This window comes from Aegilops tauschii, chromosome 6, assembly GCF_002575655.3.
Source record: "Aegilops tauschii subsp. strangulata cultivar AL8/78 chromosome 6, Aet v6.0, whole genome shotgun sequence".
NCBI lineage: Eukaryota > Viridiplantae > Streptophyta > Magnoliopsida > Poales > Poaceae > Aegilops > Aegilops tauschii.
The window spans coordinates 188,106,296-188,178,384 of record NC_053040.3 but is presented as its reverse complement, the minus strand read 5'-3'; the positions used below and the strand labels follow the sequence as shown (position 1 = coordinate 188,178,384).

At 47.1% G+C, this 72,089-nt stretch overlaps 2 protein-coding genes across 4 annotated transcripts; one reads left to right on the top strand and one right to left on the bottom strand.

The window, feature by feature from the left end:
• Positions 1-30,152: 30,152 nt before the first annotated feature.
• On the top strand, positions 30,153-32,310 carry LOC109769058 (cytochrome P450 711A1). Its single transcript, XM_020327798.4, has 2 exons — positions 30,153-30,618; positions 30,710-32,310. The coding sequence occupies exons 1-2, from the start codon at positions 30,359-30,361 to the stop codon at positions 32,082-32,084; spliced, it is 1,635 nt and encodes a 544-aa protein (XP_020183387.1). The 5' UTR covers positions 30,153-30,358; the 3' UTR covers positions 32,085-32,310.
• A 2,406-nt stretch (positions 32,311-34,716) lies between these two features.
• LOC109769041 (uncharacterized) lies at positions 34,717-38,940 on the bottom strand. Of its 3 annotated transcripts, none has more exons than XM_045229838.2 (8): positions 38,252-38,940; positions 37,361-37,463; positions 37,212-37,277; positions 35,863-36,027; positions 35,673-35,769; positions 35,316-35,457; positions 35,130-35,237; positions 34,717-35,028 (listed from the first exon to the last, which is right to left on the bottom strand). In XM_045229838.2, the coding sequence occupies exons 1-6, from the start codon at positions 38,838-38,840 to the stop codon at positions 35,449-35,451; spliced, it is 1,029 nt and encodes a 342-aa protein (XP_045085773.1). In that variant the 5' UTR covers positions 38,841-38,940; the 3' UTR covers positions 34,717-35,028; positions 35,130-35,237; positions 35,316-35,448. The 3 variants fall into 3 exon arrangements, with proteins under 3 accessions (XP_045085773.1, XP_020183379.1, XP_020183372.1); XM_020327790.4 differs by having other exon boundaries at positions 35,316-35,442; positions 38,252-38,938; XM_020327783.4 differs by having other exon boundaries at positions 35,130-35,234; positions 35,316-35,442; positions 38,252-38,937.
• Between the last annotated feature and the right edge of the window lie 33,149 nt (positions 38,941-72,089).

Sequence of the window (72,089 nt, the reverse complement as noted above, 5' to 3'; positions counted from 1 at the left end):
ATGGCCACGGGTAGCCTAACCGACTCCCCCTGGCTCTCTGAAAAATTATCAGACCGATTGGGCCTTCAAGTATCCAAGACATAGGGCCACCTTCCCCTGGTCGGCTATCTCACAGGCCGACTACCGGAAGGCGACCCGACCTCCAAAAACCTTCCCGAAGATAACCATAAGATGGCCGACTCCCAGAAGCCGGCCATAAGTAGACCGACTCCCAGAAGCCGGCCACAAGAGGACCGACTCCCGGAAGCCGGCCAAGACTGCACCCACCAGGGCTGCGCCCACATAACGGTGATAAGACGGGGCGTGGCCGCAGTACAGCCTGCCACCCCGGAATCCCGGAGCATGCACGGCCACAGTGCGCCGTACGGGTCAGCCATCCCCCATCCGGCGCGGCACTGTAGCCATGTTGACCGTGATGTCACCCACGACAGGCGCCAGTACGGCCCGCAGGCGGCGGGCCCCTTCAGCCAGAGAGACGCTCGAAGGCGTCCCGGCCTCCCCTAGTCGGCCTGGGGCGTAGCCGGCTCCCAATAGCCGGCTACCTCTCTTCCTCGAAGTATGTGCATCATTAAGGAGACAAGATGAAGTGAGGCTACAGTGAGAGCCTGCCAGGCGGCGGCACTGTAGCCACACTTACCTCGACAAAGCCCTCATCATCAGAGGCGAGGCAACAGTAACCAGCCGCCGACAAGGCCCCCAGGCGGTGGGGCCGGCCTGTCCGTCAAGAGGCCGGCAGCCGGCGGGACCCACCAGTTGGCGGGCCCCAACGGCCGGCGAAGAAGCCGGCGAGCACAGACACTGACGGCTGGGACCCGCACCCAGCCGAATTACCATTGTACCCCTGGGGGGTAGGCCTATATAAACCCCCCGGGGCACCCATGCAAAGGGTTGATCTCTAAGATAGTTTTAGCCACCACGTAGAGGGAAGAGGAGAGCTAGCCTTGCCTTTCTTCCTCCTCTAGCCAAACAGCTCAAGGAGCACTTGTAGCTACTTGTGTTGATCTAGTGATCATGCGGAGACCCCGCAGAGCAGGACTATGGGTGTTATCTCCACGGAGAGCCCCGAACCTGGGTAAGATTCGCCGGCGTGCATGTCTTCGCCTTATCCCGTTTCCAGGCACCGGCGATGTCTTACTGGCTCCCACAATGATAAGCCACCCGTTGGCATATGTCGCACCTACCACCCGACATTTGGCGCCCACCATGGGGAAGGGTGCACCGTCGTCCGGAGACCTGTTCTGGACGGGAACCCTTTTCCTCCCCCGCGAGTGTAGCCAGCCCGCTACGCCCGATGGCGCTTGCCCTGACGCGCTGCAAGGCGTCGACGACGCCTGCGCGGCGAGCTGCCTCGCCGATCTTCCTGGCGAGGCTCGCATCTCCGACGAGCCTACGTCCGATGCGGGCACAGACTGGCCCGAGAGCCGCCTCGTCAGCCTCCTCGACCAGCTTCACGTCTCCAGCGAGCTTGCTGTGGACTTGGAGTCGGTCGGCTCCACCAACCCGATGCTTGTCAACTCCGACACGACATCGCTTGACGCCTTCCCCACCAATGTGGTGATCATCGACGACCCTCTCCCTCGAGCCGATAGTGGCAGCAGCGCTGTCACTGAGCTGCTGGTCATCAGCCACGGCGCCGTCTCGGGCGAGAACGCCCACGACGCCCTACAAGCGGCGCTGCACGACTTGTCCGTCCCCATCCCGGTGGACACCGACGCCGAGACTCTAGAGGCACGCCGCCTCGCCCTCATCGTGGAGGGCCAGAAGATAGCATCCATGAGACGCCTCACTGAGGCTCACCAGCGTGAAGTCGACCGCGCCGCCTTTGGTACGCCGCCTCCTGGCGGGCCGAGCCGAGCCGGCCTGGTCAAGAAGCGCGGCGCGGCCATCGCCAGCATGCTGGGAGCAGACCGCCCAGTCTATGCCACGCCACTCGAGAACCTGCGTGCCGCTCAGGCGGCTGTAGACAAGCTGAACGGGCTGGGAGCTGATGAGCTCCCCTACATGACTAGACGCATCCAGCAGCTCATCGACGCGGCCGCGGAATGGCATGAAGCCGGCGCCCACGCCGAAAGTCCCTCCCCCCCCCCCACGCCGAGAGCACGCCGCAACATCCCGGACGCCGACTGCAAGCGGCGCCCGCGCAAGAAAAGACAAGGAGCCGGCTGCTAGCCGCAGCCGGACTCGGGTCACCATTGAGCGCGATGCAGAAGGCCGCCCCCGCGCGGTGGAACGACAAGGCAATCCGCCTCCCCCCCCCCCCCCCCGCCCGCCTCGTGGGGAGAGATATCCCACCCCGCCGCCTGTCACGCATCCGACTCTCGGCGGCCGACTAGGCCACCGTGAAGGAGTCGGCGAGAATGATGCCCGCCACCGGATCGACCGCCTAGTGCGATTCCTGGCGCTAGAAGAGGAAGATGATGTCGGCCCGCCTTGCTTTGGCCCCCGCATCCGCGACGAGCCCTTCCCCAAAGGGTTCTCCCTCCCAAGAGACACGCCAAAATACAACGGCTCCGTGAAGCCGGAAGATTGGCTGATCGACTACTCTACCGCAATCAGCATAGCAAATGGCAACAGGCGCATTGCCGTGAAGTACGTCCCTCTCATGCTTCAAGGCACGGCACGCACCTGGCTGAACAGCCTCAAGCCCTACAGCGTCAACAGCTGGCTAGACTTCACGGAGGTCTTCGTCCGCAACTTCACCAGCACATACAAGGGGCCTCCCAGGCCCCACCAGCTCTCCTTATGCGTCCAAGGGCCCAGCGAATCGACTCGCGACTACCTCACGTGTTGGGCCGAGCTCCGCAACTCCTGCGAGGGGGTGCATGAGGTTCAAGCCATAGAGTACTTCACCGCCGGGTGTCGAGAGGGCACCCTCCTCAAGCACCGACTCCTCTGCGACGAACCAACTACCCTCAACAAGCTGCTGATCATAGCAGACAAGTACGCCACGGCCGACTCCTCAATGAAGACCGAGCTCCGAGTGGACGCCTCTGGAAAGGTGCTCGCTCCGGCTCCCAAGACGCCGGCTGGTGACTCCAATCGACGCCCCTACCAGAACGACCACAAGCGCAAGGCCCCTATGCCGCCTTCCACCAGTCGGCAAGTAGCTACCATCGAAGACGAACAGCCCGAAGAGCAGCCCACGCCCAAGAAGAAGGGCGGCAGGCCGGCTTGGCAGCCGGCCTTCTCCTACGAGCAAACTCTTGATGCCCCCTGCAAGTTCCACAGCGGCGCGAAGCCGTCTAACCACACGACCCGGAAGTGCCATTGGCTCACACGGATCTCCAAGGGCGAGGGGCTGCTGCCGCCTCCACCTCCTGACCCGCCGCCTCCAGCCCCTCAGCAGCCGGCTGTTCGACCAGCAGTCGGAGCCATTCAATATGAGTTCCCAGATGAGCACGCCGCCTATGTCGTCTTCACGAGCCAAATTGAAGACAAGCGCAGTCGGCGCCGACGGCACCAAGAGGTCAACGCGGTCGCCTCCAGCAACCTCGAGTTCATGCATTGGTCTGAGAACCTATCAGCTGGAGCCGGGCCGATCACCCAGAGGTGATGCCGTCTCCCGGCTCTTATGCATTGGTGTTGGACGCCACCCTCGCGACAGAAAGGCGAGCTGCCCGTTTCTCCCGTGTGCTGATTGATGGTGGAAGCAGCATCAACATACTGTACCGCGACACCATGGAGAAGTTGAACCTCAAGGCGAAGCAGCTCATGCCAAGCCGGACTGTGTTCCATGGCATCGTACCCGGCTTGTCCTTTTCCCCAATCGGCAAGATCAAGATGGATGTTCTCTTTGGAGACAAGGATCACTTTCGCCGAGAAGCGATCTGGTTTGAAGTAGTGGATCTAGAGAGCCCTTACCACGCCTTGCTTGGCCGACCTGCCCTGGCCAAGTTCATGGTTGTGCCCCACTACGCCTACCTCAAGATGAAGATGCCGAGTTGAAAGGGGATCATCACCATAGCCGGAGACTACAAGAAGTCCACCGAGTGTGTTGTAGCCAGCAGCCGGCTGGCCGAGTCCCTCGTGATTGCTGAAGAGAAGAAGATGCTGGACTGAGTCGTGGCCATGGCCGGCAAGCAGCCGGCCCTGTCCCCCAACCCCAAGGAATATGATGCTCAGGGCTCCTTCCAGCCGTCCAAGCAAACAAAGAAGATACCTTTGGACCCGGAGAACCCGGAGAGGTTTGCTGTCATTGGTGCAAACCTGGACAGCAAATAGGAAGGCGAGCTCGTCGACTTCCTTCGTGAGAATCGGGACATCTTTGCATGGTCCCCAAAGGACATGCCGGGTGTTCCGAAGGATTTCGCCGAGCACAAGCTACACGTCCGAGCGGACGTGAAACCAGTCAAGCAGCCTCTCCGCCGACTGTCAGAGGAGAAGAGAAGGATCGTAGGAGAAGAGATAGCCCGGCTCCTGGCCGCCGGCTTCATTATGGAGGTGTTTTCCTGAGTGGCTTGCCAGCCCGATCTTGGTGTTGAAGAAGAACAATAAATGGCGTATGTGTATATATTACACCAGCCTCAACAAAGCCTGCCCCAAAGATCCGTTTGCCCTACCACGGATCGATCAAGTGATAGACTCCACAGCCGGATGCGAGCTGTTGAGTTTCTTGGATGCTTACTCAAGCTACCACCAGATCAAGTTGGACCCAGCCGACCGCCTGAAGACCGCCTTCATCACACCATTCGGAGCTTTCTGCTACCTGACTATGACATTCGGCTTGAGAAATGTCGGTGCCACTTTTCAGCGTTGCATGCAGAAATGCCTCCTCAAGCAACTCGGCAGAAATGCCCACGTCTATGTAGACGATATTGTGGTGAAGACGGAGAAGCGCGGCACCCTGCTGGAAGACCTCAGAGAAACATTTGCCAACTTGCGCTGATTTCAGATCAAGCTCAACCCTGAGAAATGCGTGTTCGGAGTACCAGCCGGCCAGCTTCTAGGCTTTTTGGTCTCCGAACGCGGCATTGAGTGCAACCCAGTGAAGATCAAGACCATAGAGAGAATGGAGATTCCTACCAAGCTGCGAGACGTTCAGAAGTTTACCGGGTGCCTGGCCTCCCTAAACCGCTTTATCAGCCGGCTAGGGGAGAAGGCTCTCCCCCTGTACCGACTCATGAAGAAGTCCACCCACTTCGAGTGGAACGACCAAGCAGATCAAGCTTTCCACGAGTTGAAGAAGATGCTGACCACACCGCCTGTCCTGGCAGCGCCGACTGAGAAAGAGCCCATGCTCCTTTACATTGCTGCGACTAGCCGAGTGGTCAGTACAGTCATCGTGGTCCAACGCCCAGAAGAAGGCCGAGCTCAGTTAGTCCAGAGGCCAGTATATTATTTGAGCGAAGTACTATCCACCTCGAAGCAAAACTACCCGCATTACCAGAAGATGTGCTATGGAGTGTACTTCGCCGCCAAGAAGCTGAAGCCCTACTTTCAAGAGCATCCCATCACGGTCGTATGCACTGCCCCGCTTGCCGAGATCATAGGCAGCCGGGATGCATCCGGCCGGGTCGCTAAGTGGGCCATCGCGCTGGCTCCTTACACGATCTTCTACCAGCCCCGCACCGCCATCAAGTCCCAAGCATTGGCCGACTTCCTTGTCGACTGGGCCGAGACCCAGTACCTACCGCCGGCTCCCGATTCCACTCATTGGCGGATGCACTTCGATGGATCCAAGATGCGCACCGGCTTGGGAGCCGGCATCGTCCTCACTCTCCCAAGGGCGACAAGCTCAGATACACATTGCAAATTCATTTTGCCGCCTCCAACAATGTGGCCGAGTACGAGGCGCTCATACACGGGCTCCGGCTAGCCAAAGAACTCGGCATACGCCAGATCCTGTGTTATGGTGACTCAGATTTGGTGGTCCAGCAGTCATCTGGCGACTGGGACGCCAAGGACGCAAACATGGCGAGCTATCGATTCCTCGTCCAGCAAATCAGCGGATACTTTGAAGGGTGCGAGTTCCTCCACGTGCCACGGGCCGACAACGAGCAAGCAGATGCCCTGGCACGGATCGGCTCCACCCGAGAAGCTATACCAACCGGCGTCTCTCTCCAACGCCTCCTCAAACCGTCTGTCAAGCCGTCTCCAGAATCGGACTCCATCTTCGTACCGCCTGCCCCTGATGCAGTCGGATCCGACTTGGGGAACCTAGCAGGCGGCTCAGGGACTTCGACAAGCGGCCCGGGGACTGCCGTAGTCGCACCCGGCTGGGGGACTTCAGAACCCGGCCCGGGGACTGCAGCAGTCGGCCCGGGGACTGCAACGACACAACAGGCGGTGGCCGACTCCAACTCTTCACCACCCAACCCACCCACCCAGGTCACAGTAGCCGTACTGACAACAGAAGAAGTCACAGCTCCATCATGGGCCCAGCCCATCCTCAACTTCCTAGTAAACAGAGAGCTATCGACTGATGAGATCTCGGAAAGACTAGTTCAACGCCGAGTCGGAGCATACGCAATAATAAACAGAGAACTTGTTAAGCGTAGCGTCACTGGAGTCTTCCAGCGCTACGTCGAGCCAGAGAAGGGCATAACAATCCTCAAGGATATCCACCAAGGTGAATGCGGCCACCACGCGGCCTCAAGATCACTTGTCGCCAAAGCTTTCCGCCAAGGCTTCTCCTGGCCGACTGCTTTGGAAGACACCAAGGAATTAGTCAAATGCTGCAAAGGATGCCAAGTCTTCAGCTCCAAGCAAAACCTGCCGGCTTCTGCACTCAAGACCATCCCCCTCACCAGGCCCTTTGCCGTTTGGGGGCTGGACATGGTGGGCCCATTCAAGACAGCCCGCGGCGGCATGACACATCTGCTTGTCGCCGTGGACAAATTCACCAAGTGGATTGGAGCGAAGCCGATCAAGAAGCTGAACGGGCCGACTGCCATGACATTCATCGCAGATATCACCACTCGGTATGGTATACCACACAGCATCATCACCGACAACGGCACGAACTTTGCCAAGGGAGCACTGGCACGTTTCTGCGCGACACAGGGCATCCGACTGGACTTAGCGTCCGTTGCCCACCCGCAGTCAAACGGCCAGGTCGAGCGAGCAAATGGCCTCATCCTCTCCGGCATCAAGCCCCGACTGGTCGTACCACTGCAGCGTTCGGCCGGCTGCTGGCTCGATGAGCTGCCGGCTGTCCTTTGGAGTCTGCGTACTACCCCGAACAAGTCAACCGGCTTCACTCCTTTCTTCCTTGTATATGGTGCCGAGGCTGTCATCCCAACCGACATCGAGTTCGACTCGCCTCGGGTCACCATGTACACGGAGGCGGAGGCCAAGGAAGCGCGAGAAGACGGTGTCGACCTACTGGAAGAGGGACGGCTGTTAGCACTCAGCTGGTCCGCCATCTACCAGCAGGGTTTGCACCATTACCACAACCGGAAGGTCAAGCCAAGATCCTTCCAAGAAGGCGATCTTGTGCTCTGGCTGATCCAGCGAACAGCCGGCCAGCACAAGCTCTCGGCCCCTTGGGAAGGCCCATTCGTCATCAGCAAGGCCCTAGGCAACGACTCCTACTACCTGATCGACGCACAGAAGCCGAAGGCATGCAAGAGGGACGATTCCGGCAAGGATTCGGAATGACCATGGAACGCCAATCTCCTGAGAAGATTTTACAGTTAAAATCAGTATGTATCACGCTACCTTTTTGTATTAAGTACAAGACAACGGGGCCCCCGAGGCACACTCGGGGACTGCCCTCCTTTATCTATGAATGACGAGTGTCATACCCATGAATGTACTATTACATTTGATTTTCTATCTGGCACCGGGTTCGACTAGTCGGCCCGGGGACTGGCCGCCTTGAGTTATATTAAAAGTTCTACCTGAAGTCAGACAAGTAGTGTGCCGGTACCCGAGCCCTCTCTTATTGAAAGTCGCAGCTCGAAGAACCGACTGTCCAACTGGCAAGAGCCAAAGGCAGGAAAGGATGCCCACACGAAAAACGGCTAAGGACTAACGAACCTATATAACACAAGCCGGCCTCCCAGCACGCCTACCGGCTGTCAGAACAGCCGGCTGGCCGGCTTCCCAGTCACTTCGCTACAATCCAAGAAAGCTAGAGTACTTGCCCTCCCAACCGGCCAAGCACTTCTCCAGCCACAGACTGCAGAGCAGCTGTCCGGCTGGGAAGGCGACAACCAAGGGAGGGCGGCAAAGGAAACAGCCAAAGGATGAAAAGCAAGAATAATGGGAAGCCAAACACATGCATGATTATATTTACACATAAGGCCTTCAACAAGCCGGCAGTCAATATAATTTGAATACACCCCCAGTGGGTGGAACTGCGCAAACTTAACAAAATATTGTTCAAAGAGCAATAAACAGGAAAGCAAAGATGGCGGATCAGGCTAAGGGCGCAACAGGCAAGCCGGGCTGGTCGGTGGAGACGGCAGCGCCGGCTAGAGGAGTGGCCGGCTGGCGAGTCTCGGCTGCAGGCGGTGCGCTCGCACGCGCCTTGTTGCTGGAGGCACGGTCAAGCTGAGGCTGGCCGGCTGCTCCACCATCTGGCACGGCGTCTTCACCATCCTCCTCCTCCTCCTCGCCCTCGTCACTGGAGTCGATCTCCTCCGCCTAGTCCTCGCCATCTGCTGGGTTCAGCCCGAACCGCTCCTCCGGCTGAGCAACGCCGTTATCATCCACCTCGGGAGCAAAGGCGCTGGTGTCGGTGTAGTCGGCGATCGCCGAGGCATGCTGGATGATAGCCGGCCACGCCGGCTCCAGCTCCGTGTCGGCCTTCTGCCACCAGGTGGCCAGCTGGTCCAAGCTCAGCTCAGGATACCAGGCTTTGACGAACTCCAGCGCCCGCCTGGCGCCTGACCGAGCTGCAGAAGCCTTCCAGGCCTCGAAGCGGCCGGCTGCTACCTCCAGCCAGTCGGCAGTCCGACTAGGGGTGCGGGGAATCACCTCGCCAGGCCAGAGAGCGGCCAGCACTTGCTCCCCAACATGTTGAAGCCGACGGAGCATGCGGTGAGCCGGCTGGAGGCGGGCTTGAATCGCCAGGAGCTGTTCCTCAAGCGACCGGCGAGCGTTCGGCGCGATCTCAGCGCCAGCCTGCCTTTGCGCCTCGCGGTGGGCCTCGATGACTTGGTTGGCGGCAGTAGAGTAACCAGGGAAGTACTCTGCACAAGAAAGAAAGAGAAAGAAAGAAGAGAAAAATACAAAGTTAGAGAATGAACCAAACGGCAAGCGACAAGCAAGGAATGAAGAAGAAGGCGGCCTACCGTCAACCAAGTCTTCGATCTGGCCGTAGCCGTTGATCAACGACTGCCTCGCCTCAGCCCAGCTCGTCGCCTCGGTCTCATACTCGGCTTGGAGGGCGGCCTCGCTGTCCTGCACCGCCTTCAGGGCCACCTTGTGGCTCTCCTCCTAGTCGGCCAGCCTCTTGACCAGGCGGTCACGCTCCTGAACCAAGGCGTCAAACTCGGCTTCCTTGGCGCGAAGGGCGGTCTGGGTCCCACCCAGCTGCTCCCTCAGGCTGGCATTGGCCTCTGCAGATATGGCAAAGAAGAGAAAAGCAATAAGAAAGAAGTCGTCAGGAAAGATCCGACCCGACTACTCAGCAGTCGGCCCGAATCTCGGGGACTACACCCAGTGGGTGCGCTGACGCGCCCCCACGTGAGATAAAAGATGAAGCACTTACTCCGGCTCTCAGTTAGATCAGCAGTCTTCTGGGTCAGCTCCCGAGCCTGGGAGTTGAAGGCAGCCGCACGGAGGTTGTGGTAGTCCTGCAAGTCGGACAGAGAAGCGAACAAGAGCAAGATAAGCAATCAAAGTCTACTAAGAAGTTCCAAGCCGCCTGCTCAGCAGCCGACTCGGAACTCGGGGACTACACCCAGTGGGTGCGCTGACGCGCCCCCACGGAAGAAACCAAGATCAAGAAGCAAAAAATGGGAAGACTCACCCGAATGGCCGCCCGTGTCGCGAGGAACTCATCATTGTACTGCCTCAGCACGGCGGCCTGGGACTGAAGCCGGTTCCGGACTTCTTGCGCCGCCACATTCACCACGGCCGTCCCACCACCCGGCGTCCACCCCGAGCTGGCGTTGGCCATCTCCACGTCCTGGGCCGACGAGCTGGAGCCCGCGGCCTTCTACGGGTCCGGAGCCGAAGTTGCCTTCCCCACGCGCTGGCGCGATCGCGACCGGACCACTAGGTCCGTCCTCACAGCCGGCTCGCCCCCAGCCGATTGCGCAGGCGGCGCGTTAGGCCGGCTGCCTTGGGTCGCCCCAGTCGGCGATGGCGGTGCCGCCACCCTCTCCTGGACGACGACGTCATCCTCCTCCCTCTTCATCCCTGGAAGGTCGCCACCGGCTTCCTCCGGTGGTGGCTCCGGGATCTCGGGCGCCACGGCGCGCGGGGGGTGACAAGCAAGGCCCCGGCCGCTGCGGCTGCAGCCTCCGCCTGAGCCTTGGCCGCCGCGTCGGCTTGTGCCTTCGCCGACTCCTCCGCCTCCTCCTGCGCCGCCTTGGCGGTAGCCGCCCTCAGTTCTTCCGCCTCCCGCTCCTCCCGCGCCTCCCGCGCATTTCGCTCCGTCGCCGCTTGAAGGTCGGCGCGGGGGTCCACGCGGCAGGTGCTCCCGGATCCTCCCGACGATCCAACCACGGAGGCGGCAGCGATCCGCTCAAGAGAAAGCGGAGCCCTGTTTTTTGAGTCAAGACAAGGATTTAGGAACCGACAAGAAAAGAAGAAGGAATACGCAAGAGAATCTACACTTACGCCGAAACCGTTTGCGGCTGTTTCACCACCTTGCGGAAGCGGGCCGCCTTCGCGGCCGCCTCATCCCGCCTGGTCGCCGCCGCCCCGCCCTTGGGCTTCTTCGGCCGACTGCCGAACAAGCCCAACGCGGCCCGGCGCTTCTGCGCGCCGCCTTGAGCAGGCGGCGCGGCGGAGGAACCCGCGCCATGGTCGGACGCCGGCTGGCGGCGCGGGACAATTTCCGCCTCGTCGTCATCCGGCCAGTCGTCGAAGCTGGCTCCAAGCCCGGAGCCGCCTGCTTCACCGCCTCCCGCCTCGGTGTTGTCGTCCATGGCGGACGCCCCCAAGTCAGGGTCCTCCAAGTCATGCTCCACCTGGTCGGGGAGAAATCGGCGATCCGCCCCCGCTGTCCCGGCCGCAGGTCGAAGGAGAGGGCTCTGCAAAGACGTGCCGACTGGTCAGAGTCGGCCAAGAAAAACTTGGTGACAAAACTAAAATAAGAGAAGATAAAGAAAGCATACCATAGGCGGGGGATTGGCACGGGAGTACGGCTCCTTGCCAAACTGCCACTCTGCGGAGAGCTTGCAGTTCGCGAGATAGTTCACCATATGAGCCACCTCGTCATGAGGCATCTCCTTGGTGCACATCCGACTCGGATCGAGTTGGCCGCTCATTTGACTGATCAAATGAGGGCGGCTTTGAAGTGGGAGCACCTGGCGCACCATGAACGCGGCCAGCAGGTCGGGCCCAGTCAGGCCCTCCGACTGGATCACTACCCGGAGTCGGGCGACGGCGGCGGCTCCAGCCAGCGACAGCGTCCTGGCCCGATAGGACCATTGGGGCCGCCTCCCAGCCGGCGGGCCGGCTACGTAAGCTGGCAAGTTGACGTAGTCGCCTTGCGGGGCGATGTTCTTCACGTAGAAGTATGATTTCTGCCAGCGCTTCACTGACTGGATCAGCGTGATGACAGGGAAGGGGTTGTCGGCTGCCGGCCTCCGCATTGCGATGAAGGCGCCGCTCTGAGCCGGCACGCCCTGCATGCGGGTGCCGAGCTTGGATGGAAAAATTCCCCCCAGAGCTCGAGGGTGGGAAGAACGCCAAGAAAGCCCTCGCACAGAGTGACGAAGGCGGATAGCAGCACCACCGTGTTGGGTGTGAGGTGGTGCGGCTGGAGCTGATAGAATTCAAGGAAGGAGCGGAAGAAGGCGCTAGCGGGCAGGCCAAGGCCGCGCAGGAAATGCGAGCGGAAGATTACCCGCTCGCCTTCCTCCGGCTCCGGCGTGATCTCCTTCTTCGGCGGGAGACGGACCCGCACCTGGTCCTCGCCGGGCAACCGCTGCGTCTTGCGGAGGAAGTCGATGTGGTCCCCGTGGACGTTGGAGCCGTCCCAGTCTCCGTCGTACTGCATGATGGCAAGAAGCTGACGAGAAAGGGCGCGGCGACGACGAAAGCACGGCCCCGCGGCGGCGAAGCTGCGGGGTAGTGCGAAGATTAGAGGGACGGCGCGGCGGCAAAGGGCTGCTGCGATGGAGAGAAGGAAGAAGAAGATGGAGGAGCGAGGGTAAGCGTGCGAGCGTCTGCCGCCCCCCCTCCTCCCCCTACTTATAGCCTCGTGCGGCGAAGCCGAGGAGGCAAGGCGTGGGGGGGGAACGTGGGATTAACTGCATCCACTCCCCCACGTTCCGCGATTACTGCGCCCTAACAACGTGCAGAAACTGCCGCCGGGGGGCGTGCGGCCCGCTTTGGGCCACAGAGAATCCGCGCCTGGGCCTAGGCGTGGGAGTGATGGGCCCCCGGCCTGCGGTGACGTCCCGTCGCGCGCGTGGGTTGGCAGGCTTTTTTCAGCCGAAGGGTGCCACGTGGTACGCGGGCGGCGAGCGGCCGGCCCGCAACCCGGCGTGCGCACCAACCGACTCCCGCCTTCCGACTTCAAAATCTCGCCAAGACGGCGTACCCAACCGAAGCCGGCTCCTAGCTGCTGGCAGTTCAAGATAGGAAGCTGACCGAGCTTCTCGTCCTCTTCTCAGCCTCGAAGCCCAACCAGCTTCGGGGACTACTGTTGGAGTAAATGGCCACGGGTAGCCTAACCGACTCCCCCTGGCTCTCTGAAAAATTATCAGGTCGATTGGGCCTTCAAGTATCCAAGACATAGGGCCGCCTTCCCCTGGTCGGCTATCTCACAGGCCGACTACCGGAAGGCGACCCGACCTCCAAACACCTTCCCGAAGATAACCATAAGATGGCCGACTCCCAGAAGTCGGCCATAAGTAGACCGACTCCCAGAAGCCGGCCATAAGTAGACCGACTCCCAGAAGCCGGCCACAAGAGGACCGACTCCCGGAATCCGGCCAAGACTGCACCCACCAGGGCTGCGCCCACATAACGGTGATAAGACGGGGCGTGGCCGCAGTACAGCCTGCCACCCCCGAATCCCGGAGCATGCATGGCCACAGTGCGCCATACGGGTCAGCCATCCCCCGTCCGGCGCGGCACTTTAGCCATGTTGACCGTGACGTCACCCACGACAGGCGCCAGTACGGCCCGCGGGCGACGGGCCCCTTCAACCGAAGAGACGCTCGAAGTCGGCCCGGCCTCCCCTAGTCGGCCTGGGGCGTAGCCGGCTCCCAATAGCCGGCTACCTCCCTCCCTCGAAGTATGTGCATCATTAAGGAGACAAGACGAGGTGAGGCTATAGTGAGAGCCCGCCAGGCGGCGGCACTATAGCCACGCTTACCTCGACAAAGCCCTCGTCATCAGAGGCGAGGCAACAGTAACCAGCCGCCGACAAGGCCCCCAGGCGGTGGGGTCGGCCTGTCGGCCAAGAGGCCGGCAGCCGGCGGGACCCACCAGTCGGCGGGCCCCAACGGCCGGCGGAGAAGCCGGCGAGCACAGACACTGACGGCTGGGACCCGCACCCAGCCAGATTACCATTGTACCCCTGGGGGGTAGGCCTATATAAACCCCCCGGGGCACCCATGCAAAGGGTTGATCTCTAAGATAGTTTTAGCCACCACGTAGAGGGAGAGGAGAGCTAGCCTTGCCTTTCTTCCTCCTCTAGCCAAACAGCTCAAGGAGCACTTGTAGCTACTTGTGTTGATCTAGTGATCATGCGGAGACCCCGCAGAGCAGGACTAGGGGTGTTATCTCCACGGAGAGCCCCGAACCTGGGTAAGATTCGCCGGCGTGCATGTCTTCGCCTTATCCTGTTTCCAGGCACCGGCGATGTCTTACTGGCTCCCACAATGATAAGCCACCCGTTGGCATATGTTGCACCTACCACCCGACAGTTGGTATCAGTCGGGTTAGCATTCATCGGGTCAAGATCAATGTTGTGGCTTTCTGGTGGCAAATCATCAACAATGTTATCAGCAATTGGGTGAGAAGATTCTGGTTGTTGTTTTTGCGGCTCAGACGAGTCGGGATCATTGACCGGCTTATTCAGTTTTGCCTTCTTACTGGGTTTAGCTTGGCCCCTGAAAAACAAGAAACAAAAAGAAGTCAAGGTGATGATCCAAGCACAACAATTGAAATAGTTGAAAATAGTTTTACCTAGGCACAGTCTTGAAAGCTGGAATTTGTGTTCCTGTTGACTCGCCAGAGGAGGAATGAGAAGTCCCCTAATAGTTTGAACCAAACGGGTTAAGAGGTTGTTGAAAATAACCCACCTTGGGGTAAAGCATGTTAGAAATATGTAAGACCTCTGGACGGCGTTTGCGAAGTGGAGTGTTTGGTAACCCGGAAGAAGTGATCACGTTGCCGCTATGCCGGGTCACTCGACGAGCTTCATGTTGTTGTTTCTTCAAAAGAAAGTTTGGATCCAAGTGAGCTAGAGGGTGAGAAAATCATACTTTCCGGCTTGCTTGACGGGTTTTCTGTGTTGGCAGAGGTTCTGAGCCAAAGGAAAGAATAATTACCTCTGCGTCACCTGCACGGCTAGCCTCTGCGTCGTCCTGATAACAATTATTGTCAATGAGATGTATGAAAAAAGAGCCAAGTGAATCAAGTTCTACCTCTGACTCATGATTATCATCATCATTGTCAATGTTTAACTCGGCAGACTCGGCGATTTTCTTTTTGGAAGGTTTCTTGTTGGCCTTGGTTTTGACACGAGGTGCTTTGGCCGGCTTATCCTGCGGTTTCCTCTTCCAAAATGGATCATCAGCCTGTTAAGATTGGAAATATCATAAGAGAATATTAAGAATGTGGATTAAGTAGGAGTTGGGCAATTCTTATGACTGGTGGCTTGTTGACAGTGCATAAAGGACTAAGTCCAGTTTTGTTGCAGTCTTTTACAGGTTCATTCAATAACTTTTTGGTGGCTTCAGTAACTTCTGCTTCAGATAACTGAATATCATAATGGCGCTGAGGATCTTTAACATCACCAGTATATTCGCACATTAAGCCAGGGCAACAGCTTAATGGCAAGATACCCCAAGACAGCCAACACCGGAAAAAAATCAGCGCCAGTTAAGCCGTTGGCCATAAAGGCTCTGAGCTTTGAAAACGCAGGTGCATACTTGGCCCGTTCCTTTGCATCAAGACGTTGGGGAAGTGGATGGTTGTTGTTAAGCCGGTGCTCGCGGTAACCCGGCAGAGGATTTTCACCAGCCGGGGATGTATCTCGAACATAGATCCAAGTCTGGTTCCAATCTTTGGGGTGGCTATGCAGCTTGGCATGAGGAAAACTGACATCTTTCCTCTTCTGAATAATGACTCCACCAAGTTCTTAGCATGGCCCATCAACAAATTCAGTTTGGCGGTTTAAATAATAAAATTCCATGAATAGATCAACTGTGGGTTCCTCTTGAAGATAGGCTTCACAGAATACTTGAAAATTGCAAATATTAGACACAGAGTTGGGTCCGATGTCTTGAGGGTGCAGTTGGAGGAAATGAAGCACATCACGAAAAAAATTGAGCCGGGAGGGCTGAACCCCCGGCCTAAGTGATCAGTGAAAACAATCACTTCCCCATTTTTGGGTTGAGGAAGGACTTCATCACCAGGAGCTCTCCAGTGGATATCCTCCTTTTTGGCTAAGGCGTTAGTGGCGACACAATTGTTCAGTTCTTCCTTGGTAATCCGGGATTTGACCCAATTGCAAGAAGTATATGTCTTAGCCGTTTCTGAAAAAAGATTACGCCGGTTTAAGGTCACATGGTTAAGCCGTCTTACGGTTCAAGGATAAACAATGATGAAGCACGACTAGGTATTAAGCCGGAGCTTGATATTGCAAGATTATTGAAAGACTATTGGCGGCTTAAGAGGGGACTAATGATACCTGGTGGGTTATTATTTTTCAATTAAGCCGCTTATACCAGTGTTGAAAGAGCAGATCTATGGATGAAGCAAAATGGCTAAGTGTTCAGAAAAACAGTTTTCACAGATTGATGCTATAAATTCAGATCTAGCGCACTTCTGTTAATACAAAAATATTCAGACCTAAAAATATCAGTGCTCGAGCAGTCCATGGGTACAGATCGATTTTCCAAAGTACGGAGGAGATATTCTGTAAAAGGGATTGTTGGGATTGCTGCGGTCTAGGAGGAATACTAAGTTCGAATCAAAAATCTTACAGCCAAGAACAAGGATGAGCTTCGATGAACTCCATTGAAACCCTAACGGATTTAGGAGGAGAGGAAGAAGGAGAGCTAACCAGGGCTGTTAAGTAGTGGGGGTGCGCGGAGGAGATCTGATTCGAACAGGTTGATGCGGCGGCCGTTGTCGGAGCAGAGGCGAGGGTTGACGGCGGCTGCAGAGCTCGAGCGCTACGGCGTCGCAATATGGAAGACAAGACGAAGAGGCACGGGGGGAGTGAAAGAGATCCCCGGCCCTATTTATAAGATGAACGGATAAATGACAAGCGCGGCAATCGAGGAGGCCAAAAACGGATATGTGATAGTTCAGACGCCTCGATTTTCAGAGATTCATTAAAAATGAGGAGGTACATTAAAGATTTTGGCTTTGTGTAAAATTAATGACAGGTGACGTCACGGCGGGTTATCCTGATCCCGGAGGATGATGTCATGGCGAGTTACAAGTTCTTGCGAAGGTTATGAAGGAGGGATTTTTTCTAAGTGTTGAAGATTGATGTGAACAAGTTCAGATCAACCTCGGGCCTAATGTTGGGGATATAGCAATTGAGTTAACCCGCCCAGGAGGGGCCGGGTTATACCCATGGCGACTGATAAGACAAAGCCCATGAAGGAATCAAAGATGGCGGTTCAGGAGGATGACTTATGAAGAGCCCAAGGCCCAAAGCCGGCTTAAGGCCCGTAGGTGTCAACCGCCATATATGTATGACTTGTATCATAAGGCAATTGTAATTGGTCACCGGGCCGGACACGTTTATGAGCCGGCCGGGACTCTGTAAGCCACCGAGCGTCAACTTGAGTATATAAAGGGACGACCCGGCGGCGAGTTAGGGGCAAGAAACCAGAGATCGAAAGCTAGGTCAAGCATATTCGCTCCCTGGTAATCGAGACATAAGCAATACCACCTCAACTGGATTAGGCCTTTACCTTCACCGCAAGGGGCCGAACCAGTATAAACTCCCTGTGTCCTTTTACCCGTTTAACCCCTTTAAGCTAGTCTCGTTGCGATGGCTCCACGACTAAGTCCTCACACTAGGACATCTGCCGTGACAACCCCACGACACCGATGTTCACTTCCTTGGAGGGAAGCTACGTCACCGTTTAGAAAGGTGGATGTTACCACGAAGGCACACCAACGCCACGAAGGCTCACCCTATTCTCCCTTTGAGACAACACCACGAAGGCGTTTCTCAACCACTAGTGGTAGACCTTCGGGTGGTCTCCAAACGCTCACAAACTTTTCGGGGGTAATCACAAAGATCAATTCCTCACCGAAAGACTCCTACCGCCTAGGAGTCTCCAACCACCAAGAGTAATAATATCCGAGGGGAAAAGCTTAAGACTTACTCAAATCACGATTTGCTTTGGTCATAAGAAGGAGAGGGTGAAGATCTTTCTTTTGATTGGAACAACTCTTTCAAACTCTCAAGAACCAAACCGGGATCTAGGATTTCGTGGATGAGCAAGAGAGAGGGAGCACAGGTGTTCTTGGGGCGTGTTGGAGTAACCTTATCTCGAAGAGGTAAGGAGCTATTTATACCCACAACAGAATAGAGCCGTTTTGAGCAGAGGTTGACTTGCCCGGATGATCTGGAGGACCATCCAGATGATCCGGACAGTGTTCGGAAGATCTGGCTAAAGACCCGGATGAAAGTGGTAGCAGCAGAGCTGCGTGGAGGCTGGACAGTCCGGAGGACAGCCCGGATGATCTGGTCACAAGCCCGGATGATCCGGATGAATGCCTGGAAGATCTGGCTTCATCCACCAAACTTCTGTGATGCAAGGGGCGATATTATCCGGACGATCCGGGACAAGGTCTGGATGATCCGGGCACAGCTCGGATGATGCGGGGCAGGTCCGGATGATCCAGCTATAATCAGTGTCAAATGATGCTCCCTGGATGCGTTATCCGGACAATCCGGATCCAGCTCCGGACGATCCAGGGACAAGCGCAGATAATCCGGGGCGAAGTTCGGATGATCCGACTATGGGGTCAGCTTGCGGAGAGAATGAAGAGAAAGAGTAGTTGGTTTTGGCTAAGGGGTTTTGCTAGGGATTTTGGTCTTTTGTGAAAAACTACTTGTGAGGTAGATTGTGAGCAAGCCTTGAACCTACACCCCGGATCCCCTCTTAATAGTGCGGGATCCCTATTACTCAAGAAATATATAAAAGAGCACGATGCTTTGTCTTTGTTTGCTCCTTTCCTCATTGATTATTTGCTTGAGTAATATCTCATATGATGTGACCATGATGCACATTAAAAAAACCAGAGGACTGATGACCTGTGTATATACTTAGCAAACAAGGTTAGTCCCCTATATGTAAATTTTTCATCAACATCAAAAATATTCTTAAGAGCAAGATTGCACTTTCACCTTTCCCACGCCAGAGCCGCCGCGTGAGGAGCCGAGAGAGCCCCGCCGCTGCCAGCGCCGGCCAGGCTTTGCCCGGCCGCACCCTGTGGTGGCAGCGAGGAAGGGGGCGGGGAGGAGAGACTTCTAGAAGCAGCGGCGCAGACGCCCTCCCCATCGCACGCGGGGCGACGCGGGAGGGGAGATGCTCTGTTTTTTTCCTCAGCTTGCTAACCGTTTTTCTGCCTGTAATTTTCGTTTTGCCAGAGAGTCTTTAATAAGTTATGGTATGGGAGCTAATGTGGGCTTTGTCTTGTGTTGTTTTGTTCTGAATGCCACGCTTGTAATAACGGCATCTCCAAAGAGGACCCACAAATCATCCGCATACGTTCGGACCATACTGTCCGGACCACAGAAGCCATCTAACGCAGGATTGTATCGGTCCACGGTGCGGTCCGAATGTACTTTCTCTCGCAAACATGGAGAGACACGTGGAAAGCTTTGCGGGAGCCCGGACACCAGACAATAGAACACCAACACCCTCGGCAGACCCAAACCCCGGACCCCGCGCCTCCATCTTCCCCATTTTCTCTCCTTCCTTCTTTCTCTCTTGCCTTCGTTATCGCTCCACCACCCCAGCTGCCACGCCACATCCCTGCCGGAACTCTATGTCTCCGTCACCTCCAGTGTTCAAGCCGGCTCCACCCTGCTTCTCCTTTGTCACCGTTCAACCCCTATCCTCCGACCGCCCCGCCAGGTACCATCTGCTACTGCTATACTAACCATGCCCGGCAACTGTTCAATGAATTGCTGGAGCTAAAAACAGTTTTTTCTTCTTTCTGGCAACAGATATCGATTTGGAGCACATATACGAGCACTATTTTGAGTCGTCCGACGAGGAGGAGTACTCGGATGAGACGGCGATGATGCAGGTGGTCCTTGAAGACAAAGAGCGTGCAGAGGAGCGTGTTCTCAATTTCAACGGTTCGATCATGGGTCATCGACTGCTCAACTGCAACTGGGCGCGCAGTCATTTGACACTGATGACCGACTACTTTGCCTCGGATGCGCTCTTCGCTGACCATTTTTGTCGGCGTTTTCGGATGCGCAAGAATGTCTTCGATCATTTGTACCATGGCATCCGGTCTTATGATGAATACTTCGTCTTGAAGAAGGATGCCATGGGAGTGATTGGCTTCTCTGGCTACCAGAAATGCATGGCCGCACTATGGATGCTTGCATATGGCGCGGTCATTGATTCATGGGACGAGTACCAACAGATGTTTGAGAGCACGTGCGGAGATAGTGAAGGAAATATGCCCTAGAGGCAATGATAAAGTTGTATTTTATATTTCCTTATTCATGATAAAGGTTTATTATTCATGCTAGAATTGTATTGATCGGAAACTTAAATACATGTGTGAATACATAAACAAATATCGTGTCCCTAGTAAGCCTCTACTAGACTAGCTCGTTGATCAAAGATGGTTAAGGTTTCCTAACCATAGACATGTGTTGTCATTTGATAATGGGATCACATCATTAGGAGAATGATGTGATGGACAAGACCCATCCGTTAGCTTAGCATATGATCGTACAGTTTATTGCTACTGCTTTCTTGAATGTCAAATACATGTTCCTTCGACCATGAGATCATGCAACTCCCGGATACTGAAGGAATACCTTGTGTGCTATCAAACATCACAACATAGCTGGGTGATCATAAAGATGCTCTACAGGTATCTCCGAAGGTGTTTGTTGAGTTGGCATGGATCGAGATTGGGATTTGTCACTCCGAGTATCGGAGAGGTATCTGTGGGCCCTCTCGGTAATACAAATAATAAGAAGCCTTGCAAGCAAAGTGACTAAGGAGATAGCTGCAAGATGATGTAATATGGAACGAGTAAAGAGACTTGTCGGTAACGAGATTGAACTAGGAATGAATATACTGACGATCGAATCTCGGGCAAGTAACATACTGATGGACAAAGGGAATTATGTATGTTGTCATAAGGTTCGACCGATAAAGATCTTCGTAGCATATGTAGGAGCCAATTGGGCATCCAGGTTCCTCTATTGGTTATTGACCGGAGAGGTGTCTCGGTCATGTCTACATAGTTCTCGAACCCGTAGGGTCCGCACGCTTAACGTTCGTTGACGATATAATGTTATATGAGTTATATGATTTGGTGACCCAATATTGTTCAAAGTCCTGGATGAGATCACGAACATGACGAGGAGCTCCAGAATGGTCCGGATGTAAAGATTGATATATAGGACGATGATATTCAGACACCGGAAGAGTTTCGGAATGCACCGGGTAGTTAGCAGGTTGCCGGAAGGGGTTCCGGACACCCCCGGTAGGTGTATGGGCCTAATGGGCCAAGGGGGGATAGACCAGCCCACGAGGGGGCTGGCGCGCCCCTCTCCGTGGCCGGCCGGCCCTAGGAGAAGGAAAGGGGAGGGGTGGCCCCTCCTGCCTTTCCCTCCTCATGAGAGAAACGAAAGGGGGGGCGTCACCTCCCCCTGCCTTCCTCCCGCACTAAAATAAGGAAGGGGGGCGCGGCTTGGGGAAGACCCCAAGTAGGATTCGGCCCTACTTGGGGCGCCTCCTGGCCTCTCCCCTCTCCCTCCACCTATATATATGTGCGAGGGGGCGCCACACATAACCACGACAATCTCTTAGCCGTGTGCGGTGCCCCCCTCCACAATTTCGTCCATCGGTCATATTTTCGTAGTGCTTAGGCGAATCCCTGCGAAGATAGCATCACCACCACCGTCACCACACTGTCGTGCTGCCGGAACTCATCCACTACTTCGCCGTCTTGCTGGATCAAGAAGGTGAGGACATCACCGAGCTGAACATGTGTTGAACGCGGAAGTGCCGTATGTTCGGTACTAGATCGGTTGGATCGCTGCTACCTCTTGAGCATGCGTTGGTTTTCCCTTGAAGAGGAAAGGGTGATGCAGCAAAGTAGCATAAGTATTTCCCTCAGTTTTTGAGAACCAAGATATCAATCCAGTAGGAGACTACACGCAAATCGCCTAGTACCTGCACAAACAATCAAGAACCTTGCAACCAACGCGATAAAGGGGTTGTCAGTCCCTTCACGGCCACTTGCAAAAGTGAGATCTGATAAAGATAATAAGATAAATATTTTTGGTATTTTTGTTGTATAGATTGGAAAGTAAAGATTGCAAAATAAACGGCGACAGAAATTGGCAAGTTGACGATAAACTAATATGATGTAAAATAGACCCGGGGGCCATAGGTTTCACAAGTGGCTTCTCTCAAGATAGCATATATTACGGTGGGTGAACAAATCACTGCCGAGCAATTGATAGAAAAGCGCATAGTTATAAGAATATCTAGGCATGTTCATGAACATAGGCATCACGTCCGTGTCAAGTAGACCGAAACGATTCTGCATCTACTACTATTACTCCACACATCAACCGCTATCCAGCATGCATCTAGAGTATTAAGTTCATAAGAATAGAGTAATGCATTAAGCAAGATGGCATGATGTAGAGGGATAAACTCAAGCAATATTATATAAACCCCATCTTTTTATCCTCGATGGCAACAATACAATACGAGTCTTGCTGCCCCTGCTGTCACTGGGAAAGGACACCGCAAGATTGAACCCAAAGCTAAGCACTTCTCCCATTGCAAGAAAGATCAATCTAGTAGGACAAACTAAACCGATAATTCGAAGAGACTTGCAAAGATATCAAATCATGCATATAAGAATTCAGAGAAGAATCAAATATTGTTCATAGATAATCTTGATCATAAACCCACAATTCATCGGATCTCGGCAAACACACCGCAAAAAGTATTACATCAAATAGATCTCCAAGAACATCGAGGAGAACTTTGTATTGAGAACCAAAGAGAGATAAGAAGCCATCTAGCTAATAACTATAGACCCGAAGGTCTGTGGTAACCTACTCACACATCATCGGAGAGGCTATGGTGTTGATGTAGAAGCCCTCCGTGATCGAATCCCCTTCGGCAGATCGCCGGAAAAGGCCCCAAGATGGGATCTCACGGGTACAGAAGGTTGCGGCGGTGGAAAAGTGGTTTCATGGCTCCCTTGGATGTTTTCAGGGTATAATAGTATATATAGGCAAAAGAAGTAGGTCGGTGGAGCTACGAGGGCCCCACGAGGGTGGGGGCGCGCCTACCCCCGGGGCGCGCCCTCCTGCCTCGTGGCCGCCTCGTTGCGTCTCTGACTTCCCCTCCAAGTCTCCTGGATTGTGTTCGTTCCAAGAAAGATCCTCGCGAAGGTTTCGTTCCGTTTGGATTCTGTTTGGTATTCCTTTTCTGCGAAACATTAAAATAGGCAAAAAAAACAGCAACTGGCACCGGACCTCCAGTTAATAGGTTAGTCCCAAAAATAATATAAAAGAGCATATTAAAGCCCATTAAACATCCAAAATAGATAATATAATAGCATGGAACGGTCAAAAATTATAGATACGTTGGAGACGTATCAATCGCAAAGAAGTTCGACTACATCAATCGCATCCGCTTACGGTCTACGAGGGTATGTAGACACACTCTCCCCTATCGTTGCTATGCCTCTCCATGGATAGATCTTGCGTGTGCGCAGAATTTTTTTTTGTTTTCCATGCAACATTCCCCAACAGATGTCATGGTCAGGTTTGCAAATGTCGTGGTCGAGGTGTTCGGACCTCAGTACCTGAGAGAACCAACTGTGGCAGACACCAAGATGCTCTTGGCAATCTCAGAAGCAAGAGGATGGCCAGGTTTGCTTGGATCTCTTGACTGCAGGCATTGGAAATGGAAGAACTGTCCGAAGGCTTTACAAGGGCAATATCACGGTCATGTTAAGAAGCCCACCATCATTCTTGAAGCAGTTGCATCACATAGTCTTTGGATTTGGCTTGCTTTCTTTAGCATGCTCGGGTCTCACAATGACATCAATGTGCTGCAGCGACCACTGTTGTTTGTGAGGCTGGCTGGAGTAAAAGCTCCTCCTTGCCACTATACTGTCAATGAACATGAGTACAACATGGGCTACTATCTGGTTGACGGTATCTATTCTCCGCGGGCTACCTTTGTCAGCATCATCTCTTACCCAGTTAGCCAAATAAAGACTCACTTTGCCCAAAAACAAGAAGCAGTTAGAAAGGATGTCGAGAGTGCTTTTGGAATATTGTAGGCCCGTATTGCGGTTGTTTGTGGACCTGCTAAACAATGGGATCCGGAGAGCATGTGGGAGGTGCTGACATATTATGTGATCATGCACAACATGATTGTCGAGGATGGGGGTGACGATACTGCCACACCTCTAGAATTTGAGAACATATGGGTGATTCTATCCAACTTCTAGATCAGAATCCGACCACATTTGAAGAGTTTATTCAAATGCATCAACAAAATCGGCATCGACCAACTCATGAGCAGCTAAAGAAAGATTTGATTGAGCATCAGTGGACGGTTTAAGGGGACAACAATGTTGGCATGTAATATTTAAACTTTTAAAAATCTGAATTAGTGTTGCATACGGCTATTTAAACGTTTGCACTCTATGTATGCAGCCATTTGATTGTGCGGACTTAAAGAAAATGAGGGAGCCCGGATGTATGCGGCTATAGTTGGATGGCGGCCTCCCGCATCCGTGTTCGCGGACGGATGCGGAAGGAAATTTACAGGTTGCCATTGAAGACGCCCTAACCAGGTTTAATTTACCCGTGAGTTTCCTTCGTGTCATTCTTTGTAACAACTAACTATGAGTTTTAATAAGAGTTGGGTGTTGGGGAACGTAGTATTTCAAAAAAATTGCCTACGATCACGCAAGATCTATATAGGAAAATCATAGCAACGAGCGGGGAGAGTGTGTCCACGTACCCTCGTAGACCGAAAGCGGAAGCGTTTAGTAACGCGGTTGATGTAGTCGAACGTCTTCGCGATCCAACCGATCCAAGTACCGAACGCACGGCACCTCCGTGATCTGCACACGTTCAGCTCGGTGACGTCCCTCGAACTCTTGATCCAGTTGAGGCCGAGGGAGAGTTTCTTCAGCACGACGGCGTGGCGACGGTGATGATGAAGTTACCGGCGCAGGGCTTCGCCTAAGCACTACGACGATATGACCGAGGTGTGTAACGGTGGAGGGGGGCACCGCACACGGCTAAGAGATTGTCTGTTGTCCCTAAAATAAATGTAATTTGGTGTTTGCGTTGATCATGAATATGATTGGATCATGTTTATTGCAATACGGTTATTCATTTAGTCAAAGAATAATTGTTGTTCTGTTTACATGAATAAAACCTTCTATGGTCATACACTTAATATAAATGGTTTACTGAATCTCGATCGTAGTGATACACATAATATTGATGCCAAAAGATGCAAAGTTGATAATGATAGTGCAACATACTTGTGGCACTGACATTTAGGTCATATTGGTGTAAAGCGTGTGAAAAAACTCCATGCGGATGGACTTTTGGAATCACTTGATTATGAATCATTTGATGCTTGTGAACCATGCCTCATGGGCAAGATGACTAAGACTCCGTTCCCCGGAACAATGGAGCGAGCAATTGACTTATTGGAAATAATACATACTGATGTATGCGGTCCGATGAGTGTTGAGGCTCACGGCGGGTATCGTTATTTTCTAACCTTCACAGATGATTTGAGCAGATATGGGTATATCTACTTGATGAAACATAAGTCTGAAACATTTGAAAGGTTCAAAGAATTTCAGAGTGAAGTGGAAAATCATCGTAACAAGAAAATAAAGTTTCTACGATCTGATCGCGAAGGAGAATATTTGAGTTACGAGTTTGGTCTTCATTTGAAACAATGTGGAATAAGTTTTGCAACTCACGCCAGCTGGAGCCCACAGCGTAATGGTGTGTCTGAACGTCGTAACCGTACTTTATTAGATATGGTGCGATCTATGATGTCTCTTACTAATTTACCGCTATCATTTTGGGGTTATGCCTTAGAGACAACTGCATTCACGTTAAATAGGGCACCATCTAAAACCGTTGAGACGGCATCATATGAACTTTGGTTTGGCAAGAAACCTAAGCTGTCGTTTCTTAAAGTTTGGGGCAGCGGTGCTTATGTGAAAAAGTTTCAACCTGATAAGCTCAAACCCAAATCGGAGAAATGTGTCTTCATAGGATACCCAAAGGAAACTGTTGGGTACACCTTCTATCACAAATCTGAAGGCAAGATATTCGTTGCTAAAAATGGATACTTTCTAGAGAAGAAGTTTCCCTCGAAAGAAGTGAGTGGGAGGAAAGTAGAACTTGATGAGGTAATTGTACCTTCTCCCGAATTGGAAAGTAATTCATCACAAAAATCAGTTCCAGTGATGCCTACACCAATTAGTGAGGAAGTTAATGATGGTGATCATGAAACTTCATATCAAGTTACTACCAGACCTCATAGGTCAACCAGAGTACGTTCCGCACCAGAGTGGTACGGTAAGACGGTTCTGGAAGTCATGTTACTAGACCACGACAAACCTACGAACTATGAGGAAGCGATGATGAGCCCAGATTCCGCAAAATGGTTTAAGGCCATGAAATCTGAGATGGGATCCATGTATGAGAACAAAGTGTGGACTTTGGTTGACTTGCCCGATGATCGGCAAGCCATAGAGAATAAATGGATCTTTAAGAGGAAGACGAACGCTGATAGTAGTGTTACTATCGACAAAGCTCGAATTGTCGAAAAAAATGTTTTCGACAAGTTCAAGGTGTTGAATACGATGAGATTTTCTCACTCGTATCGGTGCTTAAGTCTGTCCGAATCATGTTAGCAATTACCGCATTTTATGAAATCTGGCAAATGGATGTCAAAACTACATTCCTTAATGGATTTCTTAAAGAAGAGTTGTATATGATGCAACCAGAAGGTTTTGTTAATCCTAAAGGTACTAACAAAATGTGCAAAGCTCCAGCGATCCATCTATGGACTGTTGCAAGCATCTCAGAGTTGGAATATACGCTTTGATGAGTTGATCAAAGCATATAGTTTTATACACACTTGCGGTGAAGCCTGTATTTACAAGAAAGTGAGTGGGAGCACTACAGCCTTTCTGATAAGTATATGTGAATGACATATTGTTGATCATAAATGATGTAGAATTTTCTGGAAAGCATAAAGGAGTTTTTCAAAGAAAGACCTCGGTGAAGCTGCTTACATATTGAGCATCAAAATCTATAGAGATAGATCAATACACTTGATAAGTTTTTTCAATGAGTACATACCTTGACAAGTTTTTGAAGTAGTTCAAAATGGAAAAGTCAAAGAAGGAGTTCTTGCCTGTGTTGCAAGGTGTGAAGTTGAGTAAGACTCAAAGCCCGACCACGGCAGAAGATAGAGAGAGAATGAAAGTCATTCCCTATGCCTCAGCCATAGGTTCTATAAAGTATGACATGCTGTGTACCAGACCTATTGTATACCCTGCCCTGAGTTTGGCAAGGGAGTACAATAGTGATCTAGGAGTGGATAACTTGACATTGGTCAAAATTATCCTTAGGGGACTAAGGAAATATTTCTCGGTTATGGAGGTGATAAAGAGTTTTTCATAAAGAGTTATGTCGATTCAAGCTTTGACACCGATCTGGATGACTCTGAGTCTCGATCTGGATACATATTGAAAGTGTGAGCAATTAGCTAGAGTAGCTCCATGCAGAGCATTGTAGACATAGAAAATTTGCAAAATACATACGGCTCTGAATTTGGCAGACCCGTTGACTAAACTTCTCTCACAAGCAAAACATGATCATACCTTAGTACTCTTTGGGTGTTAATCACATGGTGATGTGAACTAGATTACTGACTCTAGCAAACACTTTGAGTGTTGGTCACATGGCGATGTGAACTATGGGTGTTATTCACATGGTGATATGAACTATTGGTGTTAAATCACATAGCGATGCGAACTAGATTATTGACTCTAGTGCAAGTGGGAGACTGAAGGAAATATGCCCTAGAGGCAATAATAAAGTTATTATTTATTTCCTTATTTCATGATAAATGTTTATTATTCATGCTAGAATTTTATTAACCAGAAACTTAGTACATGTGTGAATACATAGACAAACAGAGTGTCCCTAGTATGCCTCTACTTGACTAGCTCGTTAATCAAAGATGGTTAAGTTTCCTAGCCATAGACATGTGTTGTCATTTGATGAACGGGATGACATCATTAGAGAATGATGTGATGGACAAGACCCATCTGTTAGCTTAGCACTATGATCGTTTAGTTTTATTGCTATTGCTTTTTTCATGACTTATACATGTTCCTCTGACTATGAGATTATGCAACTCCCGAATACTGGAGGAACACTTAGTGTGCTATCAAACGTCACAACGTAACTGGGTAATTATAAAGATGCTCTACAGGTGTCTCCGATGGTGTTTGTTGAGTTGGCATAGATCGATATTAGGATTTGTCACTCCGTGTATCGGAGAGGTATCTCTGGGCCCTCTTGGTAATGATCATCACTATAAGCCTTGCAAGCAATGTGACTAATGAGTTAGTTGCGGGATGATGCATTACGGAACGAGTAAAGAGACTTACCGGTAACGAGATTGAACTAGGTATGATGATACCGACGATCGAATCTCGGGCAAGTAACATACCGATGACAAAGGGAACAACATATGTTGTTATGCGGTTTGACCGATAAAGATCTTCCCAGAATATGTAGGAGCCAATATGAGCATCCAGGTTCCGCTATTGGTTATTGATCGGAGATGTGTCTCGGTCATGTCTACATAGTTCTCGAACCCGTAGGGTCCTCACGCTTAACGTTCGATGACGATTTGTATTATGAGTTACGTGATTTGATGTGCGGAAGGTTGTTTGGAGTTCCGGATGAGATCACGGAGATGACGAGGAGTCTCGAAATGGTCGAGACATAAAGATTGATATATTGAAAGGTTATATTCGGACACCGGAAGGGTTCCGAAGTGTATCGAGTATTTTTCGGAGTACCGGGAGGTTACCAGAACCCCCCGGGGAGTCTAAGGGCCTTATTGGGCCCTAGTGGAGAAAGAGGGCAGCAAGCAAGGTGTGGGGCGCGCCCCCTCTAGGCCCAAACCGAATTGGTTTTGGGTTTGGGGGGCGGCCCCCTCTTTCCTTCTCCCCTCCTCCTCTTTCCTCCTTCTCCTAGTAGGAATAGGAAAGGGGGGGCAAACCTACTTGGAGTAGGATTGCCCCCCCCCCTTGGCGCGCGCCTCCTCCTAGGCCGGCCTCCTCCTCCCTCCCTCCTTTATATACGTGGGGAGGGGGCACCCCAAAGGCACTCAAGATTTGTCTTAGCCGTGTGCGGTGCCCCCCTCCACAGTTACACACCTCGGTCATATCGTCATAGTGCTTAGGCGAAGCACTGCGCCGGTAACTTCATCATCACCGTCGCCACGTCGTCGTGCTGACGGAGCTCTCACTCGGCCTCAACTGGATCAAGAGTACGAGGGACGTCATCGAGCTGAACGTGTGCTGAACACGGAGGTGCCGTACGTTCGGTGCTAGGATCGGTCGGATCGTGAAGACGTACGACTACATCAACCGCGTTGATAAAACGCTTCCGCTTTCGGTCTACGAGGATACGTGGATGCACTCTTCCCGCTTGTTGCTATGCTTCTCCTAGATAGATCTTGCGTGATCGTAAGAATTTTTTTGAAATTACTGTGTTCCCCAACAAACTCAACAAACACCATCGTAGACACCTGTAGAGCATCTTTATAATCACCCAGTTACATTGTGACGTTTGATAGCACACTAAGTGTTTCTTCGGTATTCGGAAGTTGCATAATCTCATAGTCATAGGAACATGTATAAGTTATGAAGAAAGCAATAGCAATAAACTAAACGATCATAGTGCCAAGCTAACGGATGGGTGTTGTCCATCACATCATTCTCCCGTTTATCAAATGACAACACATGTCTATGGCTAGGAAACTTAACCATCTTTGATTAACGAGCTAGTCTTAGTAAAGGCATACTAGGGACACTTTGTTTGTCTATGTATTCACACATGTACTAAGTTTCCGGTTAATACAATTCTAGCATGAATAATAAACATTTATCATGATATAAGGAAATATAAATAATAACTTTATTATTGTCTCTAGGGCATATTTCCTTCACTGGAATGAGGCACGGGAGAAGAGATAAAGCAAAAACTGTGTACACCAACAACACACATAGCGTATATAGAGAAATAAAGGGGGGAAACACAGCAAAGAGCACCGTGGGTTTTTTCATAGGATTATCCTATCTTTTCAGTCCTGTAAGCGAATCTTTATTTTATTAATAAGTCACGTATTATAAAAAATAAAAAGAGCACCGTGGGCAAAGTCGGACGGCATCGGCCAGCTGAGACCAAAACGAACACACTGCATCGTCGACGCAATTCAAAGGCACCGCACGATTCGAGACTGCACAACGCCGCGAAACCTGGCAGAGAGCCAGAGACACCCCTGCTGCCACAGAGCACAGACATCATGATTTATTTTGATTTATTTGCGGGGAGCCACATACAACATCTGACCAAGACGACACGGAAGACAGCAACGTCGATGACGAACGCCGCTTTATAAACTGGCAGGCACGAGCAACACGAGCCAGTGCAGAGACCAGAACGAACACTGATAAGCAGCAGGCACAGCTCGTAGCTCCTCCTTCCTCCTCCATCTCCATGGAAGCCACCAACTGCTCCATTGCTCTGGAAACCGCAGACCATGCCGCCGCACACGGCACAAGCGCGCCCGCTCTGCTCCTCTTGTCTTCGGTGGCCGTGATCGGCGCGTTTCTGGTCTACTTCTACGCGCCATTCTGGGCCCTCAGGAGGGTCCCGGGGCCTCCCGCCAGGTTTCCCCTCGGCCATCTCCATCTTCTCGCCAACCATGGACCAGACGTCTTCCGCGCCATCGCCAAGGAGCACGGCCCCATCTTCCGGTAGTAACATTAAATCCATCATCATCTCCTTCTTCTTCAGGTGCCATGTAATGGCGTTCCAAAACATGGACGTGATGCTCGATCGGTGCAGGTTTCACATGGGGAGGCAGCCGCTGGTGATCGTGGCGAATGCGGAGCTGTGCAAGGAGGTGGGCATCAAGAAGTTCAAGGACATCCGCAACCGGAGCACCCCGCCGCCGACGGTGGGGTCGCTGCACCAGGACGCGCTCTTCCTCACCAGGGACTCCACCTGGTCCTCCATGAGGAATACGGTGGTCCCGCTCTACCAGCCGGCCCGGCTCGCCGGCCTCGTCCCGACGATGCAGCCCTACGTCGACGCGCTGGTGGACAGCGTCGCTGCCTGCCCGGACCAGGACTGCGTCCCCTTCTGCCAGCTCTCGCTGCGCATGGCCATCGACATCATCGGCAGGACGGCCTTCGGCATCGACTTCGGCCTCTGCAAGAAGGTCGCCGCGGCGGACGGCGGCGAGGACGTGAGGGGGTTCCTGGAGGAGTACAAGAGGTCCATGGAGTTCATCAAGATGGACCTGTCCAGCTCTCTGTCCACCATCCTCGGCCTCTTTCTCCCGTGCGTGCAGACGCCGTGCAAGCGCCTCCTGCGGCGGGTGCCCGGCACGGCGGACTACAAGATGGAGGAGAACGAGCGCCTGCTGTGCCGCCGCATCGACGCCATCATCGCCGGCCGGCGCAGGGACCGCGAGAACAGCGCCTCCCCGCCGGGCGCCGCGCTGGACTTCATCGCGGCGCTGCTGGACGCGAGGGAGGGCGGCGCCAGGGACCTGGCGCTGGAGGACAGGCACGTGCGCGCGCTGGCGTACGAGCACCTGATCGCCGGGACCAAGACGACGGCGTTCACGGTGTCGTCGGTAGTGTACCTGGTGTCGTGCCACCCGCGCGTGGAGGGGAAGCTGCTGGCGGAGGTGGACGCGTTCGGCGGCGCGGCCCCCGACGCCGACGACCTCCAGGGCAGGTTCCCGTACCTGGACCTGGTGATCAAGGAGGCCATGAGGTTCCACCTGGTGTCGCCGCTGATCGCCAGGGAGACCTCCGAGGAGGTGGAGATCGCCGGGTACCGCCTCCCGAGGGGCACGTACGTGTGGCTGGCGCCGGGGGTGCTGGCCCGCGACGCGCGGCAGTTCCCGGAGCCGGAGGAGTTCCGGCCGGAGCGGTTCGCGGCGGAGGGGGAGGAGGAGCGGGCGCGGCACCCTTACGCGCACATCCCCTTCGGCATCGGGCCGAGGGCGTGCGTGGGGCACAGGTTCGCGCTGCAGCAGGTGAAGCTCGCCGTGGTGCACCTGTACCGACGGTACGTCTTCCGCCACTCGCCGGCCATGGAGTCGCCCATCCAGTTCGACTTCGACCTCGTCCTCGGCTTCCGCCACGGCGTCAAGCTCAGAGCCATCAGGAGGACGACGAGGGACTCATCGCCAGGCCCTTCCACGTGAATCATTATCCCCAACCACAAGCATGAGCATGATACGACGGCTTAGGTGGCGAGGTGTGTGTGTCAGTCTGTGAGTGAGCTGAGTTTACATCATGTATAGCTAAGGTGGCCAGAGGTGTATGTCGGCGTGATTAAGCTGCTAATATTCTGATTAACTACTACTACGTAGTTATGAGTTGTTTAAGAAACGGTAATCAGAAATGTGCGGCTAGCTCGTTTGTGGTCAATACCAACACCGAAGGGATCAACTTAGAGCAACTCCAACGCGCCGATTCAAATGGACGCGCGTTTTGTCCGCTTTTCGTCCGTTTGAGTCGGTTAGACGGATATGCGCGTCCGCATTTTCATATTGGTCGCTTGAGCGTCCAACAACAACGGAAGACAAACCCAAATTTATCGGCGTGGAGAAAAAAACAGGCCGCAGAAATAAACATAATAAAACATTAAGTGACCGGTCAACCGCCGGCTAAAGTTCACTTAAACCTAATTAAACATTAATAAAACATAAAAAAAGTTTGTGCCAGCACCCTGCCCTAGACGTCCTCCGCCTTGCCCTTGCCTTTGACGTCGCCATCGCCGCCGGTGAGGTCGATGAAGATGGGAGCAGGGCCAGGCCACCCGAACGCCGCTTGGTACGCTGCCAGGGCAGCCTCCTCCGGCGTCTACTGGGGCGCCAGTATTGCGGCTCGGCACGCTCCTCCTCCTCCTCAAGCCGCAATGCCTCCGCGTCGCGGCGCAGCTGCTGCTCCCAAAGCATCTGCCGCTCGCCGTCGGCCTCCTCATGGGCGAGCCAGTGCGCCTTCCAGCGCTCAAGGTAGGCCGCCTCCTCCTCCGACGTCGCGGCGTAGTGGACCGGAGGCGCGCTCACCCACTCGCGGTACTCGCCGGTCCACGTGTAGGACTCCTCCGGCCAAGTGGGTGGAGGCGGCGAGCGCTTCTGCATCGGCTCCGGCTCTGGCTTGGGCTCAACGATAGGCGGCGGAGGCGAGTCGAAGAGCGGGTGTGGACGGAGTCCCCTGCCGCCGACAAGGCGAGGGCGCGCTCCATCCCATCCCATTGGGCTTCCTCCTCAATCCTGCTCGCCTCCGGCGCGTGCTGTAGGGCTAGCTCGAGGGCGGCTTTGTACGCCGCCTCTTCGTCCTGCTCGTGCAGCAGAACCTCAGGCGGCGGCGGAGGAACGTCATGGTCGACGTGGACGCCCTGGCGGCGCTCCTCCTCGTGCTCTAGCGCGAACCAGCGCTCCCAGTTGGGGGAGTCTGCCGCGTAGGCACGCATCCGCCGCTGCTCCGGAGTGAGGGCCTCGCGACGCCGACGAACCTCCTCGGCATGCGCCCGCGGCGTGCGTGGCACTGCAGGAATATGGATCCGCTACGGATCTAGATGCCAGTTGTGAGGCAGGTTGACATCCGGATACGGCAGTGGCCGGCGGTACGGCCAATGCCATCGTGACTGTTGGACTGGTATGTACAGACGCTGCCTCTCCGGTGGCGAGCCGCGTCTAGGAGGCAGCGGCGGAAGAGCTCGCACCGGGGGTCAGCTTCCCCCTCCCCTTGCCATTGAAAATCTCCATGGTGGTTTGGGCTTGCTAGGGTTCCTGGTCGCCGGCGACGGAGCACGGTGTGGCTAGATGTGGACGGATGTTGGAAGTGGATGAGGCCGGCCCCGCCGCACGCTTCTATTAAAAAGGACGAGCTCGCGGACCTTCCACACGCTGCCAGGCCGGCCCCAAGGTAGGTGCTGGCATTTAATAAGACGTGGGTAGTGGTTGGGCGGCCGACAAGTGGGACCGCGGCGGACTTCGAGGGGACGCGCGGCGCGTCCGCTGGGACGCATTTCATGCGCAATTTTGCGTCGGAAATGGGTCCGTGCGAAGGTGATGCGGACGGATTTTGGGAATGGATCGACGCGTTGGGCTAGCGTTTTTGTCCGCACCGACCCAAACGGACGTGGATGAACGAAATGGGTCTCCCCGTTGGAGTTGCTCTTAGAACTATCAGTCCGATCAACTTGGAAACAGCCACTCCCATCAATATTTCGATATTGGAAGTTGCAAGTGTGCTGCGGAAATTGATTTGCACGCAATGATACTATTAGCAGGTCAATTGATTTGCAAAAATGTTATCAGATGCGAGCATGGATTTAGACAATTTTAGACAAATGAAACTAACACCTTGATCTGCAAGAATACAATAAGATGGATGTACACTGGCACCGTAGAAATGTTGATCACTTGATGTCTTGCTTCACTTAACAGTTACTCCTTCTGTTCGAAAATGCAAGCAATTCTAGTAGTTTTGTCCCAAAATCAAACTTCTCAGTTTGACCGAGTCTATAAAAAAAATGTACTACCAAAATCCATATTTTTTTCTCTATAAACTTGGTCAGATTGACAAAGCTAGAACCACTTACATTTCGGATCAGAAGGAACATTAACAGTTATCATGTTCCAAACATGCTCTAACCTTGGCTGGACAGACGATATTTACGAGTAGGCTTGGGTACTTAGATATTTCACTAAAGCTATATATGCTTCAGGTGCTGGATGTTCTCCTTTCATTTTGACTGCGCCTGCCAAAAGAAAGAAGAGTGCTCTTTCTGGCAAAATAAGGCAGCGGATTATCGATGCCAAAATGTCGCACGAGAAGAGAATAGAATCATTTTCATAGAACATAACTTCACAATGTTTACAGATAGGGTTCAGGAATGCCAGTTACATACATACATACAAGCCCTACAGCTGCACCTTCCTGGTTTCATAGTTTACAAGTGTGTGATCCTGGAACAACAACCTACTTTTGCACACCAAAAACTATATATGGAAGAACCAATGCTAACTTGCCATGCAAAACATGAAACTAATTCAAGCATCTTAATGTAACAAATGAATGCTCTGTTGCTAAAACAGGCGTGTGGAAATGCACGCTTGTGTTATACATGGAAATCGCCTGGTAAAGAAGGAAATCATGGATTAGAAAATAGCAAGCACTCGAATACTTCGGTGCAAAAGCAATGAATAAGAACTGATAATGTACTTCAACTGATATACCGTGAAATGTGCTTGGCAAGGCAGTAGATGGGGCCAACAGATCATTGAAGATATATATCCGCAGCAATGTCTAACCAAGCGTTCAAAGGTCCTGAATACCACCTACTGCTAAACATTCAAGCTCATTGATTATTAAAAGTAACAATGAAATAAAGCATATGAAGTCCGATACCGAGCACCACGTACCTTGAAGGAACTACCGGAGCTCGTCATGAGATCCATAATCATCTTCTGTGAATAAAGCACTGTAAAATACATAGGGGTTCTCAATCATCTCATTCAAACTCAGCTGTCCATCTTTGTTTGTGTCAGCCTACATTCAGAAGGTCTATCAGATAAAAAATCAGCGGGTAATTTCTTGAGAAACATACTGCAGAATTACTCATTCAACTTGGTTGGAGTTGACAGAATGTATCGAAGCAAAGGTTGCTAGAAGATCATGGTACATGGGTTACGAAATCTAGAGGACAATTCTGACAGCATTAAATAGAAAGGCAAGCCAAAATATCCTAGAAACAGAATGAGATGCTGTCAGCTCGTTACCTGTGATATCACATAGTCAGCTTGTTGCTTGGCATAGAAGTTTTCTGCTGGATGGAGTTTTCCGATGATAGGTTTTAGCTCGTCTGCTGACAAAAGCCTACAGAAAGGGGGAAGCCTCCAAACTCAGACTCACAATTACATTATTCGGTAAATATGACAAATAGATGACACCATGAACTGTAATTTTTACCCATCATTATCCAGATCAAGCTGTGAAAACGATTTTCTAGCCGGTGCATTAGAGCCATTGGAGTCATCTGTTGAAGTTTCATCATCGTAATGTCGAACTGAGTAAAACAAACCACTATAAAACTCTTGGAAATTGAGCTTCCTGTCATTATCTTTGTCTCTTTCCCTGAATAGTCAACAAAAACCGATCTTACAATGGTGATTGTCAAAATGTAACCTGACTCCTATAAGAGAAGCTCACAGACATGTGATTGTGTCAGGGTTCCTAAAATAAATTTAGTTTGGATAAACGTTTCAGCCTGGATCACCTACTTGGTACTGGCTAACACAATAGTACAAAGATTTTGGACAATCCATAAAATGGATGAAATAGCTGGTTTTAATTGGTTTGCAGTGTGATGGGCAGAGATTTTGAGTCAACATGATTCATACTAGTTTCAAGAAATATTATACTATCCTGTTTACCTGCACAAATGGTTTGGGACTCAGCAAGAATCAGTATAATTATACGTAATAAACCGAATTCAGAGTATGGACTCGTTGTTTTCATACGACTCCTTGATACCGAAAGTGCCTAACCAAAACCATTACAAGTTAGCCTTAGTTCGGCAATGTTTAGCTTGAGGCCGAAATTTTGGTAATGTGATGTTTTTGGTGGCTCTCAAGTTCAACTATAGGCGCCAAATAACAGCAAGAACCTGGCCAGCCAATTAGCCAACGTATACGGTAACACCAAAAAAATCAGCTAGGTTCCATAAGCTACTTTGGGCACAAATCAAACACACACTAAGTCTTCCATTAAATTCCTAAGGCTTAGTTCTTAAAATGGCTGGATTCAAGTACCAACGAATTCCATGCAGCTGTTTGACACAGTTGACTAATCAAGTACCAAGATACTCCCTCCGTCCCATAATATAAGAGCGTTTTTTACACTAGTGTGGTGTAAAAAACGCTCTTATATTATGGGACGGAGGGAGTATGTCATAAAATGCTTCAGAGTTCGGTTATAACCAAACCGCGCGAAAACTCATATGTAGTATCATGCAGCATCATAGTTGAGAAATAAGTCAATTACAGGAATTAATGAGAAGTCAAAATGTCGACCCCTTTACTATGATCCACGGTTTATTTGATTAACCAATAATAGTGTTCGAATTTCAAAATGATCTGCCTCTGATATCACTAAGAGTATGACCAGAAATTCCATAAAGGTTCTTCTTTTATTTTCAAGAAAAAACTTTCCATCTTCATTCTTTTTTGCAGAACTGAACACTAATAAGACCATGCAAAAGTAGCTGTTGAAATCTGAAAGGAAAATGTGCAAGGAAAAAAGTTGGAGAAAAGAAGCACCTGACTTCTTCTTTGCACAACCAATGTATTAGCTTTGGGTTGGTAGTATCAGCTGGATGTAAGAAGCTGCATGCAGTGAATCAAGTAAATCATAGGTAGAACAATCATGGTACTTCAGAAGATAAAGGAGGTCAGATAGAAAGTTATACTCGTTAAACTCCATCAGATTTAGAAAGCCGTCACCGTCCATATCCGCAGCATTGAAGTGCCCCTCCTTCCACCATCCCATCCCATCACTGGTTGAGTTATTATCTGGACATATATGAGATTTAGTGCTCAACTCACATCGTTAAGGCACACATGTGATCATTTGGTAGTTGAAGAACACGGTTTATCAAAGGATGCTTGACCTACTTATTACGAGCTTCATAGGCGCACATGAATGAGTTTTTTTTTTACTTTCAGTGTGAGATACAACTTTGTTAATCCACATGGGAACTATTCAAGCTGGATCTATATGCAAAACTCTGTTCAATAGATCTAGAATATGAATGCTCCACGTTTACTAGTTGAACCAGGAAACACATTGAGAACTGTACAAGTAAAGTCTTCGCAAGATGCATACGAATAGGTGCTTGGTATGCTCACAAACATTAGAAAATTGTTCAGAACACGAACTTAAAATGGTACCTACCAGAATTTCCCCAAATACGGTCAATTTGAGACTATATCCTAGACAATGGCATTATATGAACGCTCAAAGGAGCACGGTGAGCCTAGATTCCATCACAGTCAGTTAAGTGTAGTCAGGACTGAGGACTGGAGAGCCTATGTAAATGACTTCAAATATCCAGCAGAGAACAGGCATGAGCTGCATTCATTCCTCTTCCTTTTTGAAGGCCGCATTCATTATACTAAGTATACTAAGTGGACTGAACTACAACTCTGAATCAAATGCATCACTACCCTCACAACTCACATGAGTATAATTATCTCCCAATGGACGAACTTTTTCCTGACTAGGCGCATCCGCGCATGTATCGCTACACGGATCCGAAATGGGGACGTCATGAGCTCGGATCATACAGATACGTACGTACCGTCGAACCGCCAAGCCCAGCTGGGCCTCTCGTACTCGGAGAAGGCGACGCGGCCGTCGTGGTCGCGGTCGTGCAGGTCGAGCTCCCGGGCGGTGCGGTGCAGCACCTCCCGCCGCGCGGACGCGAGATTCCACGCAGCCAGCTCGGCGCCCGTCACGGCATCGTCGGCGGGGTCCACGTCGATCTTGGGGAAGAGCGCCGCCACGCGCAGCGTCATGTTGAACCGCGCGGCGTCATTGATGTACTCGTCCTCGTAGTCGGCAAGGTCCTCTGGCACGGGGGCAGACTCCATGCCCGGCGCGTGCAGCCCCGCGGCAGCCAGGCGCTCCCACTCGCGGTCGTCCAGGAGGCGCTCGAGGTCCGCGATGACGGGGTCGAACGGGATCTGGTGCGGGATGGCGCCTCCGTGCCTGAGGTGGGCACCGCGCAGGCGGAGGCGGCGGTGGGGGTGCGGGTGCGCGGATGGCGACGAAGGGGAGAGGTGGACTAGGAGGAAGAGGAGGCCCGCGGAGGCGAGGGCCAGGACAAGTGTCAGGACGACGGTTGGCGCTGCCGAGGGCTTCCTCGCCGCCGCCGACGGCTGCGCCATGGCCGACGAGTCACGACTCGGAGCGGTTCTCTCGCTTTCTTTTCTCGATGTTTCTTTCTTCACTTTGAGAAGTGGCGACTGTCAAACTTGTCTCGGGGCCTCGTGGAGTCGTGGGTGAACTCACTATACTTTTTTTCTTTTTTTGTTTCGTTTCCTAACCTGGTCACTGCACTCTGAAAATCTCAATTTAAAAGACACCCTTCTGCAAATCCGGGATCTTTTTTTTTTCAAATTCTTGACGAAATAGCCGTCTGAAGGAAGGCAGGCCTGGGAGGTGATGGTGGATTAGATCGTTTTCTGAGAGAGTAAACTAGTTTGTTTATAGGGTGTTGGTCTTTGACTATGGTCCACACCACCGAGATGTTTGAATCCCGTTTGCGTTCTTATAAATATTTTCTACCTTATATAAAAATATGTTACGTCATTGGCGTACTCTCGAGAAAAAAGCCACCTTCTTTCTATGGGTATGGTTACTTTTTTTCGAGAGAGAAATTCTCAATCTATTCATCAGTCATGACGGTATAGAGAACACAAGAGGTAATAAAAAAGAGGTAATAAAAATTACAACCAGGTCTATAAACCACCAAGCGACGACTACAAGCATTGGAGCGAGCCGAAGGCGCGCCGCCGTCATCGCCCCTCCTTCACCGGAGCTGGTCAAACCTTGTTGTAGTAGACAGTCGGGAAGTCGTCGTGCTAAGGCTACAAAAGACCAGCGCACCAGAACAGCAACCATCGCCGATGAAGAGAGTTGTAGATCGGAAAAATCAAACTTGTAACCACACGGACAAAAACAAACAAAAACATGATCCAAATAGAACAGTCTAAAAACTTGCATTCTTCGAACAATGTTGAAAGGTTGTTGAGCAGTCTGAAAACACTCCAACACCAATCGCTGCGTACGGGCTTCAAACTTTGATTACTTCATTTCACGCTTGCACAAGGTCTAAAGAATCCACGAGCGCCCCAACTTCACCAACAACTAGAAGCATATGCACGTCTTGCCGCACCATTGAGGCTTTACTTTAGTTAACAAAAAGACCAATGGAGTGACTAATTTTTTTCCTAAATATCCTTAAGGTTCATGAACTGATTTTCAACAACATGCATAGTCACAAGGGTGCCATTAGCATATTGGATGATCGGATATTTCTAACATGGAAATTATCAATAGGAAGCCTAAGACACCCAGTATATCAAGCTTCATTAATAACAGGGCAAAGAAGGTCAACAACAAGCATAAATAGGAGTTAGGATAGGGGATCACCTTGTCAGTCCTCTCTTTTGCAGTGAGTGACTTTTCGAGGTGCTCCATTGAGCGGGAAAGAGGTGGAGGCAGATTGAAGAACTTTGTTTACCATCCAATCCATTTAGGGCCAAATCCTTTTGCCTCAAGCGGAACAAGAATAGTGCAATATTCCACTTTATCAAAAGCTTTCTCAAAGTCAAGTTTGAGAATGATGATGGGTTTCTTGGAGTGGTGGCACAAGTGGAGATACTAAAAAACCCGACCAAGATAATCATGGATGGTTTACCTTTTAATAAATCCATATTGGCTTTGGTGAGGATTGGGATGCTTGGTGAAGAACTTCAAAGGGAGGCTAACCGGATAGATAGGCCTATAGCCATTCATTGTTTTAGAGGGCTATATTTTTAGGTATTAAAGTGATGTAAGCAATGCTGATATTGTGGACGTCAGAGCTCACTTCAAATAAATCATTAGTCATTTTGTATAAGTCCACTTTTGTAATGCATCGACATCTCTTGAGAAATAACCTGTGAGATCCATCCAGCTCAGGAGTTCTGCTAGCAGCGAATTATTTGGCCACAAGTTCAATTTCATCGATGTTAAGGGGGGGGTCACGGCGAGCAATATCATGGGGTTGGATTAAGTGCTCAAGGTTCAAAATCATGGTAGGTTTAATGGAAGTACCAAATATGTTCTTATACTAGGCATGTGCATGTGTGTTGCCATGGGGGGCAAATATTTATTAACACAATAAGAAGACCCTATGGGAGAAATTTTGATGCCAAATAAATAGATGAAATAAAATTATGTTTCGGTTATATAAAGTGTACTTTTTGTCATTTGTTAAACTGGCAAAATAGGTATGTGCTCGTAATTGATCTGCTTTATTGGGTTCCAAAGATAAGATATTGACTGATATTTATTTATGGGAATTTATTCCTATTTATTTAGTTACCAAAAAATCGATGAAGGATGGGAGGTTGGACAAAGGGGTGGGGGGGAAAGTGCAAGATGGAACCATGTGTGTTAGGACCGAGAGTATATCGACCAAAGGGGGTGAATGGGAGATTCAAATTTTCTTTCGAAATCTTTGAAACTTATCCCACACACAGCAGCGGAATAGAGTATCGAAGGAAATAAACTGGACCAGTCTTCTTCGTCAGAGGCATATTCATTTAAGAATGCATTGATAACAGTACGAGTTTGGGAAATCACATGTTTAATTGCAATGAGTGTAACACAACATGCGAACAGATGAAGTACAATGAGACACAACATGGTACACGCATAAGATAAATACAATGGAATGATTACACAAGAGAGTCCGAGGGACAAGATGATAACGAATGAATACAGGCGATGAGAAAGAAACATGATGAACACAGATACATAGCTTGATAACACTTAGAAAGAAATGATCAAATGAACTATCGGCACAAAGCACAAATATGAACTTGAAGGAAATGCAGTAGAGAAGTTTAACCAGTGGTGCTTGATGGCAACAGAGAGATTTGGTAACCAGTTCACCCTTCTACCAAAGGGCTATGTCTGGTTGGAGGGGTTGTGACTTAACACGGAAGATAAACTCTCTTCACCCTATTCTCCTTCAACGCACAGCTGATTAGACTCAGGTTGATTTCACTCGTGGTAGATCCTTATCGGCGATTGATACGTCCATTTTGTATCATGTTTTCTTACTGTTATTTATAAATTTTTTATCCATAATAATGCTTTTTGGAGTAATTCTAATGCCTTTTCTCTCATAATTTGCAAGGTGCACCCAAGAGGGAGAATTCTGGCTGCTGGAAATCTGGACCTGAAAAAGCTACGTCAGGATACCTATTCTGCACAACTCCAAACAAGCTGAAACTTCACGGGGATTTTTTATGGAATAAATAAGAACTACTGGAACAAATAACTACCAGAGGGGGCACCAGGGGGGCACAAACCACCTGGGTGCGCCAGGCCCACCTGGCGCGCCCTGGGGGCTTGTGGCCTCCCCGGCCCACCTCCGGTGCCCATCTTCTGGTATATAGGTCATTTTGACCGAGAAAAAATAAGGAGAGGACTTTTAGGACGAAGCGTCGCCGCCTCGAGGCGGAACTTGGGCAGGAGCACTTTTGCCCTCCGGCGGATCGATTTCGCCGGGGGAACTTCCCTCCCGGAGGGGGAAATCATCGTCATCATAATCACCAACAACTCTCCCATCTTGGGGAGGGAAATATCCATCAACTCTTCCACAACACCATCTCATCTCAAACCCTAGTTCATCTCTTGTGTTCAGTCTTGTTACCGGAACTATAGATTGGTGCTTGTGGGTGACTAGTAGTGTTGATTACATCTTGTACTTGATTACCATATGGTTTATTTGGTGGAAGATTATATGTTCAGCTCCAAGATGCTATTTAATACTCCTATGATCATGAGCATGCTTATCATTTGTGAGTAGTCACTTTTGTTCTTGAGGTCACGGGAGAAATCATGTTGCAAGTAATCATGTGAACCTGATATGTGTTCGATATTTTGATAGTATGTATGTTGTGATTCCCTTAGTGGTGTCATGTGAACGTCGACTACATGACACTTCACCATATTTGGGCCTAAGGGAATGCATTGTGGAGTAGCAATTAGATGGTGGGTTGCGAGAGTGACAGAAACTTAAACCCTAGTTTATGCGTTATTCCGTAAGGGACCGATTGGACCTCAAAGTTTAATGCTATGGTTAGAATTTATTCTTAATACTTTTATCGTAGTTGCGGATGCTTGCGGGAGGGTTAATCATAAGTAGGAGGTTTGTTCAAGTAAGAACAACACCTAAGCATCGGTCCACCCACATATCAAATTATCAAAGTAGCGAACACAAATCAAACCAACATGATGAAAGTGACTAGATGAAATTCCCGTGTACCCTCAAGAATGCTTTGCTTATCATAAGAGACTGTTTTGGCCAGTCCTTTGCCTCAAAAGGATTGGGCTACCTTGCTGCACTTTTGTTACTACTATTGTTACTTGCTCGTTACAAATTATCTTGCTATCAAACTACTCCGTTACTTACAATTTCAGCACTCGCAGACATTACCTTACTAAAAACTACTTGTCATTTCCTTCTGCTCCTCGTTGGGTTCGACACTCTTACTTATCTAAAAGAGCTACAATTGATCCCCTATACTTGCGGGTCATCGGCGATCTCCAAACCTTCGGTCGACCTTTGCGAACCACAATCACTCTTGGTTGCTGAAGATCTAGTTCAGTGAAGACAATGACTCGTCAACACTCGAAGCCGAAACCTATATGTCTGAAGGAAATATGCCCTAGAGGCGATAATAAAGTTTTTATTTATATTTCCTTATATCATGATAAATGTTTATTATTCATGCTAGAATTGTATTAACCAGAAACTTGATACATATGTGGATACATAGACAAAACACAGTGTCCCTAGTAAGCCTCTACTAGACTAGCTCGTTAATCAAAGATGGTTAAGTTTCCTAACCATAGACATGAGTTGTCATTTGATGAACGGGATCACATCATTAGAGAATGATGTGATGGACAAGACCCATCCGTTAGCTTAGCATAATGATCGTTAAGTTTTATTGCTATTGCTTTCTTCATGACTTATACATATTCCTTTGACTATGAGATTATGCAACTCCAGGATACCGGAGGAATACCTTGTGTGCTATAAAACATCACAAAGTAACTGGGTGATTATAAAGATGCTTTACAAGTATCTCCGAAGGTGTTTGTTGGGTTGGCATAGATCGAGATTAGGATTTGTCACTCCGAGTATCAGAGAGGTATCTCTGGGCACTCTCGGTAATACACATCATAATAAGCCTTGCAAGCAATGTGACTAATGAGTTAGTTGCAGGATGATGCATTACGGAACGAGTAAAGAGACTTGCCGGTAATGAGATTGAACTAGGTATGAAGATACCGACGATCGAATCTTGGGCAAGTAACATACCGATGACAAAGGGAATGATGTATGTTGTCATTACGGTTAGACCGATAAAGATCTTCATAGAATATGTAGGAACCAATATGAGCATCTAGGTTCCTCTATTGGTTATTGACCGAAGAGGTGTCTCGGTCATGTCTACATAGTTCTCGAACCCGTAGGGTCCGCACGCTTAACGTTCGATGATGATTTGTATTATATGAGTTATGTGATTTGGTGACCGAATGTTGTTCGGAGTCCCGGATGAGATCACGGACATGACGAGAAGTTTTGAAATGGTTGAGAGGTAAAGATTGATATATTGGATGATAGTATTCAAACACCAGAAGTGTTTCAGATTGTATCAGGTACATATCGGAGTACCGGGGGGATTATCGGAACCCCCCGGGGGAAGATATGTGCCATATGGGCCATAGGAGGGAGGCAAGCTAGTCCACAAGGGGTGGCGCCCCCCCCCAAGGGAGGAGTCTGAATTGGACTAGGGGAGGGGGCGACGCCCCCTTTCCTTCTCCCTCTCTCTCTCTCCTTCCCCCCTTTCCCCCTCCGATAAAAGGAAGGGGGGCGAATCCTACTAGGAGCCCAAGTAGGACTCCTCCTACTTGGGGCGCGCCTAGGGCCGGCCTCCTCCCCTCTCCCTCCTTTATATACAGGGGTGGGGGCGCCTATAACACACATCAATTGTTCCAAGCCGTGTGCGGCGCCCCCCTCCACAGTTTACACCTCCGGTCATATTCACATAGTGCTTAGGCGAAGCCCTGTGCGGATCACTTCACCATCACCGTCACCATGCCGTCGTGCCGACGGAACTCTCCCTCGACACTTTGCTGGATCAAGAGTTAGAGGGACATCATCGAGCTGAACGTGTGCAGAACTCGGAGGTGACGTACATTTGGTGCTTGATCGGTTGAATCGAGAAGACGTTCGACTACATCAACCGCGTTAAGCTAACGCTTCTGCTTTCGGTCTACGAGGGTACGTGGACACACTCTTCCCCTCTCGTTGCTATGCATATCCTAGATAGATCTTGCATGAGCGTAGGATTTTTTTTGAAACTGCACGCTATGTTTCCCAACACTGTCTAGAGAGTGCGCATCTCTCAAGAGTAATAGGTACAAGAACTCTTACTCAGAACTACTGTGATGCTAAACAACTGTCTAAGTTTGGGCTCTTGGTTTTTCTCTCGGTGGATCTTAAACTCAAATCACTCGGAGAGGGGTTGCTCAAATAAATCTTCTCAGAAGTCTCAAGCGGAGCAGCCAACGGTCAAGGTTGGAGCGGGGTGGCTATTTATAGCCGCAACCTTCCCTGATGGGAAAAGACCAAATTATACATCGGGTTCAGCCAATGGTTGAACAACACGAGTCCAATGGTCGGATTTGAGCACAACGGTAATGATGACCCACAAGTATATGGGATCAATTGTAGCTCTTTTCGATTAGTAAGAGTGTCGAACCCAACGAGGAGCGGAAGGAAATGACAAGTGGTTTTCAGCAAGGTAATGTCTGCAAGTGCTGAAATTGTAAGTAACAAAGTAGTTTGATAGCAAGATAATTTGTAACGAGCAAGTAAAGATAATGGTGGAAAAAGTGCAGCAAGGTAGCCCAATCCTTTTGAGGCAAAGGACAGGCCAAAACGGTCTCTTATGATAAGCAAAGCGTTCTTGAGGGTACACGGGAATTTCATCTAGTCACTTTCACCATGTTGGTTCTATTCGTGTTCGCTACTTTGATAATTTGATATGTGGGTGGACCGGTGCTTAGGTGTTGTTCTTACTTAAACAGACCTCCTACTTATGATTAACCCTCCCGCAAGCATCCGCAACTATGAGAAAAGTATTAAGAATAAATTCTAACCACAGCATTAAACTTTTGGATCCAATCGGTCCCTTACGGAATAGCGTATAAACTGGGGTTTAAGCTTCTGTCACTCTCGCAACCCATCATCTAATTGCTACTCCACAATGCATTCCCTTAGGCCCAAATATGGTGAAGTGTCATGTAGTTGACGTTCACATGACACCACTAAGGGAATCACAACATACATACTATCAAAATATTGAACACGTATCAAATTCACATGATTACTTGCAACATGATTTCTCCCGTGACCTCAAGAACAAAAGTAACTACTCACAAATGATAATCATGATCAAGATCAAAGGGGTATTAAATAGCATATTCGATCTGAACATATAATCTTCCACCAAATAAACCATATAGTAATCAACTACAAGATGTAATCAACACTACTAGTCACCCACAAGCACCAATCTATAGTTCCGGTAACAACATTGAACACAAGAGATGAACTAGGGTTTGAGATGAGATGGTGTTGTTGAAGATGTTGATGGAGATTTCCCTCCCCAAGATGGGAGAGTTGTTGGTGATGATGATGATGATGATTTCCCCCTCCGGGAGGGAAGTTCCCCCGGCGGAATCACTCCGCCGGAGGGCAAAAGTGCTCCTGCCCAAGTTCCGCCTTGAGACGGTGGCGCACCGTCCCGAAAGTCCTCTCCTAATTTTTTCTAGGTCAAAATGAATTATATACCAGAAGATGGGCACCGGAGGTGGGCCTGGGTGAGCACAACCCACCAGGACACACCTGGGATTCCTGGCGCACCCAGGTGGGTTGTGCCCACCTGGTGGGCCTCCTCTGGTACTTATTTGCTCCAATATTCATCATATATTTCATAAAAATTCTCCATGAAGTTTCAGCAAGTTTGGGGTTGTGCAGAATAGGTAGCCTGACGTAGCTTTTCTAGGTCCAGATTTCCAGCTGCCGGAATTCTCCCTCTTTGTGTGTACCTTGTAAGTTATGAGAGAAAAGGCATTAGAGTTACTCCAAAAAGCATTATTATGCATAAAAACATCATAAATAATAGTAGGAAAACATGATGCAAAATGGACGTATCAACTCCCCCAAGCTTAGACCTCGCTTGTCCTCAAGCGAAAACCGAAATCGAAAAACATGTCCACATTCTTAGAGAGAGAGGTGTCGATAAAAACAAAATACGGACATAGAAGCATCATGTTGATTATTATAACAGAAACAAACTTAAACATAAGACTTTTATCATAGAACTTTTATAATAGACTTCTCATGAATAAGTGACAATTCATCACACTATTGAAGTATAAAGCAAAAACTCTATTAGGAACCAACAAACTATGTTCTCAGTCAACTTTGCAACTACAATTCATCATCTTTTTTAGGAAGGGTCACGTATCGGAGCCTTTAGGCAAGTCCACATACTCAACTAGCAAATGGTCTTCTATGATTGCTAACACTCACCGCGTACACATGAGCAAAACGTTTCAACCGGACACAAAAGATAGGGGCTTATAGTTTCGCCTCCCAACGTATTCACCTCAAGGGTGATGTCAACAATAATAACTCATGCTACCCATATTCAACTGGACATATGTGCCTAGATCTTTCCTCACCACATGATGCTTGCCAAATGAGAAAAATAAAAAGGAATAGAGAGAAAACTTTGACTCTTTGCATAAAAGTAAATACATAAAAGTAAAAGATAGGCCCTTCGCAGAGGGAAGCAGAGGTTGCCATGCGCCTATTTGTTTGTATGCTCAACCCCTTAGTGCAAAAGAGCGTCACGTTGTATTGCCCCTTAAGATGACAACCTTTATTATGCAGTCTGTCGCTTTTATTCTTTGCCATCCAAGTTTGTACAACGCTCAATTTTCTCTTGCACTAAATGATCTCACACTTTTAGAAGCAATTTTTATTGCCTTATTGCACCGATGACAACTTACTTGAAGGATCTTGCTCAATCCTTAGGTAGGTATGGTGGACACTTGAAAATAAGATTTGGGTTTAAGGGTTTTTGGATGCACAAGTACTATCTCTACTTAGTGCGGAATTTTTGGCTAGCAAAGATAGGGGGCAAGCACCACATGTTAAAGGATCTATGACAATACGACTTCTATGTGAACATGAACAAACATAAATCATTAGGTTGTCTTCCTTGTCCGACGTCAACAATTTTGGCATATAATATTTTGATGGGGGCTCACAATCACAAAAGATTTCTAGGATAGTATATTTATATGTGAATCTTCTCTTCCCTTATTAATTCTTTCATGAGTTGCATCATTGCCCAATGCTATGTTTGTCAATCTCTAATAAAATTTCCTACTTATACTTTTCCTTATGTGGTGTCATCACCTACCATAAGATTAGTATATGATCTATTTCATTTATTTTATTTGTTTCTCTCCTTTTATTTATTTCCTTTCCTTTTATTGCAACATGAAAGTAAAGAAAGCAAAAACTCAAACTAAACTTTATTATATATCTTGCACACGATTACAAGGATAGATCACTAAGCAAACTCTCGAAAATAAAGGATCGAACTAAACTTTTATTCATCTAAAGCAAAAGATCGAACTAAAATAAGTAAAGGCAAAAGATAGTGGGGATGATACGATACCGGGGCACCTCCCCCAAGCTTGGCGGAAGCCAAGGGGAGTGCCCATACCCGATACTCAATTTTCTTTTGGCGATGAAGAAGAAGGTGGTGGTGATGAAGAAGATATCTTGTCCTCGGGTTTCCATGGCAGAGGTCCACCATCATAAGAGGAGGAGTAAGTCTCACGGGTCCTGCAATCGGCAGCCAAACTCATACCTTTAAACCTCACCTCATATTCAAAGACTTGGTTTTGGAGATCGTAGATCTGGCTCTGGAGGAAGTTGATTTGCTCGTTGAGGGTGAAGATGATGTCCTTCATGGGTTGCCATCCACCTTGAGATCACGGGAAAGGTCTGTGATCATGAGGTGATTGGCATTGAGTCCACGCTCTACCAACCCCTTGCACCGGAGGACCTCCTGCTCCATAGCTTCAAGCCTGGCCTCCAAGGTTCCCGTCCCCTTGGGACCTGGTACATCGCGGAGGTGAAGCACCCCCTCATGCATCTGGATGACCTGAGGGTGTTGCACCACTTCCCGCAAATATGGGTTCATGAAGTTCTTGAAGAACTTGTCCTTGGAGGAGCTTGAAGAGGCCATGGTAGATGGGATCTGCCAGAAAACAACAAGGAAAAGAAAATAGAAGATTTCTCCGCGATATGGTGGTCAACAGGTTCGGGGGGTATATAAAGATTTTTTTTTTCTTGGGAAACAAGCAAAATGTAGAAAAATGGAGTCCGGAAGGTACCCCAGGTGGGCACAACCCACCTGGGCGCGCCTGGCAAGCCAGGTGCGCCCTGGTGTCTTGTGCCCACTAGGGTACGCTTCCCGGAAGTTTCTTATCTTCCTAATTTTCTAAATATTCCAAAACCGACAAAAAATATTTTTGCGGATTTTTCGGAGTCCGTTTACTTACCGTATCACGTACCTCCTTATTTTCACGATTCTGGGTTGTGTTCCGGAAGGACTCTTTTATGTGTTATTCCGGTGCCATAGTTTGGACAATATTACTTTCAACATTAATTGGCGTACCTGAGATATAATGTTTTATTCGTTGCCCGTTAACAACCTCCGGGTTAGTACCTTCAACATTATTTATTTTGATGGCTCGAGACCGATAAACCTCCTCGATAACATAGGGTCCTTCCCATTTTGAGAGGAGTTTTCCTACAATGAATCTAAAACGAGAGTTGTACAAAAGAACATATTCTCCGACTTTAAACTCACACTTTTGGATTCTCTTATCATGCCATCTTTTAACTTTTTCTTTAAACAACTTGGCATTTTCATAAGCTTGGGTTCTCCATTCATCTAATGAGCTAATATCAAAACACCTCTTTTCACCGGCAAGTTTGAAATCATAGTTGAGTTCTTTGATTGCCCAATATGCTTTATGTTCTAACCCAAGAGGCAAATGACAAGCTTTTCCATAAACCATTTTATAAGGAGACATACCCATAGAATTTTTATATGATGTTCTATAAGCCCAAAGTGCATCATCTAATTTCTTAGACCAATTCTTCTGGGACCTATTGACAGTCTTTCGCAAAATTAATTTTATTTCTCTATTACTAAGTTCAACTTGACCACTAGTCTGAGGATGATAAGGTGATGCAATTATATGGTTAACATCATACTTGGCAAGCATTTTACGGAAAGCACCATGAATAAAGTGTGAACCGCCATCAGTCATTAAATATCTAGGGACTCCAAACCTTGGGAAAATAACTTCCTTAAGCATTTTAATAGAGGTGTTGTGATCAGCACTACTGGTTGGAATAGCTTCTACCCATTTAGTAACATAATCAACAGCAACCAAAATATGTGTATACCCATTATAGGAAGGAAAAGGTCTCGTGTAATCAAATCCCCAAACATCAAATGGTTTAATAGCAAGTGAATAATTCATAGGCATTTCTTGACGCTTACCTAAAAGAACATGTGGTGCCCCCATGTTTGGTTTTGGTAATTGACGACAATCTCTATGGACTAATGGTTGCCTTGAGTTATATTTGAAGGCTTTGTCCATAGGCTTTTCTTGGAGTACATGTGTTGGTTTCAAGGAGAGTTTGTGTTGACCAAGGTGCTATTAAGGAATTATCCAAAGATTGGTCATGTGAGAGTTGAGCTTATTGCAAGCATGTCTTGAAGAAGAAGATTGTGTGATCATTCATGTTTACCTTCAAGACATCATCCAAATGAAGAGAGTTGGAAAGATTCTAGGTTGATCAAGACTAAGTCAAGAGTGAATCAAGTTGATCAACTCACAAAGCGTAGAAGATGTACCGAGAGGGATCAAGTGATCCCATGGTATGGTAAACATTGTCCATTGTGCTTTGTGTACTAACCCATGGTCTATGTGAGAGTTCTATGTGGGGTTAGGTACGTGTTCATGGGCTTGCGTCAAGAGGAAGATATCACTCAACCCATGGAGAGGATGACATCAAGTGGTGATCGTCATCAAGATTGCCGTGTGCAAGTTCAAGTGGAGCATCACGAAGAGATCAAGTGCTTGAAGCTTGCCGTCCATTGTGGTGACAATGGACTTGTGAAGATGTGCCGAAGAGTGGCTCACCCATAGTGGACTATGGGGGAGTAATCATCTAGTCTTCATCGAGCCAACGCAATCAAGAAAGGTGGTCCAACTTGAGGGAGTCAAGATCGTCATCATCTAGCTCAAGTGGACCATGTGCAAGGCAAAGGTTTGCCCTTGATAGGTTTTCTATTTTTCCGGTCTCATGGTGATAGTTGGGAGACCGGGTTATAGGATCGATAGTCGTACTATCAAGGGGGGCTCTCAAGTGAGTAGCTTGATCGTATCGTTCGTTGAGAGCTCAAACCATTGCATCCTTGCATCATGTTTCTTGGTTCTTGTTTGGTTCTCTTTGTGAGTCTTAGAGCTTATGGTCATCTTGATGACAAGCTTGAGTTCATCGAAAACAGAGTTTGCATGCGTCTTCTATGATGTTTTCGATGTTGGAGGTTTTATCGGTCTTATCCGAGGAAGGGTTCTCACCATTTTCTTTTGGGCCTTTTATCATTTGCTTCTTATTGGTATTTCTATCAAGATTTTGTTAGCCCTTGTCGCTAGCTTTCCAACAAACTTGGTTTCGTCGAATTCGGAGTCCGTTTGCAGAAGTTGTGTCAGTTTTGGTGTTCTGAAAAGGCTGCAGCGGTACTACCGCGGACAGGAGCGGATGTAATTTTTTACTACCGCTCTTGGGAGCGGTACTACCACTTGGAGCAGTACTACCGTGGCTACTTCCGTGGCTACTTCCTCTCGGGACCAAAAACTCGTCAGAAGTCCAGCGGTGGTAGGCACGGATGTAATTTTTTAGTACCGCTCGCAAGCAGTAGTACCGCTACCCTTAGCAGTAGTACCGCTACCCCTAGCGGTAGTACCGTGAGGTCAAGCGGTACTACCACTCTGACGGTTCTTCTGGCTTTTTTGCCTCCTCGTTGTTGTGTTTCAAAGGGCTACTACCGCTCCTTGGAGCGGTAGTACCACTCCTTGGAGCGGTAGTACCACTCGGTGCGGGCTGTGACCATAACGGTTGGATTTTTTCCCACCTATAAAAGGGGGTCTTCTTCCCCAATGAACCTTATCCTTTGAGCTTGTGTTCTTCCCCCATTGTTGACCTTCTTCGAGCTTGCTAACTCTCAATCCCTCCATGGATTCTTGCTAGTTTTTGAGGGAAAAGGAGAGGAGATCTAGATCCACATTTCCACCAATCACTTTCTCCTCTATGTGAGGGGAACCCCTTGGATCTAGATCTTGGAGTTTTTGGTGTTCTCCTTCTTGTTCTTCCTCTCATTTTCCTCCCTAGCATTAGTTGCTTCGGTGGGATTTGAGAGAGAAGGACTTGGGCACTCCGTGTGCCCTTGCCATTGCATTTGGTGCATCGGTTTGAGTTCTCCACAATGATACGTGGAAGTTACAAGTTGAGAAGCTTATTACTCTTGGGTGCTTGGTACCCTTGAGCTTGTTCCTCTTGGGTGCTTGGGCGCCCTAGACGGTTGGTGGTGTTCGGAGCTCAATCATTGTGGTGTAAAGCTCCGGGCAAGCGTCGGGGTCTCCAATTAGGTTGTGGAGATCGCCCCGAGCAATTTGACGGGTTCCGGTGACCGCCCCCAAGGGTTGCCAAAGTGTACGGGTTCGGTGACCGCCCCCAACGGTTGCCATTTGTACGGGTTCGGTGACCGCCCTCAAGGGTCCCTTAGTGGAATCACGGCATCTTGCATTGTGCGAGGGCGCGAGGAGATTACGGTGGCCCTAGTGGCTTCTTGGGGAGCATTGTGCCTCCACACCACTCCAAACGGAGATTAGGATCCGCAAGGGTGTGAACTTCGGGATACATCGTCGTCTCCGCGTGCCTCGGTTATCTCTTACCCGAGCCCTTTACTTATGCACTTTACTTTGTGATAGCCATATTGTTTCTTGTCATATATCTTGCTATCACCTAAGTAGTTTTTCTTGCTTAGCATAAGTTGTTGGTGCACATAGGTGAGCCTAGTTGTTGTAGGTTTTGTGCTTGACAAATTAACCACTAGGTTTATTCCGCATTTGTTCAAGCCTCAACCGTAATTATTTTAAAGCGCCTATTCACCCCCCCTCTAGGCGACATCCACGATCTTACATTACCGATATTACCTATTCTCTGATATTCATCACAAGATAAGGCGAACTTACGGGCATCATTGAAGAGAGTAGGCCAATAAAATCCAGATTGCAATACCTTGTGAGCAGTTCTATCTCCAGCATGGTGCCCTCCATAAGCTTCGGAGTGACATTTCCATAGGATTTGTCCATGTTCATGCTCAGGTACACAGCGTCTAATAATACCATCTACTCCTTCTTTATAAAGATGTGGGTCATTGATACGTCCATTTTGCATCATGCTTTTATATTGATATTTATTGCATTATGGGCTGTTATTACACGTTATGTCACAATACTTATGCCTTTTCTCTCTTTTTTACAAGGTTTACATGAAGAGGGAGAATGCCGGCAACTGGAATTCTGGGCTGGAAAAGGAGCAAATATTAGAGACCTATTCTACACAACTCCAAAAGTCCTGAAACTTCACGGATGTTACTTTTGGAATTAATAAAAAATACTGGCGAAAGAATCCACCAGAGGGGGCCCACACCCTGGCCACGAGGGTGGGGGGCGCGCCCTACCCCCTGGGCGTGCCCCCTGCCTCGTGGGCCCCCTAGCAGGCCTCCGGTGCCCATCTTCTGCTATATGAAGTATTTTACCCTGAAAAAATCATAAGCAAGCTTTCGGGAAGAAACTCCGCCGCCACGAGGTGGAACCTTGGTGGAACCAATCTAGGGCTCCGGAGGAGTGTTCTGCCGGGGAAACTTCCCTCCGGGAGGGGGAAATCATCGCCATCGTCATCACCAACGACCCTCTCATCGGGAGGGGGTCAATCTCCATCAACATCTTCACCGGCACCATCTCCTCTAAAACCGCAGTTCATCTCTTGTATCCAATCTTTGTGCCAAAACCTCAGATTGGTACCTGTGGGTTGCTAGTAGTGTTGATTACTCCTTGTAGTTGATGCTAGTTGGTTTATTTGGTGGAAGATCATATGTTCAGATCCTTTATGCATATTACCCCTCTGATTATGAACATGAATATGATTTGTGAGTAGTTACGTTTGTTTCTGAGGACATGGGAGAAGTCTTGCTATAAGTAGTCATGTGAATTTGGTATTCGTTCGATATTTTGATGAGATGTATGTTGTCTTTCCTCTAGTGGTATTATGTGAACGTCGACTACATGACACTTCACCATTGTTTGGGCCTAGAGGAAGGCATTGGGAAGTAATAAGTAGATGATGGGTTGCTAGAGTGACAGAAGCTTAAACCCTAGTTTATGAGTTGCTTCGTAAGGGGCTGATTTGGATCCATATGTTTCATGCTATGGTTAGGTTTACCTTAATACTTCTTTTGTAGTTGCGGATGCTTGCAATAGGGGTTAATCATAAGTGGGATGCTTGTCCAAGAAAGGACAGCACCCAAGCACCGGTCACCCACATACCAAATTATCAAAGTAACGAACACGAATCATATGAGCGTGATGAAAACTAGCTTGACGATAATTCCCATGTGTCCTCGGGAGCCCTTTTCTCTATATAAGAGTTTGTCCAGGCTTGTCCTTTGCTACAAAAAGGATTGGGCCATCTTGCTGCACCTTATTTACTTTCATTACTTGTTGCCCGTTACAAATTACCTTATCACAAAACTATCTGTTACCGATAATTTCAGTGCTTGCAGAGAATACCTTATTGAAAACCGCTTGTCATTTCCTTCTGCTCCTCGTTGGGTTCGACACTCTTACTTATCGAAAGGACTAAGATAGATCCCCTATACTTGTGGGTCATCAGTCATCCCAAAAGTAATGTCTTAAATCATAAAATAATTTTTTTTCTTTTGTTGATATGTAAAGCTAGGTGGTAAATATTTAGCAACAATGTAATTAGCATAGTCAGCATCCAAGGAGTGTTATGAACAACGTTTATTGCAGCTAACTGCTCATCAGGAAAACTATCGTCAATAGGTAGTGGGTCATCAAGCACATTTTCAAGCCTAGACAAGTAATTAGCTACGGGGTTCTCAGCTCCTTTTCTATCAGTGATATGTAAATCAAATTCTTGTAGCAAGAGAACCCATCGAATAAGTCTAGGTTTAGCATCTTTCTTTTCCGTAAGATATTTAATAGCAGCCTGATCGGTGTGAACAATTACTTTTGAATCAACAATGTAGGATCTAAATTTATCACAAGCAAACACCACTGCAAAGAATTCTTTTTCAGTAGTAGCATAATTTCGTTGAGCACTATCTAGAGCTTTACTAGCATAATGAATAACATTCAGTTTCTTATCAACTCTTTGTCCTAGAACAGCACCAACAGCATAATCACTAGCATCACACATAATTTCAAAAGGCAAGTTCCAATCAGGTGGTTGAACAATAGGTGAAGAAATTAAGGCTTTCTTGAGTGTTTCGAAGGCTTCTAAACAATCATCATCAAAAACAAAAGGAACATCCTTTTGCAAAAGATTCGTAAGAGGCCTAGAAATTTTAGAGAAGTCTTTGATAAATCTCCTATAGAAACCAGTATGACCTAGGAAACTACGAATACCTTTGATATCTTTAGGACATGACATTTTCTCAATTGCATCAACCTTAGCTTTGTCCACTTCAATACCTCTTTAAGAAATCTTATGACCCAAGACAATGCCTTCATTAACCATAAAGTGGCACTTCTCCGAATTCAAGACAAGATTTGTTTGTTCACATCTCTGCAAAACAAGATCAAGATTGCTTAAACAATCATCAAAAGACTTCCCATAAATAGAGAAGTCATCCATGAAAACCTCAACAATCTTTTCACAAAAGTCAGAGAATATAGCAGCCATACATCTTTGAAAGGTAGCAGGTGCATTGCATAAACCAAAGGGCATGCGTCCATAAGCATAAGTTCCAAAGGGACAAGTAAAAGTGGTTTTTTCTTGATCAGGTTGGGAAACAGGTATTTGCGAAAAACCAGAATATCCATCAAGGAAGCAAAAATGTGTGTGCTTAGATAGTCTTTCTAGCATTTGATCAATAAAAGGTAGAGGGTAATGATCTTTTCTAGTTGCTTTGTTTAATTTTTGAAAATCAATTACCATTCTATAGCCTGTAACAATTCTTTGTGGAATAAGTTCATTCTTCTCATTAGGAACAATAGTAACACCTCCTTTCTTAGGGACACAATGAACAGGACTTACCCATCTACTATCAGCTATATGATAGATTATACCTACTTCCAGAAGTTTTAAGATTTCCGTTCTTACCACTTCCTTCATTTTTGGATTTAACCGACGTTGGTGATCAACAATGGGTTTAGCACCAGGTTCCATATTGATCTTGTGCTGACATAGAGTGGGACTAATGCCCTTTAAATTATCAAGAGTATATCCAATAGCAGCTTTGTGCTTCCTTAGAACTTTCAATAATCTTTCTTCTTCATGTTCTGAAAGGTTAGCACTAATAATAACAGTATATATCTTCTTTTCATTAAGATAAGCATATTTTAAAGTGTCTGGCAATTGTTTTAATTCAAACATAGGATCGCCTTTAGGTGGAGGAGGACCTCCTAGAGTTTAAATAGACAAATTGTGTTTAAGCAGAGGACGTTGTTCAAAGAAAATCTTATCTATTTAATTTCTTTCATGCCTATCTAAATCATTTTCATGGTCTAGCAAATATTGTCCTAAGGGATCAGTAGGTGGTACAACAATAGAAGCAAGACCAGTTATTTCATCCTCACTAGGCAATTGTATTCATGAAGCTTTCTATTAAACGTGGAAAAATTAAACTCATGAGACTCATTACCAAAGCTAACACCAACAATTTGTTTTCACAGTCTATTTTGGCATTAACGGTGTTCAAGAAAGGTCTACCAAAGATAATGGGACAAAAGTCATCTTGTGGGGAACCAAGAACAAGAAAATCAGTAGGGTATTTTATTTTCCCACACAATACTTCAACATCTCTAACCATCCCAATTGGTGATATAGTGTCTCTATTAGCAAGTTTAATAGTAACATCTATGTCTTCTATCACTGCGGGTGCTATGTCATTCATAATTTCATGATATAAGGAATAAGGAATGGCACTCACACTAGTGATACGTCTCCAACGTATCTATAATTTTTGATTGTTCCATGCTGTTATATTATCAATCTTGGATGTTTTATAATCATTTAATAGTCATTTTATATCATTTTTGGTACTAACCTATTGACATAGTGCCAAGTGCCAGTTGTTGTTTTCTGCATGTTTTTTACATCATAGGAAATCAATACCAGACGGAGTCCAAATGCAACGAAACTTTACGGAGATATTTTTTGGACCAGAAGACACCCAATGGGCCAAGGCAGCGCCTAGGGGGTGCTCCGAGGCGAGCACAACCCACCAGGGCGTGCCAGGAGGCCCAGACGCACCCTGGTGAGTTGTGCCCACCTTGGGTGCCCCCCGGACCGCCTCTTTGCTCTATAAATACCCCAATATTCTAGAAACCCTAGGGGATTCGACCAAAATCAATTCTAGCCGCCGCAGAGTCAGAACCACCAGATCCAATCTAGACACCATTACGGAGGGGTTCACCACTCCATTGGTGCCTCTCCGATGACGCGTGAGTAGTTCTTTGTAGACCTTCGGGTTCGTAGTTAGTAGCTAGATGGCTTCCTCTCTCTCGTTTGATTCTCAATACAATGGTCTCTTTTGGAGATCCATGATGTAACTCTTTTTGCGGTGTGTTTGTTGGGATTAGATGAACTTTGAGTTTATGATCAGATCTATCTTTTTATATCCATGAAAGTTATTTGAGTTTCTTTGATCTCTTATATGCATGATTGCTTATAGCCTCGTATTTCTTCTCCGATATTTGGGTTTTGTTTGGCCAACTTGATCTATTTATCTTGCAATGGGAAGAGGTGCTTTGTAGTGGGTTCGATCTTACGGTGCTTGATCCCAGTGACAGAAGGGAAACCGACACATATGTATCGTTGCTACTAAGGATAAAACGATGGGGTATATCTCTACATAGATAGATCTTGTCTACATCATGTCATTGTTCTTATTGCATTACTCCGTTTCTCCATGAACTTAATACACTAGATGCATGCTGGATAGCGGTCGATGTGTGGAGTAATAGTAGTAGATGCAGGCAGGAGTCGGTCTACAAATCTTGGACGTGATGCCTATATAATGATCATTGCGTGGATATCGCCATGAGTATTTGAAGTTCTATCAATTGTCCAACAGTAATTTGTTTCCCCACCGTTTGCTATTTTTCTCGAGAGAAGCCACTAGTGAAACCTACGGCCCCCGGGTCTCTTTCTCATATTATTTGCCTTTGGGATCTACTTTTCCTTTGCTTTTATTTTCAGATCTATTAAACCAAAAATACCTTGCTGCGTTTTCTTCTTATTTATTTTATTTGGCGTTCGATCTATCAAGCTGTTACAATTTATTCACGTCTGTCGTGCTAATTTCTGGCGCTATTACCCGAAAGGGATTGACAACCCCTTTAACACGTCGGGTTGCGAGCAGTTGTTATTTGTGTGCAGGTGTGATGACCCAGAAGTATAGGGGATCAATTGTAGCCTCTTTCGATAAGTAAGAGTGTCGAACCCAACGAGGAGCTAAAGGTAGAACAAATATTCCCTCAAGTTCTATCGACCACTGATACAACTCTACGCACGCTTAATGTTCGCTTTACCTAGAACAAGTATGAAACTATTAGTACTTTGTAGGTGTTGTAGGCTAGGTGCAAGATAATAAAGAGCACATTAATAAAACTAGGGGCTGTTTAGATAAAGACACAACTAAGTTAGTTTTAGTAGAGAGATTTTTGTCACAAGAAAGTTATTTGTCCCTAGACAATCGATAACTAGACCAGTAATCATTATTGCAATTTTATTTGAGGGAGAGGCATAAGCTAACATACTTTCTCTTCTTGGATCATATGCACTTATGATTGGAAATCTAGCAAGCATCCGCAACTACTAAAGATCATTAAGGTAAAACCCAACCATAGCATTATAAGGCATCAAGTCCTCTTTACTCCCATATGCAAACAACCTACTTACTCGGGTCAGTGCTTGTGTCACTCACGCCACCCACCATAAGCAAATCATGAACATATTGCAAACCCTACAAAGGGATCCCTCACGCTTGCGCGACACGGAGAGCACCATAGGACAACACCAATAATAAAACGTGCAACTCAAACCAATCACGATCATCAATTAACCCATAGGACAAAACGAATCTACTCAAACATCATAGGATAGCCATACATCATTGGGAAATAATATATAGCGTTGAGCACCATGTTTAAGTAGAGATTACAGAGGGTAAAAGAGGGGTTATGCTGCTGCATAGAGGGGGGAAGAGTTGGTGATGATGGCGGTGAATTGTTGGTGTAGATCGGTGTCGCGATGATGGCCCCGACGGCGTTCCGGTGCCACCGGGAGAGAGCCCCCCTTTTTTTTCTTCTTCTGCCTTGACCTTCCCCTATATGAGAGAAGGGTTTCCCCTCTGGTCCATGGCCTCCATGGCGGCGAAGGGGCGAGAGCCCCTCCGAGATTGGATCTCTCTCTCTCTCTCTCTCTCTCTCTCTCTCTCTCTCTCTCTCTCTGTTTCCTTCTGTTTCTGCGCTCTCTGATTCTGCCCTTTCACCGTTTCTTAAATTTCCGGAGATCCGTAACTCCGATTGGGCTGAAATTGTGACACGATTTTTATCCGGATATTGGCTTTCTTGCGGTGAAAGAAGGGCACCAACCGCCTTACGGAGTGGCCACGAGGGCCCAGGGCGCGCCCCTCACCCTCTTGGGCCCCTCGGGCATCGTCTCGCTTTGATTCCACTTCCCAAAATTCACATATATTCCAAAATAATCTCCGTAAGTTTTTATCCCGTTTGGAATCCGTTTGATATGGATTTTTTGTGAAACAAAAAATGCAACAAACAGGAACTGACACTGGGCACTGGATCAATATGTTAGTCCCAAAAATAGTATAAAAAGTTGCCAAAAGTATTCAAAATATTGCCAAAAAGTATAAAAAGTTGCCAAAAGTTCCCAAAAATAGTATAAAAAGTTGCCAAAAGTTGCCAAAAATGCAACAAACAGGAACTGACACAGGCTATGCTCCATCTTCACCACACAAAATATTCAAATCACGCACAACCCCGATGGCAAGCCAAGCAATTGTTTCGTACTTTTGATGTTCTCAAACCTTTTCAACTTTCACGCAATACATGAGCATGAGCCATGGATATAGAACTATAGGAGGAATAGAATATGATGGTGGAGGTTGAGTGGAGAAGACAAAAAGGAAGAAAGTCTCACATCGACGCGACTAATCAACGGGCTATGGAGATGCCCATCAATTGATGTCAATGCGAGGAGTAGGGATTGCCATGCAACAAATGCACTAAGAGCTATAAGTGTATGAAAGCTCAAACTGAAAACTAAGTGGGTGTGCATCCAACTTGCTTGCTCATGAAGACCTAGGGCATTTGAGGAAGCCCATCATTAGAATATACAAGCCAAGTTCTATAATGAAAATTCCCACTAGTATATGAAAGTGATAACGCAAGAGACTCTCTATATGAAGAACATGGTGCTACTCTGAAGCACAAGTGTGGTAAAAGGATAGTAACATTGTTCCTTCTCTCTTTTCTCTTATTTTTTTATTTTTTCTCTTTTTTTCTTTTTTCTTTTTTTTGTAGGCTTCTTTGGCCTCTCTCTCTTTTTTTTTTGGGGGGGGGGGGGCTTCTTTGGCCACTTTTATTTTGATAACCTCACATGGGACAATGTTGTAATAATGATCATCACACTTTTTATTTACTTACAACTCAATATTACAACTCGATACTAGAACAAAGATATGACTCTATATGAATGCCTTCGGCGGTGTACCGGGATGTGCAATGATCTAGCGTAGCAATGAAATCAAAAAATGGACAAGCCATGAAAACATCATGCTAGCTATCTTACGATCATGCAAAGCAATATGACAATAAATGCTCAAGTCATGTATATGAAGATGATGGAAGTTGCATGGCAATATATCTCGGAATGGCTATGGAAATGCCATAATAGGTAGGTATGGTGGCTGTTTTGAGTAAGATATAAGGAGGCTTATGTGTGATAGAGCGTATCATGGGGTTTGGATGCACCGGCGAAGTTTGCACCAATTCTCGAGGTGAGAAAGGGCAACGCACGGTACCGAAGAGGCTAGCAATGATGGAAGGGTGAGAGTGCGTATAATCCATGGACTCAACATTAGTCATAAAGAACTCACATAATTATTGCAAAAGTCTATTAGCTATCGAAACAAAGTACTACGCGCATGCTCCTAGGGGGATAGTTTGGTAGGAAAAGACCATCGCTCGTCCCCGACCGACACTCATAAGGAAGACAATCAATAAATAAATCATGCTCCGACTTCGTTACATAACGGTTCACCATACGTGCATGCTACGGGAATCACAAACTTCAAAACAAGTATTTCTACAATCCACAATTATCCACTAGCATGACTCTAATATCACCATCTTTATATTGCAAAACTATTGCAAGGAATCAAACATATCATATTCAGTGATCTACAAGTTTTATGTAGGATTTTATGACTAACCATGTGAATGACCAATTCCTGTCAACTCTCTAAAAAGATATAAGTGAAGCAAGAGAGTTTAATTCTTTCTACAAAAGATATGCCCACGCTCTAACAAATATAATTGAAGCAAAGAGCATTCTACAAATGGCGGTTTTCTATGTGTAGGGAAACAGGCAATCCAAACTTCAAAAGATATAAGTGAAGCACATGAAGCATTCTATAAAGCCATACTCAAAAGATATAAGTGAAGTGCAAAGAGCATTCTATAAATCAACCAAGGACTATCTCATACCAGGATGGTGCATCAAAGAGAAGTGAAAACTAAATGCAAAAGATGCTCCAAGATTTGCACATATCACATGAACGAAACGAAACCGAAAACATACCGATACTTGTTGAAGAAAGATGGGATGCCTTCCGGGGCATCCCCAAGCTTAGACGCTTGAGTCTCCTTGAATATTTACTTGGGGTGCCTTGGGCATCCCCAGGCTTTAGCTCTTGCCTCTCCTCCTTCTCATCATATCGAGACCTCCTCGATCCTTGATCACTTCATCCACACAAAACTCAACAGAAAGTTCGGTAAGATCCGTTAGTATAATAAAGCAAATCACTACTCTAAGTACTGTTACAAAACAATTAATATTTTGTTTTTGCATTGTAGCTACTGTAATATAACTTTTCCATGGCTTAATCCACTGATAGAAATCTATAGTTTCATCAAAACAAGCAAACAATGCATCAAAAACAGAATATGTCTTAAACATGACAGTCTGTAGTAATTTGAACATTCACCATACTTCTGGTACTCCAAAAATTCTGAACAAATGAGGAAAAAATAAACAATTTGTATAGAAAGACAGTGCAAAAAGCTTCAGAACCGTTTGACCTTCCAATAAAAAATGTAAAATCGCGTGCACCGCACAAACCAACAAGCAATGTAAACATCCTAAAGGCAAATCTTGGCACATTATTTTTATAATACAATGGAATTGTACAAGGGGATAATTATTTTTGTTGAAAAGTTCCTGTAATCAAGATTCACAAATTTTCCGTGAGCATGAACAAAGTTCAAGGAGTCCCTCACTTCAACAATGCTTGTCTCTCTCACTTTCACTTTCCTTTTTGAAAAGTTTTAGGTTCCCCTCTTTATTTTTTTGTTTTTAAACTCTATAAAAGCACTCAACAGAAATAAATGACTCTCTAAAACTTCTGGGTTGTCTCCCTGGCAGCGCTTTCTTTAAATCCATTAAGCTAGGCATAAGGTGCTCAAGTAATGAATCCACCCGGATCCCAAGGTATATCAAAGCCAATTTGAATTAGCAATGATTTGGCATTTAGTAGTGAGCATAAAGCAACATATATCAAGCAATGCCAAAGTCTAACTCTCTTCCTATGCATCGGCATGTCATACAAGAACAATTCATGCACGTCAAGTAAAGGCCAATGCATAGCATAAGAAGTTTCTTGCAATTTTATCGTGTTGGAAACATAGAGAGGCGGAGATGTAGTTCCTCTCTCATAATAATTGCAAGTAGGAGCAGCAAGCACATGCATATTATATTCATGAAAATTATCATGTGCAATGGTAAAAGGCCACCCATCAATATAATCCTTAATAAGTGCAAACTTCTCCGATATAGTGTAGTTTGGAGAATTCAAAAAGATAACAGGACTATCATGTGTGGGTGCAATAGCAACAATTTCATGTTTAACATAAGGAACAATAGCAAGTTCATCTCCATAAGCATAATTCATATTGGCATCTTGGCCACAAGAATAGCAAGCATCAAGTTCATCAAAAAGGGATATTTCAAATGAATCAACGAGATCATAGCAATTATCATGGCATTCATCCTTCGGTAGGAACGAAGGGAAATTAAATAATGTATGAGTTGTAGAGTTACTCTCATTAGAAGGTGGGCATGGGTAGCTAATCTGATCTTCCTCCTTTTGTTCTTCACACTCCTCATCATCTTTTTCATCCAATGAGCTCACAGTTTCATCAATTTCTTCTTCCATAGACTCCTGCAAAATATTAGTCTCTTCTCGGATAGCGGAGAATTTCTCAATAAATTCATCAATATCATAATTGTATTTATAATTCTCATAGCAATATTTAAGGATAGCTAAATTTTCAGGTCTATAAACTGAATCATCAAAATCTTCAAACTCTTTAAACAAAGATTCAATTTCACAAGCACCCTTAAAAGCAACAAATTCTTCTATTCGTTCAACATCATAGTAATCATATATACCATTAGCATAAGAAGCTAAGGTTTCATTATCATTAAATTTGCATGAAAAGGGAAAGTGGGGAGCCTTCATCCTAGAGCAACAAGTATAATCATATCTCAAGCATAGTTGCCGAGCATACCAATACAACATATGAATTTGATCCCATAATAGTTTCCCTTTTTGAGTCAAGCGATAATCTCTAAAGTATTCACGTTGATCCAACGTGTCTCCCATTATACAATTGAATGGGGATTTCTCAGCATTATTAAAGTAGTGCATAATATCTTTCACATAATGAGCATCGAGGGTTTTAGGAGGTTCCCCATCTCCATGAGTAGCAAGTAAACCTAATTTTTTGGTATTTCGTGTTCCATATCCATAACTAAAGATAGAGAACAACTTAGAACAGCAAATAAACTCCACTTAGTGATAAAGCAAACAAGCACACACGAGAATATTCACCCCACGCTATCTCTCCCCGGCAACGGCGCCAGAAAAAGGTCTTGATAACCCACAAATATAGGGGATCAATTGTAGCCTCTTTCGATAAGTAAGAGTGTCGAACCCAACGAGGAGCTAAAGGTAGAACAAATATTCCCTCAAGTTCTATCGACCATCGATACAACTCTACGCACGCTTAACGTTCGCTTTACCTAGAACAAGTATGAAACTAGAAGTACTTTGTAGGTGTTGTAGGCTAGGTGCAAGATAATAAAGAGCACGTAAATAAAAACTAGGGGCTGTTTAGATAAAGACACAACTAAGTTAGTTTTAGTAGAGAGCTTTTTGTCACAAGAAAGTTATTTGTCCCTAGACAATTGATAACTAGACCGGTAATCATTATTGCAATTTATTTGAGGGAGAGGCATAAGCTAACATACTTTCTCTTCTTGGATCATATGCACTTATGATTGGAACTCTAGCAAGCATCCTCAACTACTAAAGATCATTAAGGTAAAACCCAACCATAGCATTATAAGGCATCAAGTCCTCTTTACTCCCATACGCAAACAACCTACTTACTCGGGTCTGTGCTTCTGTTACTCACGCCACCCACCATAAGCAAATCATGAACATATTGCAAACCCTACAGCGGGGATCCCTCACGCTTGCGCGTCACGGAGAGCACCATAGGACAACACCAATAATAAAACATGCAACTCAAACCAATCACGATCGTCAATTAACCCATAGGACAAAACAGATCTACTCAAACATCATAGGATAGCCATACATCATTGGGAAATAATATATAGCGTTGAGCACCATGTTTAAGTAGAGATTACAGCGGGTAAAAGAGGGGTTACGCTGCTGCATAGAGGGGGAAGAGTTGGTGATGACGATGGTGAAGTTGTTGGTGTAGAGCGTTGTCGCGATGATGGCCCCGGCGGCGTTCCGGCGCCACCGGGAGAGAGGGGGACAGAGCCCCTCTTTCTTCTTCTTCTTCCTTGACTTTCCCCCCTAGATGGGAGAAGGGTTTACCCTCTGGTCCATGGCCTCCATGGCGGCGGAGGGGCGAGAGCCCCTCCGATATTGGATCTCTCTCTCTGTTTCCTTCTGTTTCTGCGCTCTCTGATTCTGCCCTTTCACCGTTTCTTAAATTCCTGGAGATCCGTAACTCCGATTGGGCTGAAATTTTGACACAATTTTTATCCAGATATTGGCTTTCTTGTAGCGGAAGAAGGGCACCAACCACCTTACGGAGTGGCCACGAGGGCCCAGGGAGCGCCCCTCACCCTCGTGGTCCCCTCGGGCATCGTCTCGCGTTGATTCCACTTCCCAAAATTCACATATATTTCAGAAAAAATCTTCGTAAGTTTTTATCCTGTTTGGACTCCGTTTGATATGGATTTTCTATGAAACAAAAAAAATGCAACAAATAGGAACTGGCACTGGGCACTGGATCAATATGTTAGTCCCAAAAATAGTATAAAAAGTTGCCAAAAGTATGTAAAAGTTGTAGAATATTGGCATGGAACAATAAAAAATTATAGATACGACGGAGACGTATCAAGGTGCTGGTTACGTTGTGTTGCTTGGTTCTCCTACTGGTTTGATAACCTTGGTCTCATAACTAAGGGAAATACCTACCGCCGATGTGCTGCATCATCCCTTCCTCTTTGGGGAAATACCGACGTAGCTTCAAGCTGCATCAAAAGGAATTTCTGGTGCCGTTGCCGGGGAGGATCTTCAACATATACCAGGTTCCTAATCACAAATCTCATCTCCTCGCAATTTACATTATTTGCCATTTGCCTCTCATTTTCCTCTCCCCCACTTCACAAAAATTTGCCGTTTTTATTCGCCCTCTTTTTCGTTCGCCGTTTTCTCATCGGATCTATCCTTTGCTTGCAATCATGATTTCGGTATGGCACCAATAGATTATGGCCTTACTCCTAAGATTGGACGTAGGGACAATCTGGATGCTAAAAATTTTATCTTGGGTCAAGGGAATGTTATGGGAAAAGAACGTATCCAAGAATTTTTCAATTGTGTTGGAAATTTAAGTCTTGATGATGCTCCTATACTTAAGACTACTAGATCTTATGCGGATCCTATTTCAGCGCTAGTTCTGAAACTTGAAAGCAAATTTATCCGTACTCATCCTACTTTGCAAAGATTGTTTTTTGAGCTCCCCGTTATAAAGAATCCTAAGGCTAAAAAGTTGGCCACTCTCGTTCTTATGAATGAGTTTGACTACATAATACGGGAAGCTAGGGAAATCTTTGATTTTTATGGTATGAATCGTGAAAAAACCATGATAGATGAAATCCTTTACAATAGTGATTATGCGCTAAGGCATTTGCTTGGGGATAATAAAATCTTTGATGAGAATCTTAAAAAAGAAGTCCCCGTTTTAGATATAATCCAACAAGTTTTCAATAATGTTAATCAACATCACTCTTGGATTGTTGCGGGAAATCAAAGGGGTTATGATAAAAACCAACTTAGGAATGCTAAGGTTTCTATGGATAATATGTTTTATGTTGTGTTTACAAAACCCCATGATGAAAACACCTCTAAGGAAACTAAGAACAAAGATGACAAAACTTAGATCCTTGCTTTATGCCTAGCTAAGGGCGTAAAACTAAAGCGCTTGTTGGGAGGCAACCCAATGAATAAAATTTATTTTTGCTTTTTTGCTTTCTGTTCTTGAGTGTTTGCACAATTATGCTACTGTTATGATTGTGTTTTTTGTGTTTTAATTAGTGTTTGTGCCAAGTAAAGCCTTTAGGATCTTCTTGGGTGATAGTTGTTTGATCTTGCTGAAAAACAGAAACTTTTGCGCTCACGAAAATAATTCTCATTTTTTACCAGAGCGTGATAAAATGACAATTCTTTTTGAAGAGGATTAATATACAAATTTCTCAGGTCGTCCTAATTTTTCAGAATTTTTGGAGTTTCATAAGTATTCGAAATATCCAGATTGCTACAGACTGTTCTGTTTTTGACAGATTCTGTTTTCTTTGCGTTGTGTGCTTGTTTTGATGGCTCTATGGTTTTCTTTGATGAGTTTTTGCCATAGAAAAGTTGGAATACAGCAGATATAATGCGGGAACAAAATATGAATTGGTTTGCTATAGTACTTATAGTAGTAATTTGCTTTCTTATACTAACAGATCTCACGAAGGTTTTCTTGAGTTTTGTGTGATTGAAGTTTTCAAGTTTTGGGTTATCTTACGATGGATGAAGGAATAAGGAGTAAGAAGAGCCTAAGCTTGGGGATGCCCCGGCATCCCAAGATATTATCCAAAAGAGAGCAAGCAACTAAGCTTGGGGATGCCCCCGAGTGGCATCCCCTCTTTCTTCTAACGACATCGGTATTTTACTCGAACCTATATTTTTATTCGTCACATACTATGTGTTTTGCTTGGAGCGTCTTGTATGATAAGAGTCTTTGCTTGTTTTATTTTGTGTTTTAAGTCTTGATTCCTTGCTGGACACACCTATTTGAGAGAGCCAAAATTATGTCATGACTTGTTAGAATTGCTCTCTATGCTTCACTTAAATTTTTATGAGCTATGGACTTGCTCTAGTGCTTCACTTATATCTTTCTGAGCACGGTGTGCTTTAGTACTTTTGAAGAAATGCTCTCTTGCTTCACTTAGATTTATTTGAGAGTTAGTAAAATTTTCAAGAAATTCTCTCTTGCTTCACTTAAATTAATTTGAGAGAAAGAAAAATTATGCTCATGATCTTGACTTATATTTGTTTGAGCTTATCAAAAGCAACATATGAAAATTAATTCCAAAGTGACAGATATCCAAGAAGGATATAATAAAAACTTTCATGAAGATCATTGGACAGAATAAACTTGATTCTTAGTAATAGTTTTGAGATATGGTGATGTGATATGTGAGTCATCTTGATGAGTAATTATGCTTTAGTAAGAATATTGGTGTTAAGGTTTGTGATTCCCTATGCAAGCACGAAAGTCAATAATTATGCAATGAAATTATATCCTAATTGTGGTGCATTATTCGGTGTTAATTATGCTTAATGCTCGCTAAGATTATTCATTTCTTGGTTGGTCGCTTCTCAATCTTTTGCTAGCCTTCATTTTGCACTAAGTATGATCACTACTTGTGCATCCAAAATCCTTTTAACCAGTTTTGCCACATGAGTCCACTATACCTACCTATATGCGGTATTCTTTTGCCGTTCTAAGCAAATTTGTATGTGCCATCTCTAATTTTCAAAATAAACTTCTCTTTTGTGTGTTCGTACCGCTCGCGGAGCGGTGAGGAGTGGCTAATATTTTGCATGCTAGATGTGTTATTCTCACGATGAGTGTTTATTCACTTGTCATTGCACGAGAGTAAGGCAAAGGTATTAGGGATGCACAGTCCCAAAATAAAAAATGAATTTAGTTTATGTTGTCAAATAATAAATTCCTTGGAAAGTGTTGGTATGGAAGGCAACCGTGGGTACGGCTAGCCATGGAAAGTGAAAGTAGGGTTGAAAAAGGAATAAACTTTATTTTCTGTTTGGGAACTGCCTATGATATATCTAGCATGGAAAGTGTTGGGAACTCTAAGTCATTTTCGTTGGTGGGAAAGGCACACCTCCCAAAATGTTTTTATCTCTAAGTTTTTTCGCTTTGAGCTTTGGCACCTCTACAAGTCCCTACTTCCCTCTGCGAAGGGCCCTTTCTTTTACTTTATGCATTTTTTTTGGATTTGAGTCTCCATCTTCTCTTATAAAAGCACCAACTAGGAGGCAATATGATCGTACTTGAGTATTGGGTGTAGCTAATATGTGAGTGTGTTTCATGAATGGATCAATGATTGAGCATGATGGGCTAGGGATAGCTTATTTTAGCGTTGATATTTTGAAAGACATGGTTGCTTGTTGATATGCTTGAGTATTTAAGTTATCATGTCAAAACTAGACTATTGCTTTGAACAATATAAAAGTCCAAATGTCCATGCCATAAAGAAAAGAATATGATAGGACATGTTTTTTTACCTGAATATGATATGACATGTTAGGCAACATTCCACATAAAAAATTCTGTTTTTATCACTTACCCACTCGAGGACGAGCATGAGTTAAGCTTGAGGATGCTGATATGTCTCCAACGTATCTATAATTTTTGATTGTTCCATGCTGTTATATTATCAATCTTGGATGTTTTATAATCATTTTATATCATTTTTTGGTACTAACCTATTGACATAGTGCCAAGTGTCAGTTGTTGTTTTCTGCATGTTTTTTACATCGCAGGAAATCAATACCAAACGGAGTCCAAATGCAACGAAACTTTTGCGGAGATTGTTTTGGACCAGAAGACACCCAATGGGCCAAGGCAGCGCCTGCGGGGTGCTCCGAGGGGAGCACAACCCACCAGGGCGCGCTAGGAGACCCAGGCACGCCCTGGTGGGTTGTGCCCACCCCGGGTGCCCCCCGGACCGCCTCTTTGCTCTATAAATACCCCAATATTCCAGAAACCCTAGGGGAGTCGACAAAAATCAATCCTAGCCGCCGTAGAGTCCGGAACCACCAGATCCAATCTAGACACCATCACGGAGGGGGTTCACCACTTCCATTGGTGCCTCTCCGATGATGCGTGAGTAGTTCTTTGTAGACCTTCGGGTCCGTAGTTAGTAGCTAGATGGCTTCATCTCTCTCATTTGATTCTCAATAGAATGGTCTATTGGAGATCCATATGATGTAACTCTTTTTGCGGTGTGTTTGTTGGGATCGGATGAACTTTGAGTTTATGATCAGATCTATCTTTTTTATATCCATGAAAGTTATTTGAGTTTCTTTGATCTCTTATATGCATGATTGCTTATAGCCTCGTATTTCTTCTCTGATATTTGGGTTTTGTTTGGCCAACTTGATCTATTTATCTTGCAATGGGAAGAGGTGCCTTGTAGTGGGTTCGTTATTACGGTGCTTGATCCCAGTGACAGAAGGGGAACCGACACGTATGTATCGTTGCTACTAAGGATAAAACGATGAGGTCTATCTCTACATAGATTGATCTTGTCTACATCATGTCATCGTTCTTATTGCATTACTCCGTTTCTTCATGAACTTAATACACTAGATGCATGCTGGATAATGGTCGATGTGTGGAGTAATAGTAGTAGATGCAAGCAGGAGTCGGTCTACTAATCTTGGACGTGATGCCTATATAATGATCATTGCCTGGATATCTTCATGAGTATTTGAAGTTCTATCAATTGCCCAACAGTAATTTGTTTACCCACCGTTTGCTATTTTTCTCGAGAGAAGCCACCAGTGAAACCTACGGCCCCTGGGTCTTTTTCTCATATTATTTCCTTTGCGATCTACTTTTCCTTTGCTGTTATTTCAGATCTATTAAACCAAAAATACAAAAATACCTTGCTGCGTTTTATTCTTATTTATTTTATTTGGCGTTCGATCTATCAATCTATTACAATTTATTCACGTCCGTCGTGCCAATTTCTGGCGCCGTTACCCGAAAGGGATTGACAACCCCTTTAACACATCGGGTTGTGAGTAGTTTTTATTTGTGTGCAGGTGATGTTTACATTGTGTTGCTTGGTTCTCTTACTGGTTCGATAACCTTGGTCTCATAACTGAGGGAAATACCTACCGCCGTTGTGCTGCATCATCCCTTCCTCTTTGGGGAAATACCGACGCAGCTTCAAGCCACATCAACTAGCACATATGTCACATAAACCATGATAACAGTGATCTCCTATTTTAACTGAGACAACGGGCATGCCAACAACTGGTCTATGTTTATCCTTTTTATCAGGTTTGGCAATTCTAGCAGCTTCTTCACAGAAGTAAATAACTTGCCCATCTACATTTTCTTCCAAGAGATCCTTAACCATAGCAATAATGGGTTCTACTTTGATTTGTCCACCAGGTTTAGGTGTTCTAATGTAACTTTTGTTGACCACGGTTGAAACTTTAGCATGTTCCTTTATCCTAATAGGGAAAGGTGGTTTCTCAATATAAGTAGTAGGAACAACTGGATCCACATATAAAGTATAGTTTCTTCTTTAGCTAGTACCGGTTCTTTTATAGGTGGGTGATATTTAAGCCACTTATCTTTAGGGAGATCAGCATGAGTAGCAAAGGATTCACAAAAGGAGGCTACTATCTCAGATCCAAGTCCATATTTAGTGCTAAACTTTTGAAAACCATCGGTATGTTGGGGAACGTAGTAATTCAAAAAAATTCCTACGATCACGCAAGATCTATCTAGGAGATGATAGCAACGAGAGGGGAGAGTGTGTCCACGTACCCTCGTAGACCGAAAGCGGAAGCGTGATGTTAACGCGGTTGATGTAGCCAAACGTCTTCAAGATCCAACCGATCCAAGTACCAAATGTACGACACCTCCGTGTTCAGCACACGTTCAGCTCGATGACGTCCCTCGAGCTCTTGATCCAGTAGAGGGTCGAGGGAGAGTTCGGTCAACACGACGGCGTGGCGGCTATTGGTGATGTGATCCGTGTAGGGCTTCGCCTAAGCACTACGACAATATGACCGAGGTGGTAAACTGTGGAGGGAGGCACCGCACACGGGTAAGAAACAACTGTTGTGTCTTTGGGGTGCCCCCTTGCCCACGTATATAAAAGAGGGAGGGAGGAGGAGGCCGGCCCAAGGGGGCGCGCCAAGAGGGGGGAGTCCTACTAGGACTCTGTTCCTAGTAGGATTCGCCCCCCTTCCTTCCAACAGAGA

Excerpts from the sequence above, each read along its gene's own strand:
- LOC109769058 (XM_020327798.4), top strand. The coding sequence starts at position 30,359 with ATGGAAGCCACCAACTGCTCCATTGCTCTGGAAACCGCAGACCATGCC. Across the intron at positions 30,619-30,709 it reads GAGCACGGCCCCATCTTCCG|GTTTCACATGGGGAGGCAGC; the intron begins GTAGTAACATTA and ends CGATCGGTGCAG.
- LOC109769041 (XM_020327790.4), bottom strand. The coding sequence starts at position 38,840 with ATGGCGCAGCCGTCGGCGGCGGCGAGGAAGCCCTCGGCAGCGCCAACC. Across the intron at positions 37,464-38,251 it reads CTGGGCTTGGCGGTTCGACG|ATAATAACTCAACCAGTGAT; the intron begins GTACGTACGTAT and ends ATATATGTCCAG. Across the intron at positions 35,443-35,672 it reads CTGACTATGTGATATCACAG|GCTGACACAAACAAAGATGG; the intron begins GTAACGAGCTGA and ends TTCTGAATGTAG.